This window comes from Triticum aestivum, chromosome 6D (assembly GCF_018294505.1).
Source record: "Triticum aestivum cultivar Chinese Spring chromosome 6D, IWGSC CS RefSeq v2.1, whole genome shotgun sequence".
Classification (NCBI taxonomy): domain Eukaryota; kingdom Viridiplantae; phylum Streptophyta; class Magnoliopsida; order Poales; family Poaceae; genus Triticum; species Triticum aestivum.
In genome coordinates, this window is record NC_057811.1 from 336343005 (window position 1) to 336415093 (window position 72089).

Genomic DNA, 72089 nt, shown 5'->3' on the forward strand with positions numbered 1-72089 from the left:
TGCATGCTTAGGTCCCATGCAAGAAATGGGAATGAATTTCAAACACCAGGGCACCGTTGATTGCCGGCAAAACATTGAGATGCCTGGTTTTTAAATTCTAGTAAATCCAAAACTCGTTTGGAATTCATGAAACTTGGCATGCTATCATGGAGCGGCATCAACTTCCCGTGGTACAAATTTTGTCCCATTTGGGGCAGGTTTGGGTATATGCTTCTCACAAACCGGAGCTTCTCACAACAAGCATGATGGTTCTCGGTGGGGAATGTCCCACCTTTGGGGATGAAACGATATCCATTGCCTCTTATTGCTTTCAATTTTTTTTCTCGTGCCAACATAGAACAACAGGAGTGTTGTGTGATTTTTTGGGGTTCGTTTGGACATTTTATGCATTAACTGAGTTTTCAATGCATTTATGTGCATAATTCAAATTTGAACTACATGCACATGCTCTAGTGCATATAAATTGGTCAAAAAAAATCAAATCTGTGTCCTTGGGTGCATGCATAGTTCCCATGCAAGAAATGGGAATGAATTTCAAACACCAGGGCATCGTTGATTGCCGGCAAAACATTGAGATGCCTGGTTTTAAATTATAGTAAATCCAAAACTCGTCTGAAATTCATGAAACTTGGCATGCTATCATGGAGCGGCATCAACATGCCGTGGTACAAATTTTGTCCCATTTGGGGCAGGTTTAGGTATATGCTTCTCACAAACCGGAGCTTCTCACAACAAGCATGATGGTTTTCGGTAGGGAACGTCCCACCTTTGGGGACGAAACGATATCCGTTGCCTCTTATTGCTTTCAATTTTTTATCTCGTGTCAACATAGAACAACAGGAGTGTTGTGCGAATTTTTGTGATTTTTCAGGGTTCGTTCGGACATTTTTATGCATTAACTGAGTTTTCAATGCATTTATGTGCATAATTCAAATTTGAACTACATGCACATGCTCCAGTGCATATAAATTGGTTGAAAAATCAAATATGTGTCCTTGGGTGCATGTTTAGGTCCCATGCAAGAAATGTGAATGAATTTCAAACACCAGAGCACCGTTGATTGTCGGTAAAACATTGAGATACCTGGTTTTTAAATTCTAGTAAATCCAAAATTCTGTTAACCATTCACGTGACGCCAGGTGTCTTGGTTTTAATGGCTGTAGGAGGTGCCGTGCAGACAGCTGCTTGACCTTGATTGAACGGGAGGCGTGCGAGCGCCGTTCGGTGCGCAGGCTGACCGGGAGGCATGCAAGTTGTCCTTGAGTGCGCAGGCTCACCGGGAAGCGTGCAAGCTGTATGCTGCGCAGGCTCACTGGGAAGCGAGCCCTTTGACTTCCATGGTCGCCCGTCTTGCTCGCATCCTCTCCATTAATGGTGCCCAAGCCGCAGTTTAATTGACTTTTTAAATATAAAACACTCATCTCAAACATTTTCGTTAGAACACACGTATGCAAACCGACAGCTTCCCCGGGAAGCCAAGAGAAAATGTGCCGAGTAGGATTTCTACAGCTCTTGATCGCAAACATTTTAGATAGAACACCCGTATGCAAAGTGAGAGCAGCGCAGGATTTGTGCATCCCTTCAACGCAAACGGTTGTTTTGGATGACCCGTGTGCAACCACGTACAAACAATTTGGTAAGATTTGTCAATCCTTGTAACACTGCGATTTGTCAAAATATGAAGCTAAAAATCACTAGCAGTATCTAATTTTTGCAAGTAAAATTCAGTAATTAAGCATAGATTTCATTCATAGATTAAGCAGTCGTTCTTAATTTATACAAACAGTTCAACTCGACAGCTGAACCGACCAAGCATTTCCCCAATTGTTGCCAACCACGTACTAATAGTAGTTCAACTATATATACTAGCTAATTTTTAGTACGTTGTACAGTTCCACCACATCTATAGTCAGATGAACTGAAAAAATAGCCCCTAAATACTACTACTACTGCGGAGAGGCTTTGTACTACTTCCGGCTGCCTCTCCTCTGCCAAGCGCGCTTAGTAAGAGGCGGAGGAGGAGGACCCTACCGACGAGCTGGGCAACCGCAATGCGGCGCCTGCCGCTAATGCAGCTTCAGCGATGCTCACCTCGAACGCCCTCTGCCGCTCCAGACGACCCCTCTCTAAGCGGTGGTTCTCCTCATAGATCTCCTGATTCCTCGTCTCTGAGGCGGCGTGTGCCGCGGCCACGGCGGCGGTAAGGCTCTTTGCATGCTCGACGAGGTGGTCCTCCTCCTCCCGCAGGAACTCGGTGTAGCGCGCAAGGTCACTGACGCACGTGCGGGCATCCACCTCCGCCTCCCGGGTGTCGGTGGCAGAGCGGGTGATGACCCCGACGGTCGACGGTGGGCTGGCGGCCATGGCAGCCGACAACAGGGTGGCGTCCACGACCACCACCTTCCGCCTTCGGGCCGCGGTGGCGGAGCAGGTGATGGCCATCGTGGCCGGCAATGGGGTGGCAGCCACGACGGCCACCTCCCGCCTTCGGGCCGCGGCTGCGGAGCGGGCGATGGCCCTGGCTTTCGATGGTGGTGTGGCGGCAACGGCGGCCGGCAACAGCTGCCGACGAGCACCAGCGGCGGAGTGTGTGGTGGGTGTTCCGTGCACACCCAACATGGACGCCACGCGCACTACACTACGCCGAGGACTGCGCCGCCGCCGCAGTGTAGCCTCCTAGCTGGAGCTGTCATCTAATGACGGCGGAGTGGCTGAGCAACGATGACGGACCGGTGCCATTGGCGATTGTGGGAGAAGCAGATGAGATAAGCTACAGGGATGGAGGGGAAAATGCAACGCAGGACTCGCCGGCCGTGAGGGTTCTTATAGCAGGCCGGTAAGCATTGGGATTTTGGTGGATTTCACTGAGTCGGGCGGGAAGAACCTGCGAGGTTGCGTGGGAACAGGCTCACCGACGATTCATTGGCTCCACCGTTTGGCAAAAAGAACGCCCCCGCGCGCTGCGCAAGCTTGCGCTGTAAGCCGTCTCCGGCAGCGGGGTGACAAGACGTGAGAGAGGAGGACGAAAGGCAACGTAAACATACGGTTAATAAAAAAACGTTTGCGGTTTAATTACCTACTATACCACTGTCCTGGTTTATAAGTATGATTTAACTAATAAAATACGAATGCATGTCGCCAAACATTATATAGTTGGATTTGTATTTGAACATAGTTTCCAATTATATAATTATTAAAACATGCATTAACATTTTGTTGGTTAAATTTGAGGGCAAAGTATGGCACGGAATATAAAGGAGACTATAGACTAGAGGAGGTGGTACCACATGGCCGCTCTCTACGCAGCGACGTAACTGTCGTCCGGCTTGTAGGCGACCATTTCCTGCATGTTCAACTGCTCTATGCGTGTGGTTGCTTGCTGTTCAGGCGGCCGCGGCGTGCTCTGCTCACGTCCCGCCGCGCACGCTCTGCTCTCGCGTCCCTCCGGGTGCTCTGCCCTCGTCCCTCCACACGCGCCGCCAGTGTTTGGGGCCGGCACACGATCACAACGTTCGTGTGCAAGCGGTTGCGCCGGGCGCGGCGCGATGATGCAGTTACCCGCTGCAAAAACTGCCATGCGGACGCGCCGAGAATCCATGCCGCCCGGCCCCCTTTTATTCCTGTGGCCATTTACCTTCATCTCTCGTCTCACACGACACAATAAGCACACCCACGAGGACACATACAGAGAGGACATCCAGCGGTTCCAATGGCGCTCCCCGTGGCTCCAATGGCGCTCCCAGCGGCCGATGACGACAACGGCGGGCAGTTCACCACGCATCACGTAGTGGACACCCACGTGAGGGGGAAGGCCCTCTCGGTGGTGTACACGAACGATCCGATCCCGATGGAGAGCTCCATCCAAACTATGGAGCAGTTCCTTGCCGAGGACAAGTACCGAGTGGTCGGCTTCGACCTCGAGTACACCATCGGTCGTGCCTGGCACGATCAAAAGGTTGCCGTCGCCCAGTTGTGCGTGCGACATGACGTCCTCGTCTACCACCTCCACCTTGCTACAAGGCATTGCGAGCGTTTCTCTAGGTTTATCAACAGCTCCGACTACAGTTTCGGTATGGTGGACACCACCAACGATCTAAAAGCGCTCAAGGTTTCGGACTTGAAATGCCCGAATCTTGTCAACATCCAACACCACTACAAGGTCTGGGGCAGCAACGAAAACAAACTGACTTCGCGTCGGCCATCATCGACCCCTACTACACGAAGATGAAGGAAGAGAGCAATAAGGACAAGAACGCCTGGCACAATGTGTGGCATAAGAGACTGGATGAACAACATGTCAAGTACGCGGCCATGGACGTGTACACAAGCTACAAGATGTACAGGCGGATTGTTCACATGAGGAACTGTCTTCTTCCTGACAAAGACTAGGGATCGAGTCACATAGTAGTGGCGGGAGCGTCACAAGAAGTAGATGACTAGATGATCGTTTCTCCTACTTTAGAATGCGTGCAATTGTTTATTGAGGTGTGTGTGAATGATCTGTATAGTCACTTATGTAATTGGATGTTTATTTCAGTTATTTATATATATATATATATATACATACATGTTAATCTACTGTAGATAGAGCAATTCACAAGGCTTATTAGCAGCAATCCTCTATGTTATTATTGGTCTTCACACACATTTCAGATTACAGGCCTGTTTGCCGCGTATCACACACATCTTGTTCAGTTGGACCGTTTCCATTGTGTTGCCTAATCACACACAGTTCATCCCAGTGAACCGTATGCTATATATCACACACGCCTTCATCTGGCTGCCTGTTTCTTTTGTGCCTCCTCATCCCAAACAGTTAATTGAGCTGAAACGTATGCCCTGCATCACACACACAACTAAATTCTGAACCGTGTTTGATGCTTCTGTCATCGCAAACATTTTGCACCTTTTTTGACAGTTTTTTTACACCACCGTTTGCAATTATGGCATCGCACACAGTTTCGTCGAAGGGTCTCTGATCGTAGTGTCGTGTTTGGACCATCCTGCAGTAGTGTTGGAACTGGCGGCGAGCGCCGGACGGATCTTGTCTAGCATCCCCCATTGACCACCGTCGACCGCTCGAGGGCGGGCTCGAAGGCCGGCGGAGATTCGACCGGGGCGTGGGTTTTCCCCTTCTTCTTCCGCGTCAACCTCGGCGACATGTCAGAAGGGGAGGACCGGCGTTGGCGTAAGAGCTAAGAAGGTGGAGGAGCCAAGGGAGCGTGCGGCAAGCAATGAAGACGAAGCTGAGTCGACAACGGCGACCGCCAAGCTCGGCGAATATCAAGGCTGCGTGGGGAAATGGGGGTGCCCACGTCCCATCAATCGCCACGCGTCGACTGAGGCCGCAGGCGATTGGGGCCCGCGGCGCTCCGCCCTTGGCCTTTGGCTTCACCTCGAAGCCAAGTTCGAGCGTGCCTTGGGCCCGGGGCCTACTGTCGGCGTCCTGGGAACAGAGGTACCCAGACTTGCCTGCCTGCGGCCCACGGCGTGGCTCTGTCAACGGCCTGATATGGCCCAGCTTCAGCAGCAATGACTCAGCACCCTCGCAAGGGGCCAAGCCTCGGTGGACAACACCAATACCTCCCTAAGGGCGGCCTCACTAGGCTGGCTCCTGAGGGGCGGAGATATCAATGCAAGGTGCACCTTGCGAGGTTCATATGATGTGAGCCATGATGACCAAGGCCAGGAGGGCGCCATCGGGCATAGTGTACCAGTTTCCTCTTTGGTGCTAAGGAGGCAAGTGCAGGCGCGGAGTCCCGAGGAATCAAGCAAAGGTTTCCATATCGGTGCAACAAGACCAAGACCGCCAGGACGGCAGGACGGAGGTCATCATGGAGCCCACCGCAGTGTCACCACCAGAGCCTTTTGCAGGCGAAGACTGCTTTTGTCAGGATAGCTTGTACTAGTTGTTCCCCTTCAAATTTGGCCGTTGTAGGATCCTTCCTGCCTACATTTGGGAAGAGGACCAAGGCCACTGTATATAGGATTTAGCCACCACCATAGAGGGGAACGGATCACTTCTACCCGGACGACCTCATCAGCTCATCGAACTCAAGAACACCTCTCCTCCTGAGGCTGTTCATCCACTATACTAGTTCATCCTCAGCCCCTCGAGGCAATCCACCACCAAGCTAGAGTAGGGTATTACACCGCAAGGTGGCCCGAACCAGGATAAACTGCTGTGTCTCTTGTTCCTTGGGTTCGTCGAGCTAGGCCGTAGGATCATCGAGTTGGCAGATAGGGGAGAGAGAGTTCTTCGCACACACCCCAGAGTTCGAACCTCTTTAGGGTCTGCAGAACCCCGAATCCGACAGGATTGCCGACCAGCTCTCGCCTATCATGACAGTCAGTTTTCGGCTTTCTCTACTGAGGTACTTGACCGGACGAACCAGAAATACAATCATAGTCGTTGTCCCTTTACTACCTTAGCCGAACGAGCGGAACGTAAGGTGGTAAGCACAGGATTCGGGCAACCCAACTATAGACCAAAGACATGATTCAGAGCCAATGCATATAATGCAATATCCGGGACGCCGAAGAGTTCCCATAGGTGTTTGGACTTGAAATGTGCAGGGCTGAATACAACCCCCGGTGATAAGGTTGGACTACAACACGTGTGGCAGTCTGAAGTAGGGCGGGAATACATATGATAATATAAAATAAATGAGTACCAAACAAAAATGGTGATCAACTGCTTCCTTTATACCCTGATTAATGCATCAAGACGTGTTATTACAGATAATGCCATAAATACCAATGCCATTTTACATGCCAGAAGTTTACACAAGGGAAAGGTTTACACAGGGCCTACAAAGTAGCGGTTTGAAGATCCCAATGGTGCCCTGCTGCACATCTGCGCCATTTCTCCTTGGTGAGAAATCCTTTGAGAGGAGTAGTCGATGGTCGTCTCCAAGAAAGAAGGACCTAGAAAAGAGCCCTTGTACAACCGTAGAGTAGGCAGGTTTTTAACGAACCTACTGTGGGGAAATTATTTAAGGTCCGAATAGGGTCAAGCCGTACTATAGACCTTTTGCGCAGTGTGCCTCCGGCGTTGCCCAAGCTATTTTAAATGCGTAATTATGTACACGCGGTACATATGCCGCAACCTTATGGGGTGATCAGCGGAGGCTAAACTGCTATTCAAGCTCCGGATCCGCCGAGCTATTGCACTGTAATGCGGATCGGGCTCGCTTAGCGGTGTCATGGACTAGTACGCGTCGGTGCTATACAAACGGTTTTTAACCCCTTTTTGCGACGGCATTTGGAACTGTCGCAAAGTGAGTGTGGGCGATTGGGGGGTCCTTCCCACACGACCCCGAAATCATCGGGGATAGGCCCACCTGGGACACAAGCTGGGGCAAAATGAGCTCGTGTGCGATCGGGCGAGGCATCGAAACCCAATCATTTTCATTCGTATGTACATCCCACACGGTGAATCCCAAAAAAATGTTTCCGTTCGTATGTATAACACACAGTGAATCCAAGGAATACGTTTCCGTTCTTATGTACATCCCACACAGTCAATCCAGGGAAAACGTTTACGTTCATATGTATATCACACACAGTCAATCCAAGGAATACGTTTCCGTTCTTGTACATCCCACACAGTCAATCCAGGGAAAACATTTTCATTCGTATGTACATCCCACACAGTTTTATGTGTAGGCTTATGTGTGAAAGGTGTAACTATCACAGACGCTCTGCCTTGGTTAACTGTTTGCTTTTGTCAACTACATCACACACGATTTGATGAAGAAAATTGTGTGGCATTGGGCTATCCATCACAAGCACTTTTATTGCTAGAACCATTTGCAAAGTTCCATCACACATTTATCATGTTTACTAGTTTACAATAAATAATTCCAGTATTAGGCAAATTCATATTTCATATCGAACAGCTGTTTGCCAATTTCATATCAGGCACATAAATATATTTTAACAACACAGTACGATAGCTACATGAAAATAGCACAATACAACATATAGCTAGTTCAACTTCATAAGAACAATATTAGAACAATATATTCATTTCCCTAATCGAGATCATCCAGGATCGTCTTATCCACCTCTGCTTTCAGTTCAGCAAGAACCTGTTTTGCACTTGCCAACTGGGAAAATGCCTCCTCCTTCGCCAACACCATCTTAGCAAAGTCTGATCTAAAAAATCTGAGCTCATTCTCCACCTTCCTCCTTTTATCCCGCATCTTCAAATATTCTTCAGCGTTGACAACACTTTCTCTGTTCTCTTCCTCATACATGCTCCAGAGCTTCACTAGGCACATCTTCAAAGACTATGGCCACTCTTGATCAACCCACTCCAAGTAAAAACACTTCCGTTCATCCTATAATATTTAAAACTAGATCAGTAACAATTGTAGGGGAAATGGGTTTATAGCAACATAGAAAATCACCAATGCTTATTTTGAAAAACTGAAGAAACATGTTAATTATGACATATCTTCTCAAAAAGATGAATGTGCAAATGAATTAATTGCTACTGAGACCACAACCAAATTCTGGAACATCAGAAGCTATAATTAACTACAACAATGCTACAAGTTCTTACTCATGTACAATAAATAACAAATTGAACATTTTATGAGGAAGGTAAATATAACTGCAACAGCATAGCGACAATGTTTGGATGACATCGAATTGATACTAACAGGTGTGTACATGCACAAATTTAGTAACATATATCTATACCTACTAATAAAAGGGCTATTGCCTCTTACCGCCGTAATTTCGTCCGTTTTTGGTTCGTCCATCGTCCGTCCACTTATTATTCTCTATATGCGAGGTGGTACTAATCTGTTTGTATATCGCTGCCGCAAGTCAAAGAGCGTTTCCCTGCTCGACTTGGGCCAGTTGGCTTCTGCCCGCAAGTCAAAGAGCGTTTCCCTACTCGACTTGGGCCAGTTGGCTTCTCCCTACTCGACTTGGGCCAGTTGGCTTTCTCATGACCACGCAAGTGGGCTTTCGTTCGTCCGTCCCAGACATTGTTGCCGTCTTTTGATTTTTGTGCGTGGCCCAAGCTGGGTAAGTTGGGTACCTTTTTTTCATCGGAGTGCAAAAAATAGCCGCCAACTATACCTGTTAGACAAATAGTCCCATATCGCCCTTTTGCATCGAAAATCATTTATTTATATGCGCCGTAGTTGTATGAGAAAATAAGTCGCCTCAAAAGTAAGCAAAGAGGATGAGATGTGGGTCTCGATCGTATATCGATAAAGAAGGCGAAAGAAAAGATCTCAAGGATGAAAAGGGGGCTAGATCATGAGGAACATGGTTGGCTTCAGGATGATGCGCTAAATCAGCTTCAGAGAAGTGAAGAGCAGCAGGAAAATGCTTGGCTTCCTTGCACGGAGAGGAACGGCAAGAGGCAAGCGACGACACGCAAGGCCATGACGGCCATGGGGAGGGCAGAGAGGCAGACACCAAACAATTAGGCCCTTGCATCGCTGGGCTTCCATCCAGCTCGCCCCTCAACAGGCGCCACTAGCCAAGGCAGCGGGGTCGCCGCCGGTCCTGCATCGCCGCTCGCCGCAACAAGCTCTGGGTCAGTGAAGAAAACCAGATGGGGATGAGAGAGATGGAGTGACGGAAAATAGAACGAGCGGTGGATGGTGGAGAGGAGTGGATAAGCTTTCAAGCGTGGCCATTTTTCTAGAGAGAGGCATCCACGTGACGACTAAGGTGTACGTGCCAGCTGGAACACACACAGCCAAAAGATGTTTATCTCAATTTTTAATCTTTTCCTGTTAATTTAAAAAAGGAGGACATGCACGATACATATTTTAGGGTTTTTAACACAGTATAATCCAAGTCCCTCACAAATACGAGCATATACTTATTCCTATGAACGCACACACGTACATCCTACACCTATTAAAACCTTTATTAGTGGAAGGAACATCTTCTCCCACTGAACAAACTTTCGTGGAAGTCTGAAATAAATTTAAAATAATGCGAGCACCTATGTCAAGTCTACGACTTGAATCCTGATGGGTTAGGGATACCACTATCCTCCTAACTATCCAATCACAGAGCCAAAAGTTGTTTATCTTAAAAATTTTGTTCAAACACGCGATTTAGTTTTTATTACTTATTTAAATTTCATTACTTTTAATGATCTTTATATTGTAATGATGCTACAAATAAATCAAAGTTTTTCCGTAAAAGATGTTGTCAATCAGATCAATTTACTTCGAATCATACCCATGTTCCAAACTTCGTGTCGTGATCTTCAATTGATGCATCTTTCTTCATAAGCGTCTGTTGTCCCGTGACATGGTTCCTTGACCCGGCCAACATTTGTTCATAGGAACTAGAATTCTCTTCTCGGACATTGCCATTGGCATTAATATTCCTGACTAACTTTGCATTAACTTTATTTTTCATTGAAACACACGATGTATTTTTAAAATTATTACATTTTTATTACTTTTGATGTTCTTTATATTGCAATGAAGTTATGAATACATCAAAAATTTCTCCATAAGAAAACATTGACAATCAGATCAATTTAATCTGAATCATACCCCATGTCCTAAACTCCATGTAGTGAACTCGTGATCCTCAAATGATGCATATGTTTTTTGACATAAGAACCATTGTCCCGTGACATCGTTCCTTGACCCCACCAACCGTGGTTCATATGAACTAAACTTTTTCCCCATTGCAACGCACGGGCATTTGTGCTAGTAGAACTAATAGCACTAAGGCCGTCCACTATGTATGCCAAAACTGGTGTAAAGACAGTTGTTGCTACATCTCGCACCGGTGCCCTGCACGGGCGAGCCGATGCAGCGGAAAAAATCAGGGACCCGAACTCCGGAGCACCTAGTTGCTCCGATGCCCAGTTCCTTCGTGCCATAAAGATTTAGTATTTTACTGCTTGGCTGCTCGGATGTGTGGACCAAAGTTGGCTGCACAAACTGCTGAAGCGGTGCCAAATAATTTTCCAATCGCACCGCTGATGAGATGGCAACAATTTTAGATACTAGGTACAAACTGTGACACTGTCTTAGGATGCGTTTGGTTGAAGGTGTGGTATGAATGGGTTGGGACCATGACAGTGTCTGAATCACATCTAACAAATGATTTGTAACAACGAAAGAGGGTCTAACCTTCTCTGCACATGCCAGAAACTTCCTCCCACTGTCCACAAATTCAAACGCAACCAGCTTCACTCATGTAGATTGATGGTGACAACGAGCAGATAGATCTTCAGCCACCCCGCTCCATTCGTTGCCACTGATGGTCCTAGGGAGCTACAAGAGGAAGAAATGACTCAAATCGACCGCCGGGTAAAAATCCTTCATTCCATGTCATAGCCCGAGAGAGAGAAGAGAGGCATACCCGGGTGGTGAAGGAGTCGTCACCGGAGGAGGAACCGCTGGAGAGCTCTTTAAAGAAGACCATGGCGACACCGGCGGTAGGAAGCGACATGGCGAGAGTGAGGAAGCGGCTATAGCTTAGGAAGGAAGTAAGGAAGGAAGGAAGGAGGAAACAGGGGAAATGTGACTTGTGGTCAGGGAGAAAAGGGGGTGGGGAAGGGGGAGGGGGGTGGGGGTAGATATTTTGGCGGTAGGCCAAAATCTTGGAAATGTGGAGGGTAACTTTGCGCGTGGTGCCGCCGGACCATTCACTTTGAACGATTGTGTGCATCGTAAACGATTCTTCTTATTTACGCGCATGCGATGAGTTTGATAATTCAAATTTTGGTGGAAATTTCCCCGGGTACGTCATTGCATAATTTAACATCACTTGCCAATTTGGGCACAAAAAAGAGCGTACAGCACACATACCACACTTACTGAAGCGAGCAATTTTAGTAATTAAACAGAGCCAATTGACCTAAACATTGCTCTAACAAAAGACCAGCATTAAAAACAAAGCCTAAGTACACATAATTTTAACAAAACCACTGCCGCGCTGGCCTATGCATCGCCGGTGTGAGATGAGACGTCGATGACTTGTCCTGGCGACATGCCGCCGTTGGTGGACTCCGCGCCCCCCCTGCTAAAGTCGACCGCGTCCTCGTCCTCGGCACCGCCCTCAAGGTTGTAGTACTCGTAGTAGTGGATGCGCCAGAGCTCGCGTTGGTACTCCACCGCCGATTCCTCGACGGACAGACTCTTCTCTACCTCGACCTCGGCCACGCGCAACTCCTCATCCCAGTGCTCCTCGATCTCCACCGCCTCCTGCTTCTCCAGCACCCACTCGGCTACCTCATGAGGAAGCAGGTGCTCCGTGGCCACCGCCACCTTTTCGGACGTGGGTTGCATGCTGGAGTCCGAGGTGGCCTGGAATATCTTGGTGTGTGCATCCTTGATCTTGGTGTGGATGGCCTTGACCCGGGCCAGGGTGAAATCGGTGGCACGGACGTCAGCTCGAGCGCTCTCGGTGTTTGCAGCTGCCATCGCAGCAGCAGCTGCAGCCGTCTCGGCTTCTGCAGTCGCCCTGTCGGCTGTCGCAGACGCCCTCTCGGCAGAAGCGACCGCACTCAATGGGGATGCGGCGACACTCTCGGCGTAGGCGGTGGCGCTCGAGGGGGGACGCGGCCATCGTACGGGCCTTCACGAAGCGTTTCCACGGCGTCATCTTTGCAAGAAGGGGGTGCGGGAATGGGGATCGGGATTCGTGGATTCATGGGTTGCCGGCACTGGAGCAGACGAGCCGGCCAAGCTTAAGGACGAAGACTTAAATAGACCCAGATGTTTTCATCGCAAACGGTTCCTAGAACACAACTGTGTGTGATGTTGTAGATATTTTTTATTAGCTGTGAAAGATGAATTTGGAGTAAAGTGGCAACGGATGCTGTTTTAAATGTACGACAAAATTTGTAGTACTAATACAACTGTCATGTCAAATTTGGGAAAATTTCAGGGGTCATTTGACCTTTTAAGACATTTAAGTGATATTCTAGCCATTTAATGACCGTAATTGAAATTTGAACAACACGTACAAGCAACAGCTAACCATAATAGTTTGAAAAGTCATACTTTGTGTACTTATGTGCGATTTAATTCCATGTGCAATAAATTAAAAAATGACATGGACACAAGCATATGTATGCATGGAGTGCCATGGCATTTTAATTCCAAAAAATTAAAAAATGATTAGAAAAACATGAAACCTTACTTGATGTAATGTCATGCCACCAAGATGATGTGGTAAAAAAATTGGCCTGTTTGACGAAAGTTTGGAGACCCCCTCACAAACTGGAGCAACTCACTAGAAGGCTCGTGGTTCCGAGAGGGAACAATGCATGGTTGATGACGAACGGGAGATAGCTTCCTCTTAAATCCTTCAAATTTTTTCTACGTGTAACGTGCACTAATACAACTGTCATGTGAAAATTTGGAAAATTTCAGGGGTCATTTGACCTTTTGAAGACATTTAAGTGATTTTCTAGCCATTAAATGTCCGTAATTCAAATTTGAACTACATCTACATGTAATGGCTAACCATAACGGTTTGAAAAAAAATCATATTTGTCTACTTGTGTGTGAGTTAATTCCGTGTGTAGTAAATTAGAAGGAATTTTCAAACATATTGGTCTCACGACATGGACACATGCATATGTAAGCATGGAGTGCCATGGAATTTTAATTCCAAAAAATTAAAAAATGATTATAAAAACATTAGACGTTGCTTGATGTAATGTCATGCCAGAAAGATGATGTGATAAAAAAATTGGCATGTTTGACGAAAGTTTGGACACACACCCCTCACAAACCGGAGCAACTCACGAGAAGGCTCGTGGTTCCGAGTGGGAACAATGCATGTTTGATGACGAACAGGAGATAGCTTCCTCTTACGGCCTTCAAATTTTTTCTACATTTAACATGCACTACTACAACTGTAATGTGAAAATTTGGAAAATTGTAGGGGTCATTTGACCTTTTAAAGACATTTAAGTGATTTTCTAGCCATATAATGACCGTAATTCAAATTTGAACTACATCTACATGAAACGCTTAACCATAATGGTTTGAGAAATCATATTTGTGTACTTGTGTGCGAGTTAATTCCATGTGCAGTAAATTAGAAGGAATTTTCAAACATATTGGTCTCACGACATGGACACATGCATATGTATGCATGGAGTGCCTTGCATTTTAATTCCAAAAAGTTAAAAAATTATCAGAAAAACATGAAACCTTGCTTTATGTAATGTCATGCCACCAAGATGATGTGGTAAAAAAATTGGCCTGTTTGACGAAAGTTTGGACACACCCCTCACAAACCGGAGCAACTCACTAGAAGGCTCGTGGTTCCGAGAGGGAACAATGCATGTTTGATGACAACGGTAGATAGCTTCCTCTTATGGCCTTCAAATTTTCCTACATTTAACGTGCACTAATACAACTGTCATGTGAAAATTTTGAAAATTTCAGGGGTCATTTGACCTTTTAAAGACATTTAAGTAATTATCTAGATATTTAATGACCGTAGTTCAAATTTGAACTACATCTACATGCAACGGCTAACCATAACGGTTTAAAAAATCATATTTTTTTTACTTGTGTGCGAGTTAATTCCATGTGCGGTACATTAGAAGGATTTTTTTAACATACTGGTCTCACGACATGTACACATGCATATGTATGCATGGAGTGCCATGGCATTTTAATTCCAAAAAATTAAAAAAATGATCAGAAAAACATGAAACCTTGCTTGATGTAATGTCATGCCACCAAGATGATGTGGTAAAAAAATTGGCCTGTTTGACGAAAGTTTGGACACACCCCTCACAAACTGGAGCAACTCACTACAAGGCTCGTGGTTCCGAGAGGGAACAATGCATGTTTGATGACGAACGGGAGATAACTTCCTCTTACGGCCTTCAATTTTTTTTCTACATTTAACGTGCACTAATACAACAGTCATGTGAAAATTTGGAAAACTTCCGGGGTCATTTGACCTTCTAAAGACATTTAAGTGATTTTCTAGCCATTTAATGACCGTAATTCAAATTTGAACTACATCTACATGCAACGGCTAACCATAATGGTTCAAAAAAAATCATACTTGTGTGCGAGTTAATTCCATGTGCAGTAAATTAGAAGGAATTTCAAACATATTGGTCTCTCGACATGGACACATGCATATGTATGCATGGAGTGCCATGGCATTTTAATTCCAAAAAAATAAAAAATGATCAGAAAAACATTAAACCTTGTTTGATGTAATGTCATGCCACCAAGATGATGTCGTAAAAAAATTGGCATGTTTGACGAAAGTTTGGACACACACCCCTCACAAACCGGTGCAACTCACAAAAGGCTCGTGGTTCCCAGAGGGAACAATGTATGTTTGATGACGAACAGGAGATAGCTTCCTCTTACGGCCTTCAATTTTTTTCTACATTTAACGTGCACTACTACAACTGTAATGTGAAAATTTGGAAAATTCTAGGGGTCATTTGACCTTTTAAAGACATTTAAGTGATTTTCTAGCCATTTAATGACCATAATTCAAATTTGAACTACATCTACATGCAACGCCTAACCCTAACGGTTTGAAAAATCATATTTGTGTACTTGTGTGCGAGTTAATTCCATGTGCAGTAAATTAGAAGGAATTTTCAAACATATTGGTCTCACGACATGGACACATACATATGTATGCATGGAGTGCCATGGCATTTTAATTCCAAAAAATTAAAAAATTATCAGAAAAAACATGAAACCTTGCTTTATGTAATGTCATGCCACCAAGATGATGTGGTAAAAAAATTGGCCTATATGACGAAAGTTTGGACACACCCCCTCACAAACTGGGGTAACTCACTAGAAGGCTCGTGGTTCCGAGAGGGAACAATGCATGTTTGATGACGAACGGGAGATAGCTTCCTCTTATGGCCTTCAATTTTTTTCTACATTTAACATGCACTAATACAACTGTCATGTGAAAATTTGGAAAACTTCCGGGGTCATTTGACCTTTTAAAGACATTTAAGTTATTTTCTAGCCATTTAATGACCGTAATTCAAATTTGAACTACATGTACCTGCAACGGCTAACCATAACGGTTTGAAAAATCATATTTGTGTACTTGTGTGCGAGTTAATTCCATGTGCAGTAAATTAGAAGGAATTTTCAAACATATTGGTCTGACAACATGGACAAATGCATATGTATGCATGGAGTGCCATGGCATTTTAATTCCAAAAAAATAAAAAATGATCAGAATAACATGCAACCTTGTTTGATGTAGTGTCATGCCACTAAGATGATGTGGTAAAAAAATTGGCCTGTTTGACAAAAGTTTTGACACACCCCTCACAAACTAGAGCAACTCACTAGAAGGCTCGTGGTTCCAAGAGGGAACAATGAATGTTTGATGACGAACGGGAGATAACTTCCTCTTAAGGCCTTCAATTTTTTTCTACATTTAACGTGCACTAATACAACTGTCATGTGAAAATTTGGAAAACTTCCGGGGTCATTTGACCTTTTAAAGACATTTAAGTGATTTTCTAGCCATTTAATGACCGTAATTCAAATTTGAACTACATCTACATGCAACGGCTAACCATAACGGTTAGAAAAAATCATATTTCTGTACTTGTGTGTGAGTTAATTCCATGTGCAGTAAATTAGAAGGAATTTTCAAACATATTGGTCTCTCGACATGGACACATGCATATGTATGCATGGAGTGCCATGGAATTTTAATTCCAAAAAAATAAAAAATGATCAGAAAAACATTAAACGTTGTTTGATGTAATATCATGCCACCAAGATGATGTGGTAAAAAAAATTGGCATGTTTGACGAAAGTTTGGACACACACCCCTCACAAACCGGTGCAACTCATAAGAAGGCTGGTGGTTCCGAGAGGGAACAATGCATGTTTGATGACGAACAGGAGATAGCTTCCTCTTACGGCCTTCAATTTTTTCTACATTTAACGTGCACTACTACAACTGTAATGTGAAAATTTGGAAAATTCTAGGGGTCATTTGACCTTTTAAAGACATTTAAGTGATTTTCTAGCCATTTAATGACCATAATTCAAATTTGAACTACATCTACATGCAACGCCTAACCATAACGGTTTGAAAAATCATATTTGTGTACTTGTGTGCGAGTTAATTCCATGTGTAGTAAATTAGAAGGAATTTTCAAACATATTGGTCTCACGACATGGACACATACATATGTATGCATGGAGTGCCATGGAATTTTAATTCCAAAAAATTAAAAAATGATCAGAAAAACATGAAACCTTGCTTTATGTAATGTCATGCCACCAAGATGATGTGGTAAAAAAATTGGCCTGTTTGATGAAAGTTTTGACACACCCCCTCACAAACCGGAGCAACTCACTAGAAGGTTCGTGGTTCTGAGAGGGAACAATGCATGTTTGATGACGAACGGGACATAGCTTCCTCTTACGGCTTCAAATTTTTTTCTACGCTTAACGTGCACTAATACAACTGTCATGTGAAAATTTGGAAAATTTCGGGGGTCATTTGACCTTTTAAAGACATTTAAGTGATTTTCTAGCCATTTAATGACTATAATTCAAATTTGAACTACATCGACATGCAACGGCTAACCATAACGGTTCGAAAAAATTCATATTTGTGTACTTGTGTACGAGTTAATTCCATGTGCAGTAAATTAGAAGGAATTTTCAAACATATTGGTCTCACGACATGGACACATGCATATGTTTGCATGGAGTGCCATGGATTTTTAATTCCAAAAAATTAAAAAATGACCAAAAAATTAAACCTTGCTTGATGTAATGTCATGCCACCAAGATGATGTGGTAAAAAAATTGTCATGTTTGATGAAAGTTTGGACACACACCCCTCACAAACTGGAGCAACTCACGAGAAGGCTCGTGGTTCCGAGAGGGAACAATGCATGTTTGATGAGGAACAGGAGATAACTTCCTCTTACGGCCTTCAAATTCTTTCTACATTTAACGTGCACTACTACAACTGTAATGTGAAACTTTGGAAAATTCTAGGGGTCATTTGACCTTTTAAAGACATTTAAGTGATTTTCTAGCCATTTAATGACCGTAATTCAAATTTGAACTACATCTACATGCAACGCCTAACCATAACGGTTTGAAAAATCATATTTGTGTACTTGTGTGCGAGTTAATTCCATGTGCAGTAAATTAGAAGAATTTTCAAACATATTGGTCTCACGACAAGGACACATGCATATGTATGCATGGACTGCCATGGCATTTTAATTCCAAAAAATTAAAAAATGATCAGAAAAACATGAAACCCTTCTTTATGTAATGTCATGCCACCAAGATGATGTGGTAAAAAAATTGGCCTGTATAATGAAAGTTTGGACACACCCCCTCACAAATTGGAGTAACTCACTAGAAGGCGCGTGGTTCCGAGAAGGAACAATGCATGTTTGATGACGAACGGGAGATAGGTTCCTCTTACGACCTTCAATGTTTTTTCTACATTTAACATGCACTAATACAACTGTCATGTGAAAATTTGGAAAACTTCGAGGGTCATTTGACCTTTTGAAGACATTTTAGTGATTTTCTAGCCATTTAATAACCGTAATTCAAATTTGAACTACATCTACATGCAACGCCTAACCATAACGGTTTGAAAAATCATATTTGTGTACGTGTGTGCGAGTTAATTCCATGTGCAGTAAATTAGAAGAAATTTTCAAACATATTGGTCTGACGGCATGGACACATGCATATGTAAGCATGGAGTGCCATGGCATTTTAATTCCAAAAAATTAAAAAATGATTAGAAAAACATGAAACATTGCTTGATGTAATGTCATGCCACCAAGATGATGTGGTAAAAATATTGGCCTGTTTGACGAAAGTTTGGACACACCCCCTCACAAACTGGAGCAACTCACTAGAAGGCTCGAGGTTCCGAGAGGGAACAATGTATGTTTGATGACGAACGGGAGATAGCTTCCTCTTACGACCTTTAAATTTTTTTCTACATTTAAGGTGCACTAATACAACTGTCATGTGAAAATTTGGAAAACTTCAGGGGTCATTTGGCCTTTTAAAGACATTTAAGTGATTTTCTAGGCATTTAATGACCGTAATTCAAATTTGAACTACATGTACATGCAAGGGCTAACCATAACGGTTTGAAAAATCAGATTTGTGTACTTGTGTGCGAGTTAATTCCATGTGCAGTAAATTAGAAGGAATTTTCACATATATTGGTCTGACAACATGGACACATGCATATGTATGCATGGAGTGCCATGGCATTTTAATTCAAAAAAAATAAAAAATGATTAGAATAACATGAAACCTTGCTTGATGTAATGTCATGCCACCAAGATGATGTGGTAAAAAATTGGCCTGTTTGACAAAAGTTTTGACACACCCCCCTCACAAACCGGAGCAACTCACTAGAAGGTTCATGGTTCCGAGAGGGAACAATGCATTTTTGATGACGAACGGGAGATAGCTTCCTCTTAAGGCCTTCCAATTTTTTCTACGTTTAGCGTGGACTAATACAACTGTCATGTGAAAATTTGGAAAATTTCAGGGGTCATTTGACCTTTTAAAGACATTTAAGTGATTTTCTAGCCATTTAATGACCGTAATTCAAATTTGAACTACATCTACATGCAACGGCTACCCATAACGGTTCGAAAAAAAATCATATTTGTGTACTTGTGTGCGATTTAATTCCATGTGCAATAAATTAGAAGGAATTTCAAACATATTGGTCTCACGGCATGGTCACATGCATGGAGTGCCATGGCATTTTAATTCCAAAAAAGTAAAAAATGATCAGAATAACATGAAACCTTGCTTGATGTAATGTCATGCCACCAAGATGATGTGGTAAAAAAATTGGCCTGTTTGACAAAAGTTTTGACACACCCCCTCACAAACCGGAGCAGCTCACTAGAAGATTCGTGGTTCCGAGAGGGAACAATGCATTTTTTATGACGAACGGGAGATAGCTTCCTCTTAAGGCCTTCAAATTTTTTCTACGTTTAGCGTCAACTAATACAACTGTCATGTGAAAATTTGGAAAATTTCAGGGGTCATTTGACCTTTTAAAGACATTTAAGTGATTTTCTAGCCATTTAATGACCGTAATTCAATTTTGAACTACATCTACATGCAACGGCTAACCAGAACGGTTCAAAAAAAAATCTTATTTGTGTACTTGTGTGCTAGTTAATTCCATTTGCAGTAAATTAGAAGGAATTTCAAACATATTGGTCTCACGGCATGGGCACATGCATGGAGTGCCATGGCATTTTAATTCCAAAAAAATTAAAAAATGATCAGAAAAACATGAAACCTTGCTTGATGTAATGTCATGCCACTAGGATGATGTGGTAGAAAAATTGCCCTGTTTGACGAAAGTTTGGACACACAGCCCTCACAAACCGGAGCAACTCACTAGAAGGTTCGTGGTTCCGAGAGGAAACAATGCATGTTTGATGACGAACGGGAGATAGCTTCCTCTTACGGCCTTCAATTTTTTCTATGTTTAACGTCCACTAATACAACTGTCATGTGAAAATTTGGAAAATTTCTGGGGTCATTTAACCTTTTAAAGACATTTAAATGATTTTCTAGCCATTTAATAACCGTAATTCAAATTTGAACTACATCTAGATGCAACGGGTAACCATAACGGTTTGAGAAATCATATTTTTGTGTACTTGTGTGCGAGTTAAAAAATCATGAGACGATGTAAATATCTGGTGTTCAAAAAAGAAAATGTAAAGATCTGGCAAGACAACCGGCCCCCATAGATTGGCACTCTATCTCGCGGCTCGAGGTTTGGTAGTTGAGTGGCGGGGATCATTAATCAGACACGGTTCTGTATTGGAAACCGTCAGCTATTATGTTCACACACGGATTTTGCTGCGGGAATTGTGTGTAATTCAAACTATAGTACTCATAAATTCCGGCGACCATCGTATGTACTGTTCTCGTCGATCTAGATTCCGGCCGCCAATAAATACTACCTTGCCCACGTCGCCCCGCCTGCATTCTCATCTACATCCTCCCCTCGCTCGTCCTCTCTCTCTCTCAAATCTCTGCCATGGCGCCACCGGTCTACCCACGCGCTGACGAGGAGTCGCCGCCCCCCGAGGACGCTCACTCGAATAGCAGCGACGAGGACCCCTACGCGCCGCCGGACGAGGTTGCGCCGGACCCCCAACTTTGGATTGGTTTTGGGGCCAGTACAATCTTTGTCTGTGGAAGTCGCTGCCACCGGCTGAGAAAGCCAGGCAAGTGGTGTTCAAGAAGGAGATGGCGGAGGAGGAAGCCATGTACCAGGCAGCCTGTGAAACCCATGATGCCGCCTAGAAAAAGGAGGCGGTGGAGCTTTGGGGGCGGGTGCGTAGTCGTGCGGAGGAGGTGTACGAAGATGGGTACTTCACGAGGAAGGTCACAGGCGCTACGCACCTCGTCACCGCGTGGAGGTTGGCCGATAAGCTCCACTGTGCCACCGATGAGGAGCTCCGGTGGGTGCCCAACAAAATGTCAAGATCGTTCGCGCTCGTCCACCAGCAAGAGGCAGATCGGTACATCAAGCGCAGCGAGGCGGAGGAGGCGGAGTACTGCCTCCACACTAGGAAGACGCCGGGCACCAGGGAGCTGCTGGCGAGGGGCTGCCGGAATACTGGCTCCAGGAGGGATTATTAGTTTTAGTATTGTTCATTTCAATTTTATGCATTGGACCGAGTAGTTAAGTATCATCACGTATATGTGATGATATTATGTATATATTCTGTGATCAACTAATGAACAATTAATATATATATATTATGAATTCCATTTTCTATCTGTTTTTGTATACTAATTTGAATCCAGCTGTTATCATCCACATATACAAAATGGAAAGCGTATATACACACATTGAAACAGAACATATAAGAACGGAAAACAGAGTACACACATTGAAACATAGCAATAAACAGAGCAATACTATGATTGATGTGAATACATAGCTACCCACGTCGAAACGACTCAACAAAATCAAACGCGTCCATGAGACCATGACCAGCAGCCCTTGCCCATGGTAGCTCTTGGCTCTGCCTGAACTCGTGCAGACGTTCATCCAGGCGGTCAACACACTCGCGGTACATCTGGAGCGCAATCTCGAGCTCCAAGTTGGCTATTTCATCGGACATCACCAGCTCGAGGTTGCGATGTCCATGTTCCTCTACTGCACCCAGGTGGACACCTGGGCCAAGGAGGCGGTCGAGCCTACCGACCAGCGTGTTGGCATCGAGCGGGCCGCGGACAAGGAGAATGGTGCGACCCATGCGAACGGCACGGCGGGCGTCCGGTGCAAGTACGGCGCAGCCGGCCTCTAGTGCAAGTACGGCGCAGAGGGCCTCTGCCCACTCCTAGCGAATGGGGATACTGACGGGACGTGTACCCAGCTGCGACACTGTGTCGATAGCAGGCAAGCCCCGATGGATCCCATCTTGCTGTGCGGCGCGCCGTGCCTCTCGCTCTGCGCCGCTCCAACGGTCTTGCCGTGTGGCGAGCCGCAACCTATAAGCGCGAACGCGGCTAGCTTGCTCTACGGCGCGGCATCGATCATATTGTGCAGCGAGCTGCAGTCTGTCAGTGCTGACATGCCTATCTTGATCCGCGGCGCTCAAGTGCCATGCACAAAAGGTCTGCTCAACCCTGGCGATGACGCGCATCACGGCGTCGTCCATCACGTTGCCGGGGAGCACCTCGGCCTTGACGGGCAGTGGCGCCTGCTCGTTTTCCTCGTCGACGAGGTTGATGGCAGAGGCGGCGCTTTGGTGGGTTGGCATGCTTGGAAAAGGTGGATGTGCTACAGGCTGCGCTTTATCGCCTCTGTGTGTCGCGTGCTGCCTAGGTTTATGTGCAATATCGCTGGGTGGCGGGAAACAGGTGAGGAAATAGCAGGAAACGATGGCGTGTTCATAAAACGCCATCAACTAATGGAAACTTAGCATAGAAGGAACATCGAGCTAGCACAAGAAGTAGACGATGATCAGATGAACACAGCCAGACTAGGGAACCCGTCGATGATGAATTCATCAATCGCAAACGGTTGAATACTAGCAAGCGTTTACCCACAACACACACGGCTTATTCCATCACAAACAGGTCAGATGGATAAATTGTATGCCACGTATCACACATTGCCAAAAAGTAATGCAGTAGACCTTCTTTAACATGTGTTAAAAAAAGAAGGACCTCGAGGTTAAATTAAGTCATGGGATGGGTCATATCAGTCATTTAATTTGACAGATATGACCCATCCTATCAGTTAATTTAACATCAACATAACTTCCCATCCAGTCACCCATCTGATGGCTGCTCTAGCCTGAGCACACTTAACTTGAGAGTTCTCTTACATGAGCTACTGGTGGAACAACTAGTCCTTGCTGATATCGGATGCCTCTTCGCATCCTTATGGCATATCCGGATGACCGCCCAACCCCAATGGCCAATAGATGTTGTGTAGACAGAGCATGTCACATACGTCTTATTAGAAGCAATCGTCTGTGTTATTATCGATCTTCGCACACATTTCTGATTACAGATCTGTTTGCCGCGTATCCCACACATCTTGTTATATTGAACTGTTTCTGTTCTCTTGTCTCAACGCAAAAAGTTCATCCGAGTGAACCGCATGCCGTATATCGCACACACCTTGATCCGGCTGACCGTTTCTTTTGTGTTGCCTAATCACAAACAATTCATCCGAGTGAAGCGTATGCTGCATATCGCACACACCTTCATCTGGCCGGCTGTTTCTTTTGTTCCTACTCATCGCAAACAGTTAATTTAACTGAACTGTTTGCCCTGAATCGCACACGCAACCAAAATCTGAACCGCGTTTGATGCATCCGTCATCGCAAACGTTTTGCACCTCTTTGACGGTTTTTTACACCACCATTTGCGATTATTGCATCACACACAATTTCGTCGAAGGGTCTCTCATCGTAGTGTCACGTTAGCAGTATCCTGCAGTAGTGATGGGTCTTGATGACCGATGAGTTGTTCGGCTTAATGAGGCCGCCCTGTACCTCGGCTGCTAGGGTCGTGGTGTGCTCCTCAGTACGGAGGGAGCGCTCCATATTTCCATTTACTGTGATGACGCCACGCGGTCCGGGCATTTTGAGCTTCAAATAAGCATAGTGCAGGACTGCATTAAAGTAGGCAAAAGCAGTTCGTCCAAGAAGTGCATGATAACTACTGCGAAAAGGGACGATGTCGAAGATCAGTTCTTTGCTTCGGAAGTAGTCTGGAGAGCCGAATACTACTTCTAGTGTTAAGGAGCCTATTCAGTCGGCCTCCGCACCGGGTATCACTCCTTTAAAGGTAGTGTTACTAGGCTTGATTCTTGACGGGTCGATACCCATCTTACGGACGATATCTTGATAGATCAAGTTGAGGCTAAGTCCGCCGTCCATAAGGACTCTAGTGAGATGGAATTCTTCGATGATAGGATCGAGTTCCAGGGCCGCCGAACATCCGTGACGGATACTGGTTGGGTGGTCTCTGCGATCAAAGGTGATTGGACAAGCCGGCCATGGGTTGAATTTTGGGGCGACTGGCTCTATGGCGTAGACGCCCCTTAATGCGCGTTTGCGCTCCCTCTTGGGGATGTGAGTGACATAGATCATATTCACCATTTCCACCTCGGGGGGAAACTGTTTCTGTCCCCCAATGTTCAGTGGGCGAGGCTTGTCATCATCTTCGCTTTGAGGTCCTTTCCCCTTGTGTTCGACATTTAATTTGCCGACCTGTTTGAAAACCCAACGGTTTCTGTTGGTGTGGTTGGCAGGCTTGTCTGTGGTTCCATGAATCTGCCAAGTTGGATGGATCGTCCCTATTACCTTTGAACGGCTTCTTCCATTGACCGGGTTTCGAGCCACTAAATCTGGCGTTTACTGCCGTATCCTCTGTTTTGTTATTGTTCCGATGTTTATTTTTGTTGCGTCGTGGCCTCCCATTGCCATCCCTGGCCTCAGAAGTGTCGGGGTCGCTGGAACTATTGCTTCTGCGAGCCAACCAGCTATCTTTGCCCGCACAGAAGCGGGTCGTAAGTGCAGTAAGAGTTGCCATTGTCTTCGGCTTCTCCTGGCCGAGGTGTCGGGCGAGCCATTCGTCACGGACGCTGTGTTTAAAAGCAGCTAAGGCCTCGGTGTTCGGATAGTCCATGATTTGGTTCTTTTTAATTAAGAACCGGTTCCAAAGTTTGCGAGCTCACTCTCTGGGTTGCTGAATTATGTGACTCAGGTCATCAACATCCGGTGGGTGAACATAAGTGCCTTGGAATTTGGCCCGAAAAGCATCCTCTAAGTCTTCCCAGCTGGCAATGGAGTTCTCTGGGAGGCTATTCAACCAGTGTCGTGCTGGTCCTTTTAGCTTTAGAGGAAGGTATTTAATTGCGTGGAGATCATCTCCGCGAGCCATGTGAATGAGGAGAATAAAATCTTCAATCCATACAACGGGATCTATAGTTCATCATATGGCTCGATGTTTATGGGTTTAAAGCCTTCCGGAAACTGGTGCTGCATTACCTCATTGGTAAAGCACATGGGGTGCGCGGCACCTCTGTAATGGGTGACATCGCGACGGAATTCGGATAACATCTGTGTTCGGGGCTGACCCTGGATTTGGTTATGTTTGTCGTGCTAGGCCTGATGGCCGTCATCTCGTGCTGGAGTGCGTCCTCTTGATCAATAGATTAATCTGGTCTGGTCGGCTCTATTGGTCAGGTCCTGACGCAGGTCGTACATGTAGCCCGGGGCCGCTATCTCCTTGCCTCTACGGTGAGGGGGTGCGGGCTGGTGTTCGGCATAATGAGCCGTTTTGTCCCGTCCACATGGTGGTTGGTCCGATTGATCAGCCTGATTGTATTTTGACGGTATTGGCTCAAAGGCCTCGTCGTTGAATTGTGGCAATGACCTGCGTTTGGGATAATTTTTAGTTTGGCGCTCAAAGCCATATCCTTCTTCGGCGGCTAGGACCTTGGTCCATCTGTCATTGAGCGTATCCTGTTCGGCTTGAATCTGTTGTTGTTTCTTTTTCAGGCTCCGTGTGGTGGCGATGAGCCATCACTTGAAGCGTTATTGTCCGAGGGGTTTCTTTGGAACGATGAAAACTCCGTTACCGAGGCTAACGTCCTCTTCGGAGGCCGGTAAATAGTTACTATCTTCCGAATCCTCGTGATCGGCAAGTTTGTCGGGGTTGACTTGTCCCTCCTCCCACTCATCCTGCTCGAGCACAAGCTCAACCGGGTGGTCGGAGTCTTCGGCGTTGTCCGGAGTGTCATTTCTCCGGTGCTGGTATTGTTTTCCCTCGCCCGACGCGATCGTGAGGTGGCAGATGACGTCGGTGTTTTGGTGGTTCATCGACAGGCTTATCCTCATCTGGGTCTTGAGTGCCATCGTCGTCCTTCTTCTCAGGCGTGTCCACCATGTATACTTCGTAAGTAGAAGTGGCCGTCCAACGCCCAGTGATAGGCGGGTTTTGCATGTTTTGACCTGGTTTGACTTCGGCATCGTCGTCCATGCCATCGATGTCTTCGGAGGCGTAGTCTAGCATGTCGGTGAGGTCATCGACAGTGGATACTAAGTGGGTGGTGGGTGTGACGTAAAATTCCCTGCTCTCAGCCCCCAATTCAAGCTGGGCGTAGTTCGGAGGTGAAACTTCCGTGATGGCGAGAGATTGTATTAGGTCCATCGTTTCATTTAAGAGCGAAAGCTAGACAGGCGTCTGAGGGTCTGCAGATCTAGGTTTGGTAATAACCACTTGACCGAGCCCGATGGATGCAGACCTCGAGAGTTTGGAGTTGTCGTCCAGAGGTGAGTCCGGCTTTCCGGTGATAGCGAGAGTCCCATTTGACTCCGGGTCCGCTGACGTATGGTCGCATCTGTGTCTCCGGCTAGAAGCTCCTTGATGGGAGGGAGTCCGGCGGGGTTTATCCTCCCATCTTCAGACGAAGTGGTCTGTCCAGAATCTAAGGCCGAGGCGGACATGAGCGTCGACCCCTGAACGGAATCTGATGGTGGATCCGAAGGGCCTTCTTCGTATGGGTGGGGAGCGGCGGCCGAGGCCGTGAACCCCTCGAAGATTCAGGTCTCCTTGGATGTCAGCGATGTAATTCAAACTTCCAAGCCTGATCCGATGACTAGGGGCGTAGCTGTCGACCTGCTCGAGGCGATCGGTCAAGTTGGCACGCAGCACGAAGCTGCCAAACACAAAGAGTTGGCCAGGGAGAAAGGTCTCCCCGGAAACAGCGTCGTTGTTGATGACAAGGCGAGCCCTCTATCCTTCTGTCGACAACACAACGGAACTCTCAATGAAAGCACCAATGTCGGTGTCAAAACCGGCAGATCTCGGGTAGGGGGTCCAGAACTATGTGTCTGAGGATCAATGGTGACAAGGGACGATGGGGACACGATATTTACCCAGGTTCGGGCCCTCTTAAAGGAGGTAAAGCCCTACGTCCTACTTTATTGTATTCGATGAGTATAGGGGTTACAAGAGTTGATCTACCTCGAGATCGTAATGGTTAAACCCTAGTTGTCTAGCCTATGATTATTCTGATAGCCTGTACGGACTAAAGCCTCTGGTTTATATATACACCGGAGGGGCCTAGAGTTGTACAGAGTTGGTTTGCAGAGGAAGGAAATAATACATCCGGACACCAAAACTTGCCGTCCAAGCATATAGGAGTCCTACCCGGACACGGGGGATAATCTTCTGCTTTATCTTCACAGCCCATCAGTCCGGCCCATATCGAATAGGCCGGACATCTGAGGACCCCCTAATCCAGGACTCCCTCACCGAGCCCGCCGGATACGAGCTATGCAGCTTGCTGATCCACCTCCCTCCCCTCGCCCAACGGAGCCAGTTGCCGCTCCAAGCCGGCGCGCGGTTCAGCAACTCGCCGCTCTAGGCTAGCTCGACGAGGAGTGGCGAGCTACTCCATGCCGGCACGGCGGGGAGCAAGGGCGTCGTCGCTGCCGTCCATGCCGCCGCCTCGTACCGCGCCTCCCGTGTCTGCGGCCGCGTCTCCCGTTTCTGTGGCCGTGACTCCCATGCCTGCGGCCGCGCCATGCAAGCAGAGATAGAAGTCAGGTGTGCGAAGAGCGACGAATCGGTGGCCAGTGCCTCCGCCTCCTCCGCCATCATCGAGGAGAAGTAGAACACGGGAGGCCACCGCCGCTTGGGGCCCATGAAGGCCACCGCTGAGGCGACGCCGGCGTACACAATAGGTGCCTTCCCGGATCCTTTTGTTGCGAGGACCTTCGTCGACCCCGCATGGGCTCCACATAAGCGGAGAATCCCCCTTCCACCTCCATCTTGGGCATCAGCCAACGATGTCAGTTGAGCAGTGGGGAATCGAGCCGTCCTTTGCGCTGAAGCATATACCTCCGGGGCTCCCGGCAGTTCGGTGATCGTGCTGCCGGACATGAGGAAGACAAATGGGTCAGTGGGCGACCATTTAGGCTAGGTATTATTATATATGTGTTGTTCAGGACTAGCACCGCTTAGTTGATTTGAATGTAATGAAATATGTCATGTTTGTATGAAAATCCGGTATTTTATATGAATTCCATCATTGTTTATATGAAATATCACCGTGTTTGCATGAATTTCGTCCGGTTGGTTGAGTTGCTATCAGAATGTGTGCGGCTATGGTTGGATGGCGTAATTTGCGGGTCGCCGGCCGGCTCGGGCGGCGTGGTCTGACAAAAAAATCACAACTCGTGCGAGCTCGTCTCCAACGCGTGCGCTGGAGGATGCATCAGCACCCGAGCTCTTACTCGTTCATCGGTGGCAAAGGCACTGGTGGACAAAAGGGTCGCCAATATTTTGGCTACCCTGGGCAAGATCCAAACAGCCCCTCCCAGCCCCACCCCCCCCCCAGCACATTCAAATCCCTCGTTCATCATGAAATTTTGCCATGTGTTGTTTTCATGGACTAGCAAGATGCCCATGCATTGCATGGAACATCAAGATGCATTTTTTTACAAACACCTGTTGTGATTGACCTATGCAGGAGTAATCCCATGTGTAAAAACTAATGATATCTCAAGAATTTTATCAGAAAAATGGTATCTCGAGAATTTCATCGAAAAAATGATATCTCGAGAAAGATGAGAGATAACGTGAGGAGGAGTGGGGCGTGGTGGTGACTGGTAGTCGGACTCGGCGGAGGCATGGGGATGGACGGCGCCGGCAGCGGCAACCATGCCAGATTGTTCCAGTGACTTTCTTTTTTAATTTCTCAGAAGTGAGGTTGTGGGAGATAAGGATGAACTAGGCAATGCCTTATCTGCAAATGTGGAGAGAGAGGTGTGGGTATCTTTTGTAAAATTGTCATAGTTTGCTTTCTATCAGTCAGATATAGATCGGGCGGTCTATATTACAAGATGGCAGGCACACCATCATCACCAACTCGGTTTTTCATAAGAGTAGAGATATTTTGCTGTGTGAAAACAAATTTAAATATGAGCAAATAATCGGTGTCCGCGGTCTTCTGTCGGGAGCCCGGGACACAGTTGGATGGCCTCATAGTAGTAGTAGTGTAGAGTACTACTAGTACTACTAGATAGTGAGTGTTTACTACTGTATCTACGTACTAATTTCAACACATGCAAGTGTTAGCAGTATAATGACCATGTATGGATTTGATGGTAAGATTTGTGTAAGTTGGGTGTCATATTATTGCTCTAACATGTGGTCAAAGTTAGCCTCCAAAACACATTTTATACCCTATATGGATTGAGGGAGTACATGCATTGCCGAGGTTTCTCTTAATCCTACGTTTTTATTGAAGCTTGAAATGTGAACATGTGAATGGGAGGGACTACTACAACCCTTCCAAAAGAACTGCAGTACTAATGGTATCGTACTCCCTCCGTTCAACATCTGATATACTCAGTACTTTTGTCAACTATTGAAGTAACAAACTTATTCTACCACTCAGCATCTATTATGGATGCATTGTGGATTTTAAATTGAGTCATATAGACGGGAAAGTAGGCACTTAGGGCATCCACAATGTATGTTTTCTGTTTGCTCTAAGCCCTCTCTCCTCTTAGAGGCAGGCCTCTATACATTGCATGAACTGCCTCTAACAAAAAATTGGTTAGCATCGCGTCTAACCTTAGAGGCTGCCTCTAACAATGTAACAATGCATTTGGTCCCAATTGTCAGCCTTAGGAAGCATAAGAAAGTAGGAGTACAAGAGAAATGGTACTAATTGGACAAATGTGTTTCTAAGCAATAATTTTTAAATTTATGCTAGGGCCCACCTTAGAGGCTGGTTAGAGTCTCTATATATTGTGGTTTTTTCATTTGATAAGAGGCAAACCATGTGGGGCCTACCTTAGAGGCAAGGCTCTATACACTAGAGATGCTTTGTATGTATTACTTTTGATGTGTCCCGTCAACTCGCGGAACAAGGAGAAGCTTGCTTAGTACACCGTTTCCCCCGCCCACGGGCGCGGTGGCTCGCAGAGTCGCGGGACGAGGAGAAGCTTGCTTACTACACCTACGCCAGCTCCCTCGCCCATGCGCGCGGTGGCTCACAGGACGAGGAGAAAATTTTACTACTCCCTCTGTTTAATCCTCGTCCCTACCTTGGTTAGAGAGATTATCATATTGTTTGAAATATATGTCTTTTAGTAGTAGGAGTAGTAAAGTGGTACATAGGAGTAGTACTACAACAATTTCCTTTGAGTCCGTGGTGCAGCAAGCTACCCTAGGCTATGTTACTACTCCCTCCTTTCTGGTTTATGGCTCAATTTCAAAATCTCTCCAACCAAGGTAGATGGTGAGTGGTGGAATTAATTTTGTAGTTTGCACAAGTAATTAGTACGCTCATTTTTCTCAAGAAGTTATGTTTACCGATGCATTAATTACAACGAATGCATGCATCACCACTAAATTTCCATGAACTTCTACATGCATTGGTGAGTTTTCTCTTGATACTGCTTGCATCGGGTGATTTAATGCACCTCGAAATCCAAACATGTGATGGTACTACTAGTAGAATTGAGACTTATAAAATGGAAAAACGATTTTTTTAGATGAGCCCTATAAACAGGAAAGGAGGGAGTAGTAAGTAGTACTACCTCCATAGTGGGTACGTACTCCGTAAAATCATATTTTCCCAAAACTAAGTCGCTCAACCTTTATTTGCTTGTTTCCCTTCCCGCCTCGTTGCCTCGAACAGACTATGCCAAACTCCCCTGCCATCCGCACGGGAAAAGACCCGCCCTCGCCTTTTTTAGTCCGGGCTTGTATCGATGGATCGCGCGAAGCAGCAAAAACCAAGCCGTATCTTGTACTCCTCTGTCATACTAGAAGAGTGGAGACGCTTGTTTTCATGAATACTGTACTTCCTCTCGCCGACATGTGGGACATATAGCAACCGAGTCGACGTGTCATGCACCAAATAATAGTGCAGAACAGCAGAGGGCGCACCCCAGCATAGCGTCCCAGTAGTAGTAATGAGCAATGAGACGTCAAATCACAATGCCGCACCTTCCCAGACGAATGAAGCAACTATTATTTCACACTTCGCAAGAAAACCACATATTGCTTCTACCATTGTTCTGACTCAAGAGGGACGCAAATCGCCTTGGTACATCATGACATGTGGGACCGCATGACGGACCATGCTCCCCCGCCCACCGCTCGGTAAAATCACCTCATTTTTACTACTTCCTCCGTCTTGGTTTACAGGGCATGCACGTCGTTCTAGGTTGAGAATTTAACTAGCTATATATGTGATGAACAATATATGTTTAGAAACTACATCCGCTTAAGAATCCAATGATATACTTTTTGTGACATAGTAACTCATATTTAGTTAGTCAAATGGATGACCTAGAACTACATGCACGCCCTATAAACTGAGACAGAGGGAGTAGTATCTTTTTAGATCAATATAGTTGGGATTCACCAAGGAGCAAAACCAAGTGGTAGGCTACTCCTGTCGTGTGGGCGTAGCAACTCAAGCAGGGTCAGTCCGCACATGAAATGGCGACACACTTAACATGACCCCTTTAGCCGACATGTGGCTCATCCACCGTCTTGTTCCACGTGCGATGCACCAAATTACAGTTCGGAGCAGCGGTTGGACTTGGAGGCACCCCGGTCACAACGCCGCAGTAGTAGTAAATGAGTGATGAGGGGTCAAATCACAAAGCCCCACCTTTCCCGTAGTAAGCTGGACGAGCAAAGCAACCATCATTTCACTCTAGGGCGCAAGAGCATAAAGAAAAGAGAAATCCAATGATGCGTGCGACATCTACCTAGGGCACCCTTTGGTAGGAGCCTGATACATCTCCAATGCATCTATAATTTTTGATTGTTCCATGCTATTATATTATCAGTTTTGGATGTTTAATGGGCTTTATTATGCACTTTTATATTATTTTTGGGACTAACCTACTAACCAAAGGCCCAGTGCAAATTGCTGTTTTTTGCCTATTCAGTGTTTCGCAGAAAAGGAATATCAAACGGAATCCAAATGGAATGAAACCTTCGGGAGAGTTATTTTTGGAACAAACGCAATCCAAGAGACTTGGAGTGGACGTCAAGGAAGCAACGAGGCGGCCACGAGGATGGGAGGCGCGCCCCCCATCCTCGTGGGCCCCTCGTGGCTCCACCGACCTACTTCTTTCGCCTATATATACTCATATACCCTGAAAACATCCGACAGCACCACGAAACCTTATTTCCACTGCCGCAACCTTCTGTACCCGTGTGATCCCATCTTTGGGCCTTTTCCGGCGCTCCGCCGGAGGGGGAATCGATCACGGAGGGCTTCTACATCAACACCATAGCCTCTTCGATGATGTGTGAGTAGTTTACCACAGACCTTCAGGTCCATAGTTATTAGCTAGATAGCTCCTTCTCTCTCTTTGGATCTCAATACAAAGTTCTCCTCGATTCTCTTGGAGATCTATTCGATGTAATTCTTTTTGTGGTGTGTTTGTTGAGATCCGATGAATTGTGGGTTTATGATCAAGATTATCTATGAACAATATTTGGTTCTTCTCTGAATTCTTATATGTATGATTTGATATCTTTGCAAGTCTGTTCGAATTATCAGTTTGGTTTGGCCTACTAGATTGATCTTTCTTGCAATGGGAGAAGTGCTTAGCTTTGTGTTCAATCTTGCAGTGTCCTTTCCCAGTGACAGCAGGGGCAGCAAGGCACGTATTGTATTGTTGCCATTGAGGATAAAAAGATGGGGTTTATATCATATTGCTTGAGTTTATCCCTCTACATCATGTCATCTTTCTTAATGCGTTACTCTATTCTTATGAACCTAATACTCTAGATGCATGCTGGAGAGCGGTCGATGTGTGGAGTAATAGTAGTAGATGCAAAATCGTTTCGGTCTACTTGTCACGGACGTGATGCCTATATACATGATCATGCCTAGATATTCTCATAACTATGCGCTTTTCTATCAATTGCTCGACAGTGATTTGTTCACCCACCTTAGATTATGCTATCTTGAGAGAAGCCACTAGTGAAACCTATGCCCCCCGGGTTTATCTTCCATCATATTATTTTCTTATCAATTTGCTATTTCTGCCGCCGTTTATTTTGCAATCTTTACTTTCCAATCTATATCATAAAAATACCAAAAATATTTATCTTATTATCTCTATCAGATCTCACTTTTGCAAGTGGTCGTGAAGGGATTGACAACCCCTTTATCGTGTTGGTTGCAAGGTTCTTATTTGTTTGTGCAGGTACAAGGCGACTTGCGTGTAACCTCCTACTGGATTGATACCTTGGTTCTCAAAAACTGAGGGAAATACTTACGCTACTTTGCTGCATCACCCTTTCCTCTTCAAGGGAAAACCAACGCATGCTCAAGAGGTAGCAAGAAGGATTTCTGGCGCCATTGCCGGGGAGGCTTACGCCTAGTCAAGATTTGATCTCTCAGAAACTAGCCATTTCTGGCGCCGTTGCCGGGGAGATCTACGCACAAGTCAGTACATACCAAGTACCCATCACAAACTCTTATCCCTCGCATTACATTATTTGCCATTTGCCTCTCGTTTTTCTCTCCCACACTTCACCTTTGCCTTTTCTTCGGCTTCTTCTTGTATGTCTTTTTGTTTGTGTTTCCATGTGCCTTCTATTTGCTTGCATCTTTGCTTGCTAAAAATCTATTGATATGGATCCAATTAAAGTGTTCTACTTGGATCATCTTCGATCTATGTGTGCTCGTGCTGAAACCCCAACTAGTTTAGTTGAGGGAAAATCTTTAGATGAGCATGCTCATTTTGTGCGTCATCGTTTGTCTGAAAAGGGGAAGCTTTTATGGTATCAAATAAATAGTTTGCTATGCTATGCTTGGAATCTTTGTGAAATTTATGACTTTACTTGTTGCTCTAAGAACTCTAAAAAACACCTTCCCTACCTATGTGAGTTTAATGATAATGAAATCTTATCTTCTTATGGAAAGGGTGTTTATAGTTACTATGATATCGAACAAATTGAAGAATTTGTTGTTTTTAAGGGTGCTCATGAAGTTGCTTCTTTGATTGAAAAGTATGATATTACTCTCTACAAATCTGAAAATTCCGACATACTTAAATATTGCTATGAAAACTATGCTCATAATGCCTATGTTAAGGAATTTATTGAGAGAATGACCGTTACTTTGGAAGAAAATAATGATATGCATGAATCTATAGATAATTATGATTCCGATGATTTGATTGAAATATCCCTTGATGAACATGATGCTTGCTATTCTTATGGCCATGATGCCAATATTTATGGAGATGAATTTGCTATAGTTCCTTATGTTAAACATGAGATTATTGCTATTGCACCCATACTTGATAGTTCCTTGAATCAAAAGCATGACTGCAATGATGTTATTATAAATTCTCTTGATGTCAATTGTGCTAATAATATGCAAAACCCTAAGCTTGGGGATGCTAGTTTTGCTATGTCTACTACTTGTTGCAATGATCATGATTGGGGTGATTCTTCTTATTATCTTGAAAATTTATTTAAGCCCCATGATGAATATGAGATTGATAATACTGTTTGCAATAATATTGAAAGTGGGTTTGGAAGAGTGTCAACTTTATATCCCACATATTTGGAGGATTTTCAATCTTATGATTTTTTTTATAAAAGTGGGTTTGGAGAGGTCATGAATTTAGTTAATATTAATCCCACTATTTTGGAAGAGTGTCAACTTTGCATACATGTGGATCGTGTTAAGAATATGTTTTGTGATAGCTATATTGTTGAATTTGCTTATGATCCTACATGTAATTATTATGAGAGGGGAAAATATGGTTGTAGAAATTTTCATGTTACTAAATTACCTCTCGTCATGTTGAGATTGCTATCGTCTCTTTCTTCTTCCTTGCATATGCTAATTTTTGCTTGCTATGATAATTTGTTTGCTTATAAAATGCCTATGCATAGGAAGTATGTTAGACTTAGATGTGTTTATCACGTGTTCTATGATGCTCTCTTTGTGCTTTAATTCTTGTCTTTGATGTGAGCATCATTAAAATTATCAATGCCTAGCTAGGGGCGTTAAACGATAGCGATTGTTGGGAGGCAACCCAATTTTATTTTTATTCCTTGCTTTTTGTTCCTGTTTAGTAATAAATATTTAATCTAGACTCTGGTTAGATGTGGTTTTATGTTTTAATTAGTGTTTGTGCCAAGTAAAACCTATAGGATCTTCTTGGGTAATAATTATTTGATCTTGCTGAAAAAGACAGAAACTTTCTGCTCACGAAAACAATTGTTAAAAATCACCAGAATGTGATAAAATACTGATTCCAATTGCAGTAGATCAATAAACAAATTATTTAGGTCGTCCTATTTTGGTAGAATTGTTGAGTTAGAGAAGTTTGTGTTTGATACAGATTACTACAGACTGTTCTGTTTTTGACAGATTCTGTTTTTCGTGTGTTGTTTGCTTATTTTGATGAATCTATGACTAGTATCGGGGGGTATGAACCATAGAGAAGTTGGAATACAGTAGGTTTAAGACCAATATAAATAAATAATGAGTTCATTACAGTACCTTAAAGTGGTGATTTGTTTTCTTATACTAACGGAGCTCATGAGATTTTCTGTTGAGTTTTGTGTTGTGAAGTTTTCAAGTTTTTGGGTAAAGATTTGATGGATTATGGAATAAGGAGTGGAAAGAGCCTAAGCTTGGGGATGCCCAGGGCACCCCAAGTTAAAATTCAAGGACAACCAAAAGCTTAAGCTTGGGGATGCCCCGGAAGGCATCCCCTCTTTCGTCTTCGTCTATCGGTAACTTTACTTGATGCTATATTTTTATTCACCACATGATATGTGTTTTGCTTGGATCGTCTTTTATGATTTCAGTCTTTGCTTTTTAGTTTACCACAATCATCCTTGCTGTACACACCTTTTGGAGAGACACACATGAATCGGAATTTATTAGAATACTCTTTGTGCTTCACTTATATCTTTTGAGCTAGATAATTTTGCTCTAGTGCTTCGCTTATATCTTTTAGAGCACGGTGGTGGTTTTATTTTATAGAAATTATTGATCTCTCATGCTTCACTTATATTATTTTGAGAGTCTTTTAGAACAGCATGGTAATTTGCTTTGGTTAAAATTTTAGTCCCAAAGTGATGAGCATCCAAGATAGGTATAATAAAAACTATCATATAAAGTGCATTGAATACTATGAGAAGTTTGATTCTTTATGATTGTTTTGAGATATGAAGATGGTGATATTAGAGTCATGCTAGTTGAGTAGTTGTGAATTTGAGAAATACTTGTTCTAAAGTTTGTGATTCCTGTGGCATGCACATATGGTGAACCGATATGTGATGAAGTCAGAGCATGATTTATTTATTGATTGTCTTCCTTATGAGTGGTGGTCGGGGGACGAGCGATGGTATTTTCCTACCAACCTATCCCCCTAGGAGCATGCGCGTAGTACTTTGTTTCAATAACTAATAGATCTTTGCAATAAGTATGTGAGTTCTTTATGACTAATGTTGAGTCCATGGATTATACGCACTCTCACCCTTCCACCATTGCTAGCCTCTCTAATACCGCGCACCTTTCGCCGGTATCATACACCCACCATATACCTTCCTAAAAAAAGCCACCATACCTACCTATTATGGCATTTCCATAGCCATTCCGAGATATATTGTCATGCAACTTACCACCGTTCCGTTTGTCATGACACATTTCATCATTGTCATATTGCATTGCATGATCATGTAGTTGACATCGTATTTGTGGCAAAGCCACCTTTGTAATTCTTTCATACATGTCACTCTTGATTCATTGCATATCCCGGTACACCACCGGAGGCATTCACATAGAGTCATATTTTGTTCTAAGTATTGAGTTGTATGTAAATAAAAGTGTGATGATTATCATTATTAGAGCATTGTCCCAAGTGAGGAAAGGATGATGGAGACTGTGATTCCCCCACAAGTCAGGATGAGAGTCCGGACGACTAAAAATAAAAAAATAAAAAGAAAAAAGAGGCCATAAAAAAGAGAAAAAAGCCCAAATAAAAAAATCAAAGAAAAAGAGAGAAGGGACAATGTTACTATCTTTTTACCACACTTGTGCTTTAAAGTAGCACCATGATCTTCGTGATAGAGAGTCTCCTATGTTGTCACTTTCATACACTAGTGGGAATTTTACATTATAGAATTTGGCTTGTATATTCCAATGATGGGCTTCCTCAAAATGCCCTAGGTCTTCGTGAGCAAGCAAGTTGTAGGCACACCCACTTAGTTTCTTTTGTTGAGCTTTCATACACTTATAGCTCTAGTGCATCTGTTGCATGGCAATCCCTACTCACTCACATTGATATCTATTGATGGGCATCTCCATAGCCCGTTGATACGCCTAGTTGATGTGAGACTATCTTCTCCTTTTTGTCTTCTCCACAACCACCCTTCTATTCCACATATAGTGCTATGTCCATGGCTCACGCTCAGTTTTGGATGTTTACTGGGCTTTATTATGCACTTTTATATTATTTTTGGGACTAACCTACTAACCAAAGGCCCAGTACAAATTGTTGTTTTTTGCCTATTTCAGTGTTGCGTATAAAAGGAATATCAAAGGGAATCCAAATGGAATGAAACCTTCAGGAGAGTTATTTTTGGAATAAACGCAATCCAGGGGACTTGGAGTGGACGTCAAGGAAGCAACAAGGCAGCCACGAGGTAGGGAGGCGCACCCCCCACCCTCGTGGGCCCCTTGTGGCTCCACCGACCTACTTCTTTCACCTATATATACTCATATATCCTGAACACATCCGAGAGCACCACGAAACCCTATTTCCACCGCCACAACCTTCTGTACCCGTGAAATCCCATCTTGGGGCCTTTTCCGGCGCTCCGCCGGAGGGGGAATCGATCACGGAGGGCTTCTACATCAACACCATAGCCTCTCCGATGATGTGTGAGTAGTTTACCACAGACCTTCGGGTCCATAGTTATTAGCTAGATGGCTCCTTCTCTCTCTTTGGATCTCAATGCAAAGTTCTCCTCGATTCTCTTGGAGATCTATTCGATGTAATTTTTTTTTGCGGTGTGTTTGTTGAGATCCGATGAATTGTGGGTTTATGATCAAGATTATCTATGAACAATATTTGGTTCTTCTCTGAATTCTTATATGTATGATTTGATATCTTTGCAAGTCTCTTCGAATTATCAGTTTGGTTTGGCCTACTAGATTGATCTTTCTTGCAATGGGAGAAGTGCTTAGCTTTGGGTTCAATCTTGCGGTGTCCTTTCCCAGTGATAGCAGGGGTAGCAAGGCACGTATTGTATTGTTGCCATCGAGGATAAAAAGATGGGGTTTATATCATATTGCTTGAGTTTATCCCTCTACACCATGTCATCTTTCTTAATGCGTTACTCTGTTCTTGTGAACTTAATACTCTAGATGCATGCTGGATAGCAGTCGATGTGTGGAGTAATAGTAGTAGATGCGGAATCGTTTCGATCTACTTGTCGCGGACGTGATGCCTATATACATGATCATGCCTAGATATTCTCATAACTATGCGATTTTCTATCAATTGCTCGACAGTAATTTGTTCACCCACCGTAGATTATGCTATCTTGAGAGAAGCCACTAGTGAAACCTATGGCCCCCGGGTCTATCTTCCATCATATTATTTTCCTATCAATTTGCTATTTCTGCCGCCGTTTATTTTGCAATCCTTACTTTCCAATCTATATCATAAAAATACCAAAAATATTTATCTTATTATCTCTATCAGATCTCACTTTTCCTAGTGGTCGTGAAGGGATTGACAACCCCTTTATCACATTGGTTGCAAGGTACTTATTTGTTTGTGCGGGTACAAGGCGACTTGCGTGTAACCTCCTACTGGATTGATACCTTGGTTCTCAAAAACTGAGGGAAATACTTACGCTACTATGCTGCATCACCCTTTCCTGTCAAAGGAAAACCAACGCATGCTCAAGAGGTAGCAGAGCCTCCACTACAAATACTTTTTTTGAAAGCGCCTCGACTACAAATCCGCTTCTCCCTCGTCCTCTTGAAGAAAACCAATGATGTGTGCGACGGTAGTGTTTGTACGAGTACTACGGTGTGCGGGGCCACGTCGCAGTAAACGGGAGAGGGATTGAGTTCGAGTTGACGCCTTAATATGTGTGCGCCGCTTGGTTTTACGGGAACGAGGCAGCATTTTGGGTTCGGGGACCAGTGGAGATATACGTACAAAAATTGTGGACATAGGTTTGACTGAAAGGCAATGATGCATGGGCCCCACATTTTGATATACCCGCGGTCGTGTGAAATTTTCTACTCAAAATAATGCATAAAAGTTCCTCCAAAAACATCTATAACTAATGGGAAGTGAATGTATGCTTAAAATGAAAATGTAATAAAAGAGAAAAAATGAATTGCAGTTAAAAGAATGACATTTCTAACAAAAATGTGAATGTGAACTACATATGTGTGCACGTGACTAACACATACATTGTCAATACAAAATCTAATGCAAGAAATAACTTATGAGTAACATGCACGAATTGATGATGTGGTGCTTGCATGCATAGAGTACACAAACAATGTGATTTATGACTTGCATGCATGACGTGTTCTTGTGCCATAGTTGCATGTCTAGGAAAAAAGCTACTAGTGGGTTGTACTAGCTGTTTAGAAATAGAAGATGTATACATGGAAGTTGTAGGGAAAGAGATGAGATGTATGTCAATTCCTATGAGTAGGGATTGGAAAAGAGATGTCATTTGGTTCACATCATAGGAACTTTTCTATTGAATCTAGAGATGACATGTATCTCAATTCCTATGAGGAGGGATTAGAAAAGAGATGTCATTTGGTTCACATCATAGGGACTTTTCTATTGAATATACGCTAATGTTTATTTTCCTTTGAAATTGTGGGAGTATAGGAATCCATTCATATGAACCAAGTGGCTCTAAATCTATAAAAACGATATCATGTTTATTTTCCTTTGAAATGTGGAGTATATGAATCTATTCCTATGAACCAATTGGCTCTAAAGGAAAAATCCTATCAAAATCATATCATATAGAGTTCGAATTTTCAATAAAGCTATATGCTCTGCATTTTGGAACGGAGGGAGGAGCATACGACAATTGCTAACACTCACGTGGAAGATTTGTGTGTCGGAGGAGTGGCTGTTCTGTTAAATGACATGGCAAAACTGACACTGTCGAATGCCGATCTAACGATTCTTACGACGTTCGTCAGGAAATGGCTTGTGGTGAATGTTTCCCAGATATGATTTACGGACACATGCATTGCATTGATACGTGCCCGCTCTCTCTCACACACACGCACCCTCACGAGTCACGACTCTCCCGAGTCCTCTCGCACCCACCGTCTATCTGTAGGTAGACATCACACACATATGTGCTCTTCACACCCTACCCTCAGAACTTCTAAAAAATAGAATACGTCGCGCACCTTTTATTTTAACTCATACGTCACACACTTATACTATTACTCTTGTGGCGAACGTTCTTTGGGCATAGTATATTGTACTCTCATGAAGAGAAGAGGTGCACACACGCACTAGTTCTCTCACACCCACTCACGGGTACACGTAGGAGCACATTTTTTTGAAGCTAGGAGCGCATTTGTTTACAAAGAGGCATCCCAATTGACAGTTTGACTAGTCTAGTTTTCAACTTGATGGAGGGTCGGGGATCGCACGTGAATGATACAGTGTAGTGCGTCCTGGACGCGGTGGCACGTTATTGATCAAGTTTTATCTTTACTTGAACTTTAAATAAAAATGGTGGTTCGCATGTATTCAATTTAATAACGGCTGGTAGAACAAAATCGCTCCACTATATATATAAGCAGGAGCATCATCACTTGCTTTACTAGGGTTCCTCTCTTCCACTCTCTCATGCTCTCCAGATCTAAGCAAGACATAGGTGGCCACATTCTCTCTCTGCTCACGGCTGGTCACAAATCCGGCCGGACCACCTAGACCGGGGCAGGGGTGTAGGTGCATCATTCACGCGGTCGTCGGCGGCGATGGAGGAGACCAACGGCTGCCCGCATGTCCCGATCAGTGGCCGTGCTGTTCTCTCCGAGACAGCGTCGGCTCGGGAGGGCCTCCGACCCCTTATTCCTCCCTGCGGTATTGTAGCCAAGATGCGGCCTCCCGACGCCATCTTTGCCACATGCCGACGACCCTCAGGTATATATTCCTTTCGAAATCTGCCTTGCTATACTGCCCAGCTCCCCACGTGGCTGCGTGTGGGTCTTTTTCTACTTCCGCCGGTTGTTCCAAAGCCACCTAGACTTTTACTATTATTAGAGGTAAAGCTAGTTCATACAGTTGAATCTAAGAGCTGGTTCAAACAGGGAAGAAAGTGGGAAAGCTGTAGCATGAATCTAGGACTTGGTTCTAAGAGGAAACGGGGGAAAGTAGTAGATACTGGCTACCCAACCGTCTCTTGGTTGAAAAGGTGAAGAAAGCATGGTGGATGGCGAAGGGTGGGGGGATGTGGACCTGTCTCTTGGTCGAAAAAGGAAAGAAAGTGCGGGGTGTTGGGGGCAACGCAAATGAGAACAAGCAGGTCTAGATTTCCTATGCTCACATAGGGAAATGTCGCTGAGGAGATAAAAATGGGACAAATGCAGACATGCTGCCTGAGTGTTTGCCTCTCTCGGCAACCACCTCTGCCTCACCACTTTATGCCCCTGCTGTCCCTATGCCCATATCGCTACCATTAATGTAAAATGACATGAAGCATTAAGCAATGCCACCTAATGTCACTATTAAGTAATGGTCTAGTGCCGTCGATAAATTGAAGCAATGCCACCACCATTTTATGAAGTGCTTCCATCTTGCTTTATTTCCCATGAATTGTGTTTTTGCAGTTACACTTAAATCTCACACCTCTAACATTGCTTCAACCCAGTTGAACTGCACAAATTTGATTGCACATTTACTGACCATGTGCTACTCCCATGACAGTAATACTAATGCTATTGTTCTGCATGTTAATCTAGTGGCAGTGTTGATGTGATGTGATGCTACTTACTTAAGGGCACTTTCATACTGTCAATGTAGTGCCAATTATAACACAATAGATGTTGCTGTTAATCATATGCCACTGCAAATAACTGTCACTGTTTAAATAACCATATTTCATATTTGCGGAAACAGGGATGTCTGTCTCCATATCATTTCTATCTGTGCAATCAAAAGTACACACCTCAATTTTAGTAGAACTACACAAAATGAGATGGCTATTCCTAGCTGTCGTCCTCTAACCACTCGTCTTCCAAGTATTCCTACATTGGTAGTAACTAGGTAGAATGACCAACGCAATCTAAAAGAAGCTGATTCATACATTTTGCTTCCTGATTGCAGTGTAGGGACGAGCAAAAACAATTGCATCCTAGTACGTAATGCACTTTCTACTAGTTCATCCATGGACCGAGGACTAGCTGGCACGGCTGCACGAAGGTTTCTGGGACATGTGCGCGGACAAGAGGCATTGTGGTCTACTTATTTATGCAAATAGCAGTGCTTAAATTTAGTGGAACTGCACAAGATGTTTAGATGGTCATTACACTACATGGTTCAGTTTAGCATTCCAACTGAGAACACAATTATAATTGGTCATTATGGAATAAGAGAACCTAACCCTGGATGGTGGCAACAAGGAAAACCAGAGTGAACTCCAGGAAATTAAAGCCTGACTAGGGAGGCCCTTTGCTCAGAGAAGCCTTGCTTGATTTATCCTGATTTGTAAACCTTCTCACAACTTTGTCTTTTGTTGTGAACTAGTATATGTTTGTTATGTTCTATGAATCATTGAGATGTATAAAATTTCTTAACTTATGCTTTTCAAGTATTTTATGAAGCCGAGTTTAATGTGAATGTTCCACATGAACGTTGGACTAGCGTGTGAATGTTTGGAATTTACATTGTGGCCTCAGTTAACTGCATGAACCACTGTAACAAGATACATAGTTGCTTTTATGTCAGACAGCAGATTATTGATTGTTAGCTGGTCGATAGCCGACTTTTCTAGTGTTGAAGCGAGCTGAGCCAATGTGCCGTGTTTTGCACAACTGCTTACAAGTGGGGTAACATCAACAGTGTTTACAAGTACTTAGCTAGCCTTACGTACCCTGTGTATACGTCGGTGCACAGTTCTCGAACGAGTACTCTATTTCATCAAACACACACTGCTCGTATGATAAACCGTGACAATTTATGTCTTACCATGCCATATTTATGAAAAAACTAGTGAGGGCGCATCTGTTTCGACAACAATTAGGATGGTTCTCACATGATTCACGGGCACACAAAAGTAGCAGCAGTTCCCATAGACGGATTCAAACAGAGTACTAGCCCAGAGGGCTCGATAATAGGCAAGGTTCGGATAATTAGACATAATCCAAACTACTATTAAACACTAGCTGGGGCAACTGTTTCATGCCTCGATCTAATTTGGGATGGACACAAGACGGACCTTGCCATGAACATCATCAAGGACATCCGACAGCAGCTCAATCCTATGAACCTTCCTAAAGATAACCTCGTGGCCTTGCCACTCATAAACTTGTTTGTGGAGGCATGCCACGTCATCTTCCTACGTAAGCTTGACAAAAACAGTATGCCCCACAAACGAAGGAGTAGCTTTGAACTTCTTGTGCTTCAGTACACCCTGGACAACACGCCTGACAACAGTGAGGCTGGAATACATCTCGACATTGGTATAAGTGCAAATGGCTTCCAGGATCCAACAACCTAAGAACTTTGTTTTCCCAGTGCGTATATTCAAGTCATCCGCCTCGTAGCGAGTGACATGTACAACCACACTATCCTTGTCTGCATCAGGGCTCTAATTTAAACAGAAACAAATTCTGAATTACTTTCCAATATAAGAAACACAAGTTATTTAAACCACTATGTAGAGTCAAAAGTATGCCTGACAGGGAAGGTAGCATGGCATCGAAGCTAATAAATTTTTTCATTATTTATCACCACATACTTAGATGAAAAACCACAATCGAGATTGGCAAAGAAGAAAATCACCTTGGGCAGCTCAGCAGGGGGGGACACATCCTCGAAGGGGGAAAACTACTCCTACATGGCCACAGGGGTTGTAACCTCAAACGGGGCGTTGACCATCTCAGTGGTGGCCGTGAGCGTATCTGGGGTCGGCTCGGTGGCTGCCTCCATCTTCTTGGAGCTCTCTATCTCGTGGGGATCAGCCTCCCGCGTCTGCTCCAACATCGGTAGATCTTTGCCTGGTTCTCCTTGGTCCATCATGAAACCGATGAATACTAGGAGACCACTGAAAGGAAAACACAATGACAATGAAACAAAAAAGAGAGTGAGGATCGGTTACTACTTTGCCAAAGTTTTTTTTCTAAACTAAAATATACCAACATCGCGGATCCGCTTACCTTCCCTTTGTTGGGAGAGAAGAACAGTGGCAGACGCGAGTGTTGGCTTTCTTGAAGACGGTGAGGGAGAAGGGGATTCAGCGAAGAGTGAAATGATGGTTGCTTCGTCCATAAAACTTAGACTGCGGGGAGGTGGGATTTTGTGATACGACGACTCGTTACTGCCGCGCTATGACCGGGGTGACTCTCCGCCTGCATACTGCCTTCTAATTTAGTGGATGGCATTTGGGCCCGCGCTGCATTGCCCGCATGTCGGTAAACAAAAGTAAAACGACATTCAGTAGAGGGAGATGTTTCGATGACCTCGGAGGAGCCAGAAGTGGTAGTGTATCCACTGTACTAGTAGTAATTGTTTTTTTGGGTAGCTGTAGAGTGTCTCCATTGTACTAGTAGTAATTGTTTCTCTGGGCCCAAGAAAAAACAGCGCATCCACCCTAGTAAATAATAAAATTATTTCAAAAGCCAATATATTTACTTAATGAGAGGCGCTACCCACACCCAGCATACCGCCCCCCAAAAACCTGGGTGCTCTTCTTCCTCCTCACTCCCACCCACCTCACGTCAGCTCGCTCCACTCGTACCCCCAAATTCCTCACCTCACTCCTACAAAAAACCAGCTCCCCTTCTTCCTCACTACTACAGGAAAACCCCAGCTCCCTTTCAATCTTCACTCGCACTACAACTAGTCTCGTCATTTGTTACTCTGCTCAAATCTGTGCGCTTGACGCGACACCCTCGAGGAAAATGGAGTCGGCTGACCCCAGCGCCAAGAAGATGAGGCTCCTGCCAGCGGCGATGCATGTTGTAGATCCCGCACCCAGCAGCGCAGGGAGAAGCGGCGAGCAAGCCCCCACCGGATCCCATGAACCCGTAGAATCTCGGGTGGACTGCATCAGCGATCTCCCAGACACCTTCCTTGGGGAGATCATCTCGCTTCTCCCCACCAAGGAATTCTGCTGCACCCAAGTCCTCTCAATTCAGTGGCGCCCTCTATGGCACGCCATGCCCCTTAATCTCGACTGTCGTTAGCTCTCTCTCTTTAATGATTTTGAACTCCCCAGAGCCATCATCTCCTCCCACCATGGCTCCGTTCAAAGCCTCTGCATCTTGTCATGCTACCTGAGCAAGCATGCCATGCCCTGCATGGTGGATGCCTGGCTTAAATCCCCTGAATTCACAGAACTACAGCTGCTTGAGTTCCACTATTCCCTAGGAAATGACCTACCATATACCTATTGGGTTCTACGGTAGGGTGCGTCGACTGCAAATTAAAATTTTCTTACGTGCAGAACAACCAGAAACATGCTACGGGAATGGATCACACATCGTTACCACTAGACGCGCAGTGTTGTGCAGCGGAAGAAGAGTTGGGGCAGCGTGTCCGCGTGGTTCATCTCCTCCTCGTCCGATCTCCCTCAATCAGCCAGTTGTCGGATCCCTCGTACAGGTTCGCCGGAGCGGCACAAGCGCACCGCCTCTAAAGGTATCCGCGCGTGCAGGAGGAACGTCGTGCGGCGGACTACTAGGTCGTCCGATCACACAACCGGCGGCGAGTGGAGGTGTCTATTCGCAACACATGCAAACCCTAGTGACAGCGCCGAAGCGATCAAACGCATGAGTGTGCGGCACCTCCACTTTATATAGGCGTTCGTCGCGGGCTCAACACTTGGGCCTCGCACTGACCCTAAAGCCCATAAGTCTACTCGGCCACAATCCGAATAGAGCTCGGATCACATCCGACCAGTGTCCTCGGATCCGACCTCATAGGTTCCTTCCCTTAAGCGCGCGACCCCTTAGGTTCAAGCCGGCTTGGTCGTAGTTCGGATCACCTCCGAACTGCATGGCTGGTAGCGACCTCTAGCAAGGCGTGCCGACCACCAAGCAGACAATGAAGCTGGTCAGGCGAACCTGTACATCACACTTCCATTCCTACGATATATGTTGTCGAGCTCAAGGCGATTCTGTCATCCTTGTGCTAGCCCGACCTCTTTCTCGTTCTAGTGATGTCGACCACAAACCCGATTATCTCATAATCCTTGGTGCATGGCCATGCTTATCCTGGTCGGATCACACGAGGGGCCCAGAGTATATCTCTCATGATCGGAGGGGCAAATCCCATCTTGCTCGACCATGTCTCGCGGCATGGGTCTGGACAAGCCTGAAACCTACCTTTGTAACTACCCAGTCACGGAGTAGCATTTAGTCGGCCCAAAGCAAGTCTGTCACCATCCTGAGTACATGTGCCAGCTCAGGACTTAGGACATAGAACGTATGTTGTACTAGAGACTCACAGATGACATATCGCTGCGTCTCATAGTTGGGTCTGTCCGACTCGGACCTTATCTCGACTCGGATCCGACTACGTCGAATCCGACCAGATCCTTCGAAGTCCATATTATCCGGTTAGCATCCAATGCCCCATGGCTAGTGAGACCAAGCCATCGACCGTGTCATGTGCTAGTCTTAGTTGGTTGCGCATCCACACAGCCCTTTTGACTAGGGACATTTTAGGACAATCATCATACAATGCACAGTCCCACAAACAAGTCACGTACTTGCTGATACACATCATTGATAATGTCCAAGGACTATCTTTATTCGTAAACACATAGGAAATATCATCATACATGATTGCCTCTAGGGAATATCTCCAACAGTCTCCCACTTGCAATAGAGTCAATCAAATAGACATCGAATGGCCATAGCTCTAACATGCCCCTCATGCTTGGGTTGTGGAAGCGGCTTAGTCAACGGATCTGCAACATTTGTATCTGTGTGAATTTTGCATAACTCAACATCACCATTCTTTACGATCTTTCGTATAAGGTGATATTTCCGATCTATGTGTCTGGTCTTGTGGTGATTCCTCAGCTCCTTGGCTTGTGCGATGGCACTAGAATTATCACAATAAAGCTCCAATGGTTTTACCGAGACTGGGAAAATACCAAGATCATCCAGAAAGTTTCGGATCCAAACACCTTCCTTTGCAGCTTCACAAGCCGCAATGTATTCGGCTTATGTGGTAGAATTGGCCACCGTATCTTGCTTGGAACTCGTCCAGCTCATTGCTCCTCCGTTCATGACGTACACGAATCCGACTGTGATCGACAATCATCTCTGTCGGTTTGGAAACTAGCATCGGCGTAACCCTTTACAACGAGCTCTTCCTCACCTCCATAAACTAGGAACATCTCTTTAGTCCTTTTCAGGTACTTCAAAATAGTCTTTACCGTTGCCCAGTGACTCTCACCTGGGTTGGCCTGGTAACTACTTGTTAGGCTTATTGCAAAAGCAACATCAGGCCTTGTACATATCATGGCATACATGATGGATCCGATTGCCGAGGCATACGAAATCCTACACATCCTGCTTCGCTCATCAGATGTCGAAGGACTTTGAGTCTCGCTTAGCCTTATACCATGTGAGAGTGGCAAGAACCCTTTCTTCGCCTCACTCATGTTGAACCGCTTCAACACTGTATCTATGTACGTGCTCTGGCTTAAGCCGAGCAGCCTCCTCGATCTATCTCTATAGATCTTAATGCCTAAAATATACATTGCCTCACCAAGGTCCTTCATCAAAAACTTGCCATTCAACGACTCCTTGACCGAGTTTAGCATCAAAACATCATTTCCAATCAATAGTATGCCATCCACATACAAGATCAAAAACACTATCGAGCTCCCACTTAACTTCTTGTATAAACAAGAGTCCTCTTCGCTTTTGATGAAGCCGAGACCAGTGACGACCTCATCAAAACGAATGTTCCATCTCCGAGATGCTTGCCTCAAACCATAAATGGATCTCTTGAGCTTGCATACCTTACTAGCGACAGTCAGATTGACAAAACCCTCGGGCTGTATCATATACACGTCCTCGGTTAAATTTCCGTGAAGGAAAGCCGTCTTGACATCCATCTGCCATATCTCGTAATCGAAATATGCAGCTATAGCTACGATCCTCACCGACTTCAGCATCGCTACCGGCGAATAAGTCTCGTCGTAGTCAATTCCTTGAAATTGTCTATAACCCTTAGCGACAAGCCGAGCTTTGTGGATCTGAACATTTCCATCCACATCGGTTTTCTTCTTAAAGACCCATTTGCAACCAATGGCTGTTACGCCAGGCGGCGGATCAACCAAGTCCCAGAATTGATTCTCATCCATGGACTTTAACTCGGATCTCATGGCCTCCAGCCATGCTCGAAATCTGGGCTCACCATCGCTTCCGCATACATGTCCAGCTCGTCGCTTTCTAGCAACAATACATGAAGCACACTGCGCAATCTTTCCAACCTCCGTGGTTCCGGTGCCGCTTACACTACGGGTTCCCTGACTGACTCCAGTATGATCTCATCACCAGCCGAGCCGTCCCCGAGTGGTCCTGAAATTTCTTCGAGTCGGACCGTCCTCCCACTGGCCTCCCATCTGAGAAACTCTTTCTCAAGGAAAAACTCGTTCCGGGCAACAAACACTTTGTTCTCTTCCCGGTTGTAGAAGCTATATCCCAAGGTTTCCCTCAGATATCCCACGAATATGCATGTGTCCGACTTGGGTGTAAGCTTGTCTGACATAAGTCGCTTGACAAATGCTTCACAACCCCAAATCTTTAGAAAAGACAAACTAGGAGTCTTCCCAGTCCACATCTCATGTGGTGTCTTATCTACAGATTTTGATGGTACCCTGTTAAGTGTGAAAGCTGCAGTTTCTAGAGCGTATCCCCAGAATGACAAGGGTAAATCTGATTTGCTCATCATAGACTGTACCATGTCCAACAAGGTCCTATTCCTCCGTTCCGACACACCGTTTCTCTGTGGCGTACCCGGAGGTGTGAGCTAAGGTATTATACCTCGGCTTTTCAAATGATCATCAAACTCCTGGCTCATGTACTCACCTCCACGATCAGATCGAAGAAGCTTTATAGTCTTGCCAAGCTGATTCTCAACCTCATTCTGAAACTCTTTGAACTTTTCAAAAGTTTCCGATTTGTGCCTCATCAAATAGATATATTCATATCTACTCAAGTCGTCGGTAAAAGCCATGAAGTACTGATAGCCTCCTCTAGCAGTTGTGCTCATTGGACCACACACATCGCTGTGTATAAGCTCCAATAGCTCGGACGCCCTCTCGCAACTCTTTGCGAAAGGAGACTTAGTCATCTTGCCGAGCAAGCATGATTCACATGTCTCGAACGACCCGAAGTCGGACAAAGTTAGGAGCCCATCATCATGGAGCTTCTTCATCCATTTCAGACTAATGTATCCAAGCCGGCAATGCCAGAAGTATGTCGGATTTATATCATTAGGTTTATGCCTCTTGACGTTCATATTATAGACCGGTTCCTGTTCTAGATTCAATATAAATAGCCCATCAACAATGGGTGCATAGCCGTGGAACATACCATTCAAATAAAATGAACAACCATTGTCCTTTAAATTGAATTCATAGCCCTGACTCATCAAACATGAGGCAGAAATAATGTTCTGACTAAGTGCAGGAATGTAATAACAATAATTCAATTCCAAAATAAATCCAGAAGGAAGCTGGAGCTGCATCGTGCCGACCTCCAACACAGCAACTCTTGCTTTGTTGCCGACCCTGATGTCAATCTCCCCTTGTGCCACACGCCTAGTTCTTACCAGCCCCTGCATCGAGTTGCAATATGAACAACCGATCCGGTATCAAATACCCAAGAGCTACTAGATATGTCAGCAAGGTAAATGTCTATAACGTATGCAACAAGTGTACCTTTGCCTGAAGCAGTATTCCCGGCTTTCTTGCCATGCTCTGCAAGCCACTTGCTACAGGTCCTCTTCCAGTGACCGGTCTCCTTGCAACGATAGAAAATGGTCTTCGAGTCCAGTCCAGACTCCGACGCAGTGGCGGAGGTTACCGTCTCCGTGCCCTTTGCCTTAGCCTTCTTCTTGGACCAACTCTTCTTTAACTTAGCCAATTTCTGCACCATCAACACTTGATGCGTGCCTTTCTTAATATCCTGTTCTGCCACTTTGAGCATCCCATGCAATTCAGTGAGCTTCTTATCCGTGCCATGCATATGATAGTTCGAGATGAACGTCCCATAGCTGGGTGGAAGAGAACCCAGAACTGCACCAGTAGCCAGCTCATCCAAGAGCGGGAAGCCTAACCGATCCAAAGCTTGCACATATCCGATCATTTTGATCACATGCGGGCTCAGTGGATCACCTTCCTTCAGCTTACAATCCATCAAGGATCGCCAGACATTGAAGCTTTCAGTCCTAGCCTGCACCTGAAACATGCTCTTGAGACTCACGATCATATCCAAAGCCCCAACATCTTCGAAATGCTGCTGCAAATCAGGCTCCATACAAGCCAGCGTGAGGCAGCTGATCTCATTTGATTCATCAACGAGTTTCTGGTAGACATTCTTGGTTGTGGCATTAGCATTATCGGCAGGTTCCTCTGGAAGTGGATCCTCTAGAGCATGTTCCTTTTTATCATGCTTGAGAACAATTCTCAGATTTCTATACCAGGTGGTAAAGTTTGTTCCATTCATTTTATCATTTTCTAGAATTGATTTCAATGCAAAGTTGGGTTGAGCAGGTGGTGCCATTGATCTACAATAGAAAATATGCAATCACTAAGCAATGTGTTTATGTAGAGTAATTCTAGCCTTAAACGAAAATACTCCAACTGAAGTCAGCATCCCTCCGCAAAATCTCAGTGATTCAGGATCCGACTAGCACATGCGACTAGTGAGCTTTAGCATCACTGCTAGACAACATGCATATCCGGTAAGCAACTCCTTGCTAATCGTATCTCTATACGACTCCTATCGGTCGGGAAGGTATCTCATACCCCGGCCGCTAACCTTCTTTGCCACAAGACCCAAAACCATTTTGATAGCCTTGTCAAGTTAACCTGATGCAGTGCGTGTCCGTGCCCGACACGAACCCTTCAGTTCAAGGACACCTAGCAGCACCCCAATTTTATGAGCCCACGACTAGACGTACTTGACGTGCGAAGGTGCAACATCGGGAATGTCAAATTGCTTGATATTAACGAGGGATTTTTCTACCATTCTAACATGCATAGAAACAGAGAAGCATAATAATCACAAATAAACATATGTTGTGAAGTAGTATGGCTCCTTCATGGACGTTCTTCCAGGTCGGCTCCGACTCCGATGACCATGTAGGAACTCCATCTTTGTTTGTCACGCCGGGACGCCAAGCCACCAAACTGATCTCTATAATCCAACTACCACAACTAGTAATGAATTTTACAGAGAATCACAAGTCGACACGCAGGTCGTTATACAATATAATGACAACACTTTGGCTCCTACCGGCTGACAAACATGACACGAAGGCCATGTATAAATTACACACATGCATCACATACACATGAGCCATACTATTCACATCAAACCTGCAAAACAAAGTTATGCACAGAATCGCATTCTACCGGTTTGAATGTCGGGTACGAAATACAAGGCGCTACGCACACGGCGGTCCCGCTAGCCAGTTAGCGGGCGGCGTTCAAAGGGGCAGCGCCCCTCCCAGGTGCGGGCAGTGCCCGACGTTTATGGAAATCACGGATCACATCTGAACTCCGATCACGCCGAATTTTCTGATCGGACCGATCTTATCGATCATCGCGAGTCCGATTCGGATTTACGTTTCACTGCTAACCCCGATGGCGGATGCCGACCGGTAGGGGTAGGTTGTGTCACGACCTCATTGATCCTGATTGACAGAAAGCATAGCCTCAACGATCCCCATGTGCAGTTGATCTCATCAACCGTGCACATAGCCGATCTCATAAACGACAACAGATCTCATCTGCCGCCTCCACATATCTAATATGCATACGATCTGAATCCAAATCCTATAGCAGAGGTTCTGATACCACTGTTGGGTTCTACGGTAGGGTGCGTCGACTACAAATTATAATTTTCTTCCGTGCAGAACAACTAGGAACATGCTATGGTAATGGATCACAGATCGTTACCACTAGATGCACAGTGCCGTGCAGCGGAAGAAGAGTTGGGGCAGCGCGTCCGCGTGGTTCATCTCCTCCTCGTCCGATCCCCCTCGATCAGCCAGTTGTCAGATCCCTCGTACAGGTTCGCCGGAGCGGCACAAGCGCACCGCCTCTAACAGTATCCGCGCGTGCAGGAGGAACATCGTGCGGCGGACTGCTAGGTCCGATCACACAACCGGCGGCGAGTGGAGGTGTCTATTCGGAACACATGCAAACCCTAGTGACAGCACTGAAGCGATCAACCGCATGAGTGTGCGGCACCTCCACTTTATATAGGCGTCCGTCGCGGGCTCAACACTTGGGCCTCGCACGGACCCTAAAGCCCATAAGTCTACTCGGCCACAATCCGAATACAGCTCGGATCACATCCGACCAGTGTCCTCGGATCCGACCTCATAGGTTCCTTCCCTTAAGCGCGCGACCCCTTAGGTTCAAGCCGGCTTGGTCGCAGTTCGGATCACCTCCGAACTGCATGGCTGGTAGCGGCCTCTAGCAAGGCGTGCCGACCACCAAGCAGACAATGAAGCTGGTCAGGCGAACCTGTACATCACACTTCCATTCCGTTTGCCACACGATATGTGTTGTCGAGCTCAAGGCAAGTCTGTCATCCTTGTGCTAGCCCGACCTCTTTCTCGTTCCAGTGATGCCGACCACAAACCGGATTATCTCATAATCCTTGTTGCATGGCCATGCTTATCCTGGTCGGATCACACAAGGGGCCAAGAGTATATCTCTCATGATCGGAGGGGCAAATCCCATCTTGCTCGACGATGTCTCGCAGCATGGGTCTGGACAAGCCTGAAACCTACCTTTGTAACTACCCAGTCACGGAGTAGCATTTAGTCGGCCCAAAGCAAGTCTGTCACCATCCCAAGTGCATGTGCCAGCTCATGTCTTAGGACATAGAACGTATGTTGTACTAGAGACTCACATATGACATATCACTGCGTCTCATAGTTGGGTCTGTCCGACTCGGGCCTTATCTCGACTCGGATCTGACTACGTTGAATCTGACCAAATCCTTCCAAGTCCATATTATTCGGTTAGCATCCAATGCCCCATGGCTAGTGAGACCAAGCCATCGACCGTGTCATATGCCAGCGCTTTCAACTGGGGACCTTTTAGGACAGTCATCATACAATGCATGGTCCCACAAACAAGTCATGTACTTACTGATACACATCATTGATAATGTCCAAGGACTATCTTTATTCATAAACACATAGGAAATATCATTATACATGATTGCCTCTAGGGCATATCTTCAACAATACCGAATGCCATGTACTTGTGCCCTCAGCACTAATGTCCATCTCGCGGTTTTCCTCCTGTCTCCACACTGCCACCTTTGCGCTGTGCTACCTACCAGACAATCTGGTACTAAACCTTCGACTCCCATTTCTCAAAAAACTTTCACTTGTGCGGGTTTGTATATCGAAGGCCTCATTGCACCACATCATCCACTCCAGTTGCCCTGCCCTGGAGTGCTTGGTGCTTGTTTTCACAGTTAGAATCGATAGTCTCCAAATAAAGTCGCCTAACCTTGTAAGAATCGGAATTTCTTTTGACGGAAGGCAGCTCATCATCCAAGATGGCCCTTCACTTCAAAGGTTGATCCTTGATTCTAGTTATTCACCGTCGCAAATAACCGTCCTCTCTGTGCCTAAACTGGAGACCTTGGGTGTAATACATGATCTCTGTGCTCATTTCAAGATGGTGTTTGGCTCCACAGTTCTTCAGGTACTGTATATTATCATCTACACTTGTAACCATAAGCTGCATTTTAAATTTCTGCGCATAAATTATATATCATCTTGGAGTACACATTTTGTAGTCATATTATGTTTTACGCTCAATGAAAAGTTTCTCCATGGATAGCCTATCAATGGTGCTGGATTCTATCAAGATCTTATATATCCAAATGAATAGTTTTGATCTGAATAAGATTATTGGCTTGCTGCAATGCTTTCCATGTCTGGAGAAGTTGTATATAAAGGTGATAATTTCACGCACATTGGAAGCCCGCATATAGTGTACTAGAATTAACCGTTCATCTGTTGCTCTTTCGACACTCTTTTTTTAGACCTTAACTATTTTCAATCTTCATGTCTATTTAGGCAATAGGACGGGGTAAGAAAGTTATAACCAATCGGTGGATTCGTAAGCACCGGGATTTTCTCACTTCTCATGACATTCAATTGAAGACAATAATGCTAGAACAATATGTAGACAAACATGCAAACACTACATTTGACACATTCTTCCTGCTAAATGCGAGGTTACTATTGTCCATCAGGCTTAAGTTTATCAGCAGCATGGTTTTGATGGATGGGTATGTCGAAGAGCAAAAAAAGGAGTGCCAGGTGGACAAAAGAGCTTCTGAACGTGTCGGGCTTCTATTTACAACATCTTGTGGTCATAATCCAGTAAATTTTAAGACCCAAGATGTTCATTCTATGGACTTTACCGATCCATTTGACCGTGACTGCCGAAAACAGTGCTAGAGTTAGACGTTGTTGCCCTTTTCAATCTGGGGTTTGTCTAAACCTGATGAACAATTAACCCTCGTGCTTTTGTATAGTTTGTAAGCTGGAGTTAGATGTTGTTGCCCTTTTCAACTCGGCTGTGACTATCATATTTTCTTTGAAACAAGGCAAATGGCTTGCCATTTTTTTAATTAAGAATGAAATATTGTAACAAATCCCAACCAAGGGAAATAACATCACTCTCGCCGGCTGCTTGAGCTCACTGTGCATTACATAACCCAAGTGATTAGCCCCCACCAGCACCCACAAACTTATTTTGAACTAGCACACCAAATGGGCTGTAAATTTTCTTAAGAAAGGCTACATGACCGTGACAGATTTGGATTCTGACATTTGGGACCCACGAGGAAAAAGCCTATCCAAGGTGGTGTCGACTTACTATCTAGCCAACAAACGATTCTGCCTACCAGTCGTTGTATTGACATCCAACATCTGCCGTGTATCTTCTATCTCTTATCTTCTTCCTCCAGCCACCCAAACCAAACCACCCTGTCGGTTCCGCCTGCTCCCGCCTCCCACGGCTGGCTGCGCCTCCACCGCCCTACCATACCCTCCAACGTTAGCCAGTCCCTCCCTCTATTCCCCAAACATCCTGTTATTTTCTGGCGACGTCAGCCCCAACACACACCCGCACTCGAACCAGTCAACCCTCATACTCCCCTCCGCCTGTGACTGGACCGGTGCATCTTCCACGGCTCCTGTTCATTCCGTCCGAGGCCTCGCCGTCGTCCTCTGCCTTGGTTCGCTCACCATGCGCGGTGTGTCGCCCTCTTGCGTTGTCAACATCATCAACAACCGAGAGGAACAAGGAGATGACTGTACGTGGAGAGGATGACAGTAGGGACCCACCAGGGTCATGGCAGTACGCAAGCAAGTGCCTCGTTATTACAAGGCCAAAAAAATGCACTACTGCAAGATGCTGCTAACGCGACACTACGATCAGAGACCCTTTGATGAAACAGTGTGCGATGCAATAATCGCAAACGGTAGTGTAAAACCCGTCAAAAAAGGTGCAAAATGTTTGCGATGGCGGAGCCATCAAACACGGTTCAGATTATAGTTGCATGTGCGATGCAGGGCATACGGTTGATCCAGATGAACTGTTTGCGATTAGACAGAACAACAGAAACGAGCAGCCATATTAATGTGTGTGCAATATACGGCATACAGTTCGCACTGATGAACTGTTTTCTATTAGGGAAAGCAACAGAAAGGGTCAGCCAGATCAAGGTGTGTGTGATATACGACATACAGTTCAGTCGAATGAACTATTTTCGATTGGGGAAGATAACATAAACGGTTCAACTTAACAAGATGTGTGTGATACACGGCAAAAAGGCCCGGAGGTTAATTCGAGAACAAGTACACAGAGGATTATTTGACATACATGACTTATAAGTTTCACAGAAAGCATACCACTTTTTTTGGAAAACATTTAATTGTGTTGAATGTATATAGTGCTTTGTCCTATTAGTTGAATTAACCTCGATGTCCATGTTTTGGAAACATGTTGTAAAGTAACGGGATAGACCTTCATTCAAGCCAATCAACATGTGTTCAAAAAACAAAAATTATCAAAAAGTAACGAGATAGACCTTCTTCAAGCCAACCAACATGTGTACAAAAAACAAAAAATGTCAAAAATTACAAAACAAGGACCTCGAGGTTAATTGAACTAATATGATGGAGAACTATATACATTCAATGCAATTAAAGACCCATCACATCAGTTAATTTAACATCGAGGCCACTTCCCATCCGGTCACCCATCTGATGACTACTCAAGCCTCAGCACAGTTAACTTGGGAGTTCTGTTAGATGAGCTATCGGTAGGGAAACTGGTCCTTGCTTCTGTAGGATCCCTCTTTGTATCCTTTATTGGGCACCCGGATGACTGACTGTTGCCGCCCAATGGTCAATGCCATGTCCCCCGCATGGCAGTTTTTGCCGCGGGTAACTGCATCGCCGCGCCGAGCCGGGCGCAACCGCATGCACACGAACATGCGTGATCGTGCGCCAGCCCCAAACGTTGGCAGCACAACTGAAATTGCGTTATATCGACTAGAGGGGGTGAATAGGCGATTTTTACAAATTTGTCACTGAGAAATTTCAGGGTGAGGAAATTCCTAAGTCACGAACAATTAGCAGCGGAATAAGTACTCAGATGCAAGCATAACAGAGCAGTAGCACAGCCATCATGATGAAATGTAAACAAGCACAGAGTACAAGTAGCGTAAACACAGGATAAGCAGGCTGAAGACAGAGTGACTGAAGAATTAGTACTGAGGAAATTGAGAAAGTCTTCAGTCAAAGTCTTCAAACAGTAACGATCAAGTACAACAACATATGAATGAGGAAATGAAAGGGTTGAGGAAATAGAACCAGTAGCTCGGTGAAGACAGTGATTTGGTAGACCAGTTCCAACTCCTGTGACAGTCGTACGTCTGGTTGGAGCGGCTAGGTATTTAAACCTAAGGACACACAGTCCCAGACACATAGTCCTCACCGTATTCTCCTTGAGCTAAGGTCACACAGACCTCGCCCAATCACTCGTGGTAAGTCTTCAGGTGATTTCCAAACTTTCACAGACTCGGTCACTCGGCGATCCGCAATTTCCACTTGGATGCTCTAGACCATGACGCCTAACCGTCTGGAGGATGCAAAGTCCTCAAAGGTAACAAGCGTCGGTTCCACATAGGAACAATCTCTTCAGTGATGCTCAATCACTTTGGGTTTGTAGGTGTTTGGTTTGGGTTTTCGTCACTTGATGATTTTCGCTCAAAGTCCTTGGAGGATGCGATGATCTCAATGACAAGTGTCAGTTTCTCTCGGAGCAGCTGTCAGCGTCCTGGGAACGGGGGTACCCAGACTTGCCTGCCTGCGGCCCAGGGCGCGGCTCCAACAACGGCCTGGTACGGCCCATCTTCAGCAGAAACCACTCAAGACCCTCGCGAGGGGCCGAGCGTCGCGAGGCGGACGACACCAAGACCTCCTTAGGGGCAGCCTCGCTAGGCTAGCTCCCGAGGAGCGGAGATATCTATGCGAGGGGCACCTCGTGAGGTGCGCGTGATGTGAGCCATGACGACCAATGCCAGGCGGGCGCCAGCGGGTGTAGAGTGCCACTTGCCTCTTTGGTTCTAAAGGGACAAGCACAAGCGAGGAGTCCCGAGGCATCAGGCAAAGGTTTCCATATCGGTGCAACGAGACCAAGACTAGCAGGACGGCAGGACGGAGGTCACCGCGGAGCCCATGACAGCGTCACCACCAAAGCCTTTGGCAGGCGAAGACCACCTTTTGTCAAGATAGCTTGTACTAGTTGTCTCCCTTCAAACTTGGCCGTTGTGGGATCCCTTCCCGCCTAATATTTGGGAAGAGGACCAGGGCCTCTATAAATAGGGCTAGCCACCACCATAGTAGGGGCATCTCATCTTGGACTGGATCCACTCCACCAAGGCCATCTCACCAGCTCACCGAGCTCTAGAACACCTCTCCTCAGGAGGCTGTTCTTACCTTGTACTGTTCATCCTCAGCCTACAAGGCAATCCACCACAACACACTGGAGTAGGGTATTACACAGCAATGGTGGGCCGAACCAGTATAAACCCTCGTGTCTCCTGTCCTTTGGGTTCGTCGAGCTAGGCCTTGTGATTGTTGCGAGCGCGAGCTAGGGAGAGAGATCCTCGTGCGCACCCGAGTGTTCGAACCTCAAGGGTTTGCTGGAACCCGTAATCCGACAGTTGGCACGCCAGGTAGGGGTGCGCTGAACCCTTTCTTCTGTCGATCCACGGTCCACTGCTCCACCGCATCCATGGCCGACGCACGCCGCGCCCGCGCTGAGTGCCAGGCCGCCCTTGCTGCTCGCTTCGCCCAGATGGCGCCCATTGGCGGACCTCCCCTCCGTTCGCCCTTGCCTTCTGCCAACGCTGCCACCGGCCCGGCCGGGAATGAGCAGCAAGCTTCATCGCTGCACCCTTCCGTGTGGCGGGATGGACGCACCGCCATCCCGTCGCTGACTCCGGCCGGCTCGTCGTCCCACGCTCGCCGCGCACCCACGGATGCGCAGGCCGCGCTGCTCATGGCACGCGAGGTCCTATGTTACCACCCGGTCGACGACCTCTACGACGACTGGCTGGACCGCATCGCCGAGCTAGTCAGCGCCGCTGGGGGCTCTCCTGCACCGTCCCTCTCGCTACCTCGCCCCCCTCCGCCTGCGGGCGACGTAGCCCACGGAGCGCCTCCACCACCTCCGCATCAAGACGCCGCCCTCGCACCAAGACGCGGAGCTCCGCGGCGCGACCCACCATGTAGGGCGCCCGCGCACGAAGAAGGAAGCTGCCCAGAAGTTCCTCGGCCGCAAGAAAATGCTCCTGCGCTCCCAGCACCACTGCGTCAAGATCGCGTGCTGCCTGTGGTGGCGGCGCATGGGTGACCACAGCAGGTTGTCGTGCCTTCACTCCCGAACTGCGCAGTGTCATCTGGCCCAACAAGTTCAAGGCAGACCTGCCTCCGCGCATCGACGGCACCCCCGACCCCGCAGAGTTCCTGCAGCTCTATGAGCTGAGCATTGAGGCGGCCAAGGACGACGAGAAGGTCATGGCGAATTGGTTCCCCATGGCCCTCAAAGATGGTGTGCGCTCATGGCTCCTGAACCTGCCCGCGGGATCGATCTTCTCCTGGGGCGAGATGCGCGAGCATTTCGTCGCCAACTTCCAGGGCACTCGCGACCGCTCGCCGGCCGCAGGCGACCTGCGGCACATCAAGCAGCAGCCAGGGGAAACTCTGCAAAAGTACATCCAGCGCTTCAACACACTACAAAAAAACACACTTATGTGATGATACGTGTTTGTCATAGTAGGTCACTTTTCTGTCATGCATGTACATCCATGACGATTTTATGACAAAATCAAGATAGTCATACATGTGCTGTCATAGAAGTGTTCCATGACATTATGAAAATTATCATCATGGAAGTGTCCACTTCCATGACGATAAAACACGCGTCATAGAAGTGCTTTCGTCAAAGATGACCGACACATGGCATCGACCGCAACGGCTCGCCGTTAAGCTATCGGGTGCGGTTTTGGATCCGATAACCCGTTAACAGCCCAGACCAATGGGGATTTTCCACGTGTAAAATTCTCATTGGCTGGAGGAAACACGTGTTGGCTCACCGCTGGGGCAGATGTCATCCACTCATTGGATAGGAGGCGCCTATGATATATCGACACGTGGCACGGCCCAACAGAGGCCCATTCCGGTGAAAAGGCCGGGCCTGTCAAAATAAGCGGGCCGGCCCATTAGTGGCCTACTTGAGTCAGGCACATTTACAAGTATGGCCCATACAAGTTACACAGAATCGGCCCATCAAAGGCCCATTCTATATTCGACAATTTCCAGCCCATCCTCAGTTTAAGCCCGTTAAAGACCTGCTACGTTTTTGGGCCCAATAGCGGCCCGAGCTTCTTTTGGCCTGTTAACAGCCCATCGTCAATTCCAGCCGATTAACGGCCCGGAACGTCTTTCGGCCTTTTCTCGGCCCATTCTGCAGTTGGGCCAATTCTAGCCCTCTGTGACTTTAGGCCTGTCCTCGGCCCATTCGGTAAATGGGCCAACTCTTAGCCCATTTTGTCTCTCGGCCTGTTAAGGGCCCGCACAACAGTTGGGCCTTTGACTTCAAGTCCATTAGGGGCCCATGTTCCACAGGGCATCATTTCAGCCCAAAGCGACTTTCGGCCTGTTAAAAGCCTAGTTTGCAAATTGGGCCTCCTCTGGCCCATAACACTTTCGCCCTCTTACTGGCCCGTAAAGTAAAAGGGCCAAGACAAAATTGACATTTATTTCGGCCAGCTAAAGGCCCGCATGCCATTTCCATTTATACGGCCCTATCGAGCTTTAGGCCTGTTGATGGCCTGCTAAGAGTCGTTGTTACGGTGGGCCCATTTGGGATCCACTTAATATTATTTTGACTAGCCCAATTAAGGCCCGCTTTGACTACACATGTTTGTTCGTTTGTATGACATCCAGGAAATGTTTGGGCGTGTTGGCCCCCGTTTCAATGATATAGCATATTCAAGAATTATCCTACTCTATACTATCGCCTATAAAAAACGTACACTATACAATAAAAAGCATAGAAACGTAGAATAATCCTACACTATACAATAAAGAAATTACAGCCGAATATACCCACTGGGCATTATAGTTCGGCACGAGTGATTATAAAGCGAACACAAACAGCAAATTACAAACACTGGACAAATAAAGCTCATACATCATGGACACGCATCAACAGAACTTACCATTTGAACTATAATCTCTTCAGAAAAAAGGATTGGCCGGATTTAGATAGCACAAATTTCAGTCTGCAAAATCTCCAATTCCTTCGTGGTTACCTCAGTGTCTTGTTTCATTTTTTGACTCCTGCATCTAATACCTGCATGTCCAGTCTCAACTTGTTGATTGTACATTGAGAATCATGTACACGTTGTCTTGCCACCTCTAGTTGATGCTCGAGAACATCAGCACATTCCAATTCCAATCCATAATCATTCGGTAACGGCCATGCCGCACTGCTCGCAGATCTTTGTGTTGATGTCACTTCATCCTGAAATGTTTCTGTAAGTACACATGACTAGGGCAAAAATATAGTTACAACAGTGAAGCGAGCAAGACAGACTATTTTGTACATGGCAAAACAGGACTAACAATAATGTTACACGTCATGAAGCATAAGCAGGTGATATTTTAAAAATTATAAAAAAGGTAGTCTGTGCAGCCTGCATACAGAAATCTCTCTTAGCTCACCAGAGGAGCATGATGTTGGGGCCCAATCCAAAACACAGACAAGTTACAAATTTAGACAGCACATTGCGTATAAGTAAGCAAGCAGTTGGCCATTTTGTAGCTCAATTAAAGTGTTAGGGAGCATAATGAACAGCAGAGGGATTCATACAAACCTACTACAGCAAGCAAAACTATGCAATCATTAGCCTAGTATAAACTAGATTGTGAGCCTCATGCAATAATAGTTGGTTAATAGACTTCAAAGCTTCAGGCACACTTCGCCAGAGTAATTAAATGGTAAGGCCTTTAATTATGTCAACTAATAGTTATACAAGTACCCAACATCAGGCATCATTGTTTGGGCATCTCATTAACTGAGGACAAATAAAGCAATTGAAAAGAGCAAATTAACTATGCCTGAAACAAACAAGGAATTGAACTGTTGAGTTGGATACAGTGACTTACCTTAACTGGTTGAACAGGCTCAGCGCGGCTCCTACTTCTCTTGCAAGGCTCCTTCCTAACATCTTGTACTTGGAAATCCTCAATCTTATCTTCATTGCACCCCCTCTGCAAGGTGACACAAACTAGTTACTCGTCTCCTTGGAAGATAAATATGCATACTTTCCAGTCTGTGAACAACACAAAAGGATGAGTAACAAAACAATACCACATAATGAAACATGCCACATCTCTTGCACTTGCACACAATGAAATGAGCATTTACTATGTCTGCACTATGTAAAAACTAGGCATACCTTCGAACTGGATCTCCAGGTACTCTTGGAGAGCCTACTTTAGTGTACAGCCAAACCTTTATGTCACCTATGAGTTAGACAAGGCCCCACTACAGCAACCCTTAGTGTTTAAATCATTGACAAGCTCTGTTAGAGTGTTAGGTCAAGAGCAGCCAGTAATCAAAGCAAACAGTCCTAGTATGGCTGGCTGATGCAAACAAAAATTGAACAGATGTGTGAGCAAATCTTACATATCAAGAAAAGAAGCAAAGAAGGAGGCTTAAAGACCATCACTTGACTGACCAGATTTAAGGGGCATTTAAACATCATGTGCAACGTATGAACTAACATAAACATTGCATATTCCAGATTCTACAATGGAATGCACATGTATTAGGTTATGCCATGTATGATGATGCCTAAATGTACACTATCGCAGGCAGGAGTGATTCATCATTGCATGCACAATTGAATTGCAGGTTAAGGGCCAGTTCGATTCCGCCTTTTCAGGGCTTATTGTCAAAATAAGCCATAAAAGATGTAAAGAAGTCATTTTTGAGTTATGGGCTTGGGCTTAACTTATTTCGCTTTGGAGGGGGTGTTTCGGGTAGAAGCTCACTAAAAATTGAAGGGAAGGGGAATAGTGAAATGACTCTATTGTCTGCCTATATTACACTCAAAATGCAACTGCTCACGCCCGCGTCACACCTGACCCTCAAGTAAAAACAAACACGCAAGCGTTCATTGCCCTGCCCGCTTGCATCTGCTTTCCCCTTTCCCTCTACCTCGATCTCCTGCCTGCAGCCCTAGGGTTCCTCCAGCGAGCCGTAGCCTCTGGTCCCATCTGACCTGGTCCTCGATGATGCTCTATCTAGCTAGGCTACATGGCCGGCCGGTAGGGGCAAATCTCCCTGGCTGCTCCTCCCTCTGGTGCCGCCCCTCATTCCCATGGTCTCGAGTAGCTGCTCCACTGTGGTCCATCCAACGCACTACTTCGGCGGGCGCCGCACAACTACGGCTGATGCCACACTACAGCAGAAGGCACCTTATTCCCCCTCCCCTCCTCCCAGGCCATGGCCTTAAGGTGCTGTTGAAGGATGAGATCATCCAACAAGGTGAGGATCTCCTCCGTTTTTTGCCGAATTTGCATTCTAATCCACAATACGATGAATTTCTATGAGCTGCTTCTGCTGCTCTATGATGCATTGCTATGAGCTGCTCCTGCTGCTGCTATATGATGAATTGCTATGAGTTGCTGCTGCTATATGATGAATTGCTATGAGCTGCTGCTGCTATATGATGAGTTGCTATAAGCTGCTCCTGCTGCTATATGATGAATTGCTATGAGCTGCTCCTGTTGCTGCTATATGATGAATTGCTATGAGCTGCTCCTGCTGCTGCTATATGATGAATTGCCATGAGCCGCTGCTGGTATATGATGAATTGCACACTGCTGCTGCTACTGTTGTATGATGAGTTGCTATGAGCTACTGCTGCTATATGATGCTTTCAGGTTGTGCTGCTATATGATAATAACCAGCCACTTGGACCATCGAATTTCAATAAATAATTGTTCTTCATTTAAATGTGGGTCATGCATTCTTTGTTTAAATTAGGCAATGGGATCTCTATGGAAGACATTGACCAAATTAGATTGTGCCAAGTAGATGGTATCTTTGTATTTGCATTTTGAACAAATAGTGATGGTCTGTTTTCCTATCATATTAATTACTGCACTGGGTTCAATTTGTGATGTTTGCAAGTCAAATTATTTTTCATATGGGTAGCAAAATGAAAAAATATAATGCAATCTAGACTTTTCACTGATCATACCAAAGATAAGTTGAAAAGGAAGGCAATGAAAAGAACTGGTTGGCTTATTACCTGGAGCTTATATTCACAGGTGCTTATTTTCTTAGGATACCTCGTAATAACTGTCCCTAAGAAACTTGGCCAATAGAACTGACATACAAATAACATGTCACGATGATTGCAATGGAGGAGTGACCTACCATAGGATACTGTATAGGCTCACCGCTGCCTCTCCTTTTTTTGCGATGTTCCATGAAATTGCCACATACATCTTGTACTTTCATTGTGTAACCCTATCTGCAAGTTGACACGGCTAATTTCAGACATCTCTACATGATAATACATTTGTGTGCTGGACTAGCAGGCACTCTAAGGGAGCCTAATGTAGTGCACTGGAATTTCTACATGCCACCTACGATTTTGTGTAATGTACTGCCTTTGTTCCTAAATATATGTATTTGTAGAGATTCCGGTATGCACCACATACAGATGTATATAGATGCATTTTCGAGTGTAGATTCACTCATTTTGCTCCATATGTAGCCTATAGTGGAATCTCTAGAAAGACTTATATTTAGGAACGGAGGTATGAGGTAGTATCATGTATGACATCTACATATCTAATTTAGCAGCCAGTAGTAGAAATCATTGTCTGCACAAAGGGATTACTGGTCGAAAATCCTAGCAAAGCACGCTGGCAGGCACACAACAATACAAGAGAGAGAGACGCACTTACAAGATCATAGCAATGCCTCAGTCTAGGATCTTGGTTGGCCAAGCTGTTAGATCCAGAAGAAACATCGTCCTTGTAGTTTTTGCCAGCTGCATAAAGGTAACAGCGACCTGTTAGTATATTTGAAGTACATCGGGCAGGTGATGCTGGACGGGTTTAAAGGTGACAAGTACCTAGGCCGTGGCGCGTGGTTGGCATCTTGCCAGACGGTGGGAATCAGGTTAGAAACGTCAAAGGGTGATGATGTTGCGCTGGCTGTTGGGGTCCGGTAAGGAGATCTAGAACCACCGAGTAGGGTGTTTGTGGAGCGGCTTCGGTAGGGTGGACTACGGTGTGGGCAAAGCAGATCTGTGGCCATGGACGAGGGCGTCGGTGAAGCTGCTGCGGTGGTTGGGTTAAGGATGGTGTCGACGATGCGGATCTGCGGGCGTGGACAGGGCGTCAGAAGCAGCTCCGGTAGGTTGGATGAGGGTGCGACGAAGCGGATCTGTGGCCGGTAGGGTTGAGAATGGTATAGGCGAAGCTACTCCGATAGGGTTGACGATGGTGTCGGCAAAGCGGCTCTGGTAGGGTTGAGGAAGGTGTCGGCGAAGAGCATCAGAGGCCGTCGATGGGGCGGCTCCGGGGGGTGTGGACGAAGCGTCTCTAGTGGGGAGTACGAATGAGCCGCTGCAGATGCGCTGCGGTTGACAAGAGTACCAGCGAACCAGATCTGGCACCGTGGACAAGGCTGGCACTGAATGGGCTATGGTATAGTGGTGGATGAGCAGTCTACTTGTTTCTAGTGGAGGTGGGAGGGGTAGATGCGGTCGCAGAAGCAGATCCGGCGAGGTGGATGCCGCTGGCAGTGAATGGGCTCTGGTACGCTGGTGGATGAGCAGTCTAGGGTTTCGAGAGGGGAGGGGTAGAAAGGCCGATGAAGTACGGACGACGTGATGTAAGATGCTTTGTTGCAGTGGAGTTAGTCGTTTTTGCGGGAGGGGGAGAGGAAATGGGGGTGCCGTGTGGTGGGGGGAACCGGAAGTTACCAAAGCAGCCCCGACCTATTATATAGATGAGGGCGGTATTGTTACTGTTGTTCTCCGTGCACCAAGGACAAAAGGGGAATTTCGCATGCTAAAGACTAGGTGGCAGAAATTTTAGAAGGAGGCTGGAGATTTTGCCAACCGCGGGATCATTCGTATCCAGTTTCAACTAATTTTGGACCGTGCTAGCGGGAAGGTCATGCGAGACTGTGTACACGGGGCATGCGTCAGCAGTTAATAACTGGTGTGGAGTCCACCCCAGAAAAAAAGACAATAACTCGGGATGATGCACCGATAACTTGGACGTTCACACGGGCGCGGCCAATCATACGGGTGTAGAGGCACGTTGACAAAAAAGGGATCAAATGCTCAGCCTATGTATTTCTCGTGTAAATAGATAATTTAGTGCCATTGTTTATTTACTTTAAACATAAGGCATTGACGTGTTAGTGTAGAGGCTCACAAAAAGAAATGGATATTGTAGTCCCACAAAAGAAATGGATATTGTAGTCCGCTACTTAAAAGTGTTACCTCATATGATTACATAGCCTCCATTCATAAATTGCGTACCCGTTGAATTCATATATGAATATTACATACATTACTTCATCATAGAACCTTAAATCATCCAAGACTAATGAATTTGAATGCAAGAGTAACAATGGTGCATGTACATGATAGCTACATTGGTTGTTTGAAGAAACATCACTGTAACTTTAGCATGCACAATTGAATAGGTTTATTTAGATAGAAAAAAAATATGATATGTGAGTGTCCAATCTTTATAGCGTTGAATCGATATTGTACCTTTGGCCACGATACGAAGTAGATATTGATTTATATTCAAGCGATGCACGTCCACAATCGCTAGATAGTGATACGTGAATGAATTGTGCAACCTCTCTCACACGCATACATATCTCATTTCCCCGTGGGCATCGGAATCACACACGCGCACTTCGTGTATTTCTCTCCCTCCGTCAAGGTTAGAATTCATCTTTCTACCCCGTCCTACAAGTCTCTCACACAGAAACACACACGCTCTGTCTATCAAACATGCCCACCCCTTTAATTCCGCCCACCCACAGCCACTAATGTCTCAAAGGATCATTATGTCTCTCACACATATGCCTAAGGTTAACTTGAGTTCCGGAACCATATGAATACATACAATGGGATTCCAGCAGAGCACCTTTTGTTTTGAGATCTCGCTCTCTCTCTCTCTCTCTCTCTATCTATCTCTCTCTCACACACACACGCGCGTAGACGTTGTTTATCGCTCATTTTTCCGGCACTTGCATGCACACCGTTTGTTTATCTTCGTGATGCTTTAAGTATGCCTCGCACACATCCTATCTACCTATCCCTTAATATAGATATGGGTCACACAAACTCCTTCTCCCTACTAGCAAGATGCCCATGCGTTGCACGAAACATCAAGATGCATTTGTATGATTAGTTTATCTTGTGGGAGAAAAAGATGAACGAGGGAATGCCTTATTTGCAAATGTGGAGAGGGGTGTGGGTATCTTTTTGCAAAATTGCCATTGTTTCCTTCCTATCCGTTAGATATAAATCGGATGGCCTATATTGCAGGATGGCAGGAACACCATCATCACCAACTCTGTTTTTTATAAGAGTAGAGATATCTAAGTGTCACTGCCCCCCACCCACCCAATCTATCGACTGGCTTCTCCCTCAAACACACACACACACACACATAGACACACACACACACACACACTACCTGACACCGAAGGAGTAGGGTGTCACCTCGATCTTGATAGTAATCTATCTACTCCTCTTTCAAACAAACACAGATACACACACACACTCACTAGTTGTGCCTCTGTGCCTACCGCGCACACTCTCGATACGTCTTTCTCTCCCTCCCCTTCCCCACCCCCCCCAACCCCAACAATGACAGCAGAAGGGTGACAACTTGATTTGATCTTAATCTGTCAATCGGTTTCTCTCTCAAACATTGTGTCTCTGTGCCTTGCTCAAACACACGAGATACGTCTTTTTCTCTGTAGCCCCCTCGATATGTACACTTCTCGCGCGCGCACAGCTGTAGTGACGATGACGTTGAACCCAATGTGCCTTGTTTTCACCGGCCTCATGTGATAGTTTTCACCCTATTTTCCATTAATTAACAAGACAACCTTTTCTTTGTTACTACTAGTGAATCTGAAATCATTCGGGGCAGACATATAATGAGTTATTTACCCAAAACCACCACACTTGGGGCTAGGGTAACAACTTAGTACCACATTTGTGCCAGGGCACAAAAAACCACCGAAATTGTGCCTAACATGTAACGCATAGCACTGATGCTGGGATTTGGTCACGAAAATAGCCAAACTGATAGGTAGCGCCTGCTTGTCTGAATGACGTGGCAAAAACCAAGTATAAAAAAAGTGTTGACTAGGTGAGGTGGCAGATGAGATGCGGGCCCCGCCTGTCATTGACTACGCATTCGTCTTCATCCCATCTTTTTTCCTTACGAGCATTGTATCGAGAAGCTTGTGGGCGGCCGAGCCGAGAGCTCCATGGCCATGGCAGCCGAGGCCCTGCTCAAGCTAGGCCCGAGCCGCCTCAGCTTGTTCCCTGCACGCCATGAACCATCGAATCTGGCCGCCGCCCCCGCCGGCATGGACGGCCAAGCCGAGAGCTTCATGGCCACCATGGCCGCGGCAGCCGAGCCCTGCTCAAGCTAGCCCAGGGCCACCTCACTCCTGGCGTCGACGTGCTAGCCTGCGGGCAGGGCCATTGAGGAGGCACAGCTCCCGCAAAGCTTCCTGTACACGGCGACTGCATCGAGCGGCGCGAGGGAGTTCGCTGGCGAGTCCGCCATGGACGACGACGTGTATGCCCTTGCCTTCTTCTTCACACATGGAGTCGGCTTGCTGGCTTGCAGGCATGGCTAGCGAGGAGGCGCAAGTCCCGTGAAGCTTCCTGGACACAGCGACTCTGTTGGGCGGCGCAACGGAGTTCACTTCCGAGTCTGCCAAACATGAACACGAGTATGTCCTCACCTTCTTCTTCACGCATGCGTGCTCACGCATGGCGTTGACGCATCTGAGCAAGCATACGTGCTCCAGGTGAGCCACTCTCCCCTTCCGCTGCACGGCCACAACTTGGCTCGACCGACACCATGCCCGCGCCGCTGCGTATGCCAGCTTCGTGAGCTGGTGGATGGGACGGAGGCGTTCCTCTACTCACCACTCCCGCCGTTCCTCTACTCACTACTCCCACCGTTCCTTTGGTCACTACTTCGGCGTGGCCATGGTGTGTTGTGACTTCTTCAGTGGCCAGAGGATGAACGCACATAAGGTGCTCGATCGAAAGCTGCATAGAAAAAATGGTGTGAAGAAGATGACTTTCTAGTCATTGACAGGTGGGGCCCCCGGATCATTTTCCACATCAGTCAGTCAAACTTTTTGGTCTTCGCCACGTCAGCCCGACAGGTGGGCCCAATGTGTCAGTTCCGCTGTTTTCGCGAGCAAATCCGATCATCAGTGCTCTTCGTTATTCATTAGGCGCAAATCTGGTGGTTTTTTTGCCCTGGCACAAATGTGGTACTAAGTTGTTACCCTAGCCCCAAGTGTGGTGGTTTTAGGTAAATAACTGACATATGATATATCACTTCAACCCAATTATCGCAGTAACTATTTTAAAAGAAACTAGCTAGATGCCTGTGCGTTGCACGGAACATCAAGATGCATTTGTATGAGTAGTTTATCTTGTGAGAGACTAGCATGATGCCCATGCGTTGCACAGAACATCAAGATGCATTTATTTATATGAGTAGTTTATCTTGTGAGAGAAAACGATGAACGAGGGAAGGACTTATTTGCAAATGTGGAGAGGGGTATGGGTATCTTTTTGCAAAATTGCCATAGTTTCCTTCCTATCCGTCAGATATAAATCGGACGGCCTATATTGCAGGATGGCAGGCACACCATCATCACCAACTCTGATTTTTATCTCTAACTCCTATAAAAGACTCAGTTGGTGATGATGGTGTGTCTGCCATCCATCATTTCTGACCATCAGATCTACATCTAACGACTATGATGTAAGTCGTGGCAGTTCTGCAACAAGACTCCACTTCTCTGCTCCAATTTGCAGAAACCCCTTAGTATCTTGAAAGCAACCACATCCCTCCCCACCTCATAAAAACAGCCACAAGGAATATATTTTGAGTGAAACCTAATACGAGTATATTTTTAGTGATATATACACCAAACTAGAGTGTTTTTCTTTCAAGTTTGTGAACATGTATTATTCTATTTTGTATCCATTGCAACGCACGGGCACATTGCTAGTAAGAGTAGAGAAAAGGATGAACGAGGGAAGGCCTTATTTGCAAACGTGGAGAGGGGTGTGGGTATCTTTTTGCAAAATTGCGATAGTTTTCCTTCCTATCCGTTAGATATAAATCCGACGGCCTATATTGCAGGATGGCACGCACACCATCATCACCAACTCTGTTTTCTACTCCCTCCGTTCCTAAATATTTGTCTTTTTGGAGATTTCAACAAGTGACTACATACGGTGCAAAATGAGTGAATCTACACTCTAAAATATGTCTACATACACATCCGTATGTGGTACTCCATTTGAAATCTGAAAAAGACAAATATTTTGGAACGGATGGAGTATAAGAGTAGACATGGAGATATATCTCCAGCATGGTCTACAACAAAAATGTGATGGACTGGTTAGCGCCGGATGCTGGCAACGCGATGACATGAGTTCGAATTCTGTCTTTAACTTTAGATTTTTATATTATATATTACTTATTTAATATATACTTCTTTCGCTACTGTACTGACAGTGGAACCCACAGAGTACTTAGAATACAAGATTAAGTATGGACTTGTTTCTTTTTAAATTTCTGTACGAAGCTGTAGCCACCCTGCAAGTCACATGTACATTGTACATGCAATTAACTTTTTATAGAGGGAGAATCATACACGCAATTAACTCAAATGGATTGGATGTGACTCTATTATTTCCAGCATAATAGCATCTCCAACGGCAGCCGTCAAATTTCCTCCCGCTTCCTTCTGCGGAGGACGACATCAAACGCCAGCGGCATCCATTTTCACAACTCTAACCAACCAGATGAAATTCATGCAAACACGGACTGTTTTCATATAAGCATGCATGATTTCGTATAAAAAAGTTGGATCTTCATATAAACATGATGGATTTCATTACATTTACATGAACTAAGCGGTGCTAATCCGGCTCTCTTGGTATAATTAATACTCCCTCCGTCCGAAAATACTTGTCCTAGAAATGGATGTATCTAGACTTATTTTAGTTATAGACACATCCAATTTATCCATTATTAAAACAAATATTTCCCGCCAGCAGGAGAGGGAGTACCTAATCTAAATGGCCGCCCGCGGATCCCATTGTCTTCCTCATTGTCGGATGTGGGGTTCCGG